Raw genomic sequence first — 61,582 nt, 5'->3', positions numbered from 1 at the left:
GATATTCTCTGCTTTCAGCCAAGATCCATCGGACATCAGCAATGATATCTCTCGTTCCACGGCCTCTTCTGAATCCAGCTTGAACCTCTGGAAGTTCATGCCATATAGCTCTGGCTAAAACTTCCAGCACAATATTGAATAGGAGCAGTGATAAAGGGCATCCTTGTCTGTTTCCTATTCACAAGTGGAAGGCTTTCAGTTACTCTCCATTGAGTGTGACTTGGGCTCTTGTTTTTGTATATATGCTCTTGATTATGTTGAGGAATTTCCCTTCAATTCATACTTTGTTGAGTGTTTTTATCAAGAATGGGTGCTGGATTTTGTCAAATGCCTTTTCTGCATCAATCGATATCATCATGTGGTTCTTTTCCTTTTTCTTATTTATATGGTGGATTATGCTGATTGTTTTCCTGATGTTGAACCATCCTTCCATCCCTTTTATGAAACCCACTTGGTCATGATGTATTATTTTTTTGCTGTGCTGTTGGATTCTGTTAGCTAGGATTTTGTTGAGAATTTTTGCGTCTATGTTCATGAGGGATATTGGTCTATAATTTTCTTTCTTAGTGATGTCCTTCCCTGGTTCTGGTATGAGGGTTATGCTTGCTTTATAAAAAGTATTAGGGAGTTTTCCATCCTCTTCTATGTCCTGGAATAATTTGAGTAGAATTGGTGACAGGTCTTCTCTGAATGTTTGGTAGAACTCACCCTTGAAGCCATCTGGGCCTGAGCTTTTGTTGGTTGGGAATTTTTTTATGACCTGGTCAATTTCTTCTTTTGTCATGGGTTTGTTCAAGTTTTCTACTTCAGTCTGAGTAAGTTTAGGTAGGTCATGTTTTTCTAGAAATGTATCCATCTCATCTAAATTTTCGAATTTGTTGGAGTACAGCTCTTCATAGTATTCTGTTATTATCCTTTTGGTTTCAGTTGGTTCTGTTGTGAGCATCATTCTCTTGATAGAGAAGATAGAAGGACTACACAGAGTCACTGTACTGAAAGGAAATGGTTAATGTTCAACCATTTCAAGAGGTAGCATATGATCAAGAGCCAATGATACTGAAGGAAGAAGTCCAAGGTTCATTGAAGGAATTGGCAAAGAACAAGTTGCCAGGAATTGATGGAATAAAAATTGAAATATTTCAAGAAAGGAGGCACTCACTCATCTATGCTAAGAAATTTGGAAGACAACTATCTGGCTGACTGATTGGAAGAGATCCGTATTTGTGCCCATTCCAAAGAGAGGTGACCAAATGGAATGTGGAAGTTATCAGACAAGCTCTTTGATATCCATGTGAGTAAAGTTTTATTAAAGGTAATACAGAAATGGCTGAAAGCATACATTGACAGAGAACTTCCAGAGGTTCAAGCCAGATTCAGAAGAGGCTATGGAACAAGGGATATCACTGCTGATGGCCTATGCATCTTGGCTGAAAGCAGAGAATATCAGAAAGATGTATACCTGTGTTTTATTGACTATGTGAAGATATCTGTTTGAGGACTACCAGGCATGCCTGATCCAAGCCATGGTATTTTCAATTGTTTCATATGCATGTGAAAGGTGGACAATGATAAGGAAGACCATAGAAGAATTGATGTATTTGAGTTATGTTGTTGAAGAAAAATAATGAAAGAATCATGCAACTGTCAGAAAAACAAACAAATCTGTGTTGAAAAAGTTGTTGTTGTTGTTAAGTGCTATTGAGTTTGTTACTACTCATAGTGACCCTGTATAGGGTTTCCATAGAACAGCTGGTGAGTTTGAACTGCCAGCCTTGTGGTTCAAACCAATCTTGTAGTCCAGTGCTTTATCCCACAGCACCACACCAGGACTCCTTTAACACAGAAATATATAATACATAGTGTGCCTTCTAATGAAATTCTTCTTTCTTTCATTCACTTAACAAATAAAATTTCTTCACTAGATAGTAAAGATACAAATATGAAAGATGTGGTTCCTGATCTGACAGAACACTTGGAACTTGAATATGCATACAAGCAATTGAATGCAATGAGTCCAAAGAACATTACAAACAGAGAATGGATGCCCAATAGACATATTAGGACACACTTGTACATCCCAAATGTATGGTGGTTGCTGTTGTTAAGAGACTTCGAGTTGGTTCTGACTTATAGAGACACTGCACAGCGACTCCGTATACTGTTTTGGAGGCTGTAAATCTTTGTGGGAACATAAAGCCTCATCTTTCTCCTGAGGAACGGAATAGCTGGTGGGCTTGAACCACTGACCTTGTGGTTCACAGTTCAGTGCTTATCTTACAGAGCCACTGTGCTCCCAAATGTATGGAGCACAATATAGTCACCTGGAGACACCATTCAGTTATCTCAGGAATATTGTTATGTTCAGCATGGGAGTTCTTTTGGAATCAGTTTGCATCTGCATCAGCCATCTATGCCACAATAATGCTGTGTAACAACCATAACATCTTCAGTAGCAGAGAACAATAAGCACTTATTGCTCACCTATCCAGAATGGTTGGTGACGTCGATTTGCTCATCTTTACTGGCTCACTTGCATGTCGAGCGGGACCAGCTTGACTTTGGCTAATCTAGGCTGACCATGACTGCAGTGTATTATATGTCTCTCATGGCTGGGCTAGCCAGCAGGCTATCTCGACCGTGTTCTAATGATAATGGCAGAGATTTGAAACAACAAATGAACACATGTAAGCTCGTTGAGTCTTTTAGGCTCAAAACTGACACACCATTGCCACCACTGCATTCTACTGGCCAAAGAAAATCATGTTGCCACTTCAGACTCAAGGGATAGGAAACAAGAACAGGGAGCCATGGTGACACAATGGTTAAATGCTCTAAGGGAGAAAGATATGGCCATCTGTTTCCATAACGATTTACAGCCTTAGAAATCTGATGGAACAGTTCTACTCTGTCCTATAGGATAGCTATGAGTGTGAATTGACTTGATGACAGCAGGTTTGGTTTGGTTAAATAAGAGCTACAACATCAGCTAGCAAAGGAAATAAATACACAGAAGGCTGAAGAACTGAAGCCATTGTTGAAATTTACCACCAAGCCATACCAGAAGTTATTGCTGTTGTTAGATGCCATTGAGTAGGTTCTGACTTGTAGCGACTCTAGTTAGGGATTCTGAGGAGTGACCCAGTAGGTTTCAACTGCCAACCTTGTAATTAGCAGTCCAGTGTAAGAGCCACCTCTAAATTATCTTTTCATTATTATTTGTTTTAACCCACTTTTTTCTCTAAAGTTGATTTCAGATGGTTTATTCATTGCCCAATATTAAACCCAATTACAAAACTTGACATAATTGCTACCAATGATTATCTTATGCCCTTGTATGTCCTTTGATAACTCTCAACACATGTCATTATAAAGAGAAATGCCTGAAGGATATTTATTGGATGACTGAACCAGTATTCAGACTTCATGAAAGTGTTTTGAAAGCAGCATATTAAGTTATTCAGATAATCTCCCTAGGTAACCACTTAGAAAAAGATGCCACTTGTGCAAAGGCAATGTGTCTGTCTAAAATAAATGGGTTCATTCTATCTAGGTCACCTCTAACTATTCGAGCATTATCAAGCAGATACTTCAATCCTTTTACCTTCTTTTCTGTGTTTGCTTTTTTATCTAAATTTCTAAAATGCACTTCCTAATCATTCTCCCATTATTTTTCATATAATGAAGTCGTTCTCCAAATATGCTATTCCCTATGAGTCCTATTGTGGTGCTGTAGGATCAGCACTGACTGCTAACCTCAAGGTTGGCAATTCAAATCCACCAGCTGCTCCTTGGAAACCGCATACAGGTACTCTATTAGTCAGAACCTACTCGAAGGCACTTAACAACAACAACACTCAGGTTGGGTATAATGTATAGTGATCTTCCTTTGGCTAGAGAAGGACTCTGGAAAGGATAACAATGACTCTGCATCTTTGCAATTGGGAGAGTTACATGATGGATTTCCTAAAGAATCATTTTCAATTACACTCTGGGTAGTGTTAACTCTTTACAATTCTAGAGTCCACTTCTCTCAAAGAACTTCAAGCACTTCACATATGGTCTGACAGATCCTTTGGGAGTGTCAATTATGCCCCAGCAGTAAGTTGATTGTTTGAAGAGATATTAACTCTTTCAGGGCACTAGGATGCCACTTAGTGCATGGCTGAAGTGCAGTCATTTATCTAATAGAACAGTAGCAGTGGTGAGAAAGTGCACGTGCAATGTGAGTGATTCCCAGGGAGCAGTTTATGAACTCAGGAAATCTGGTTTATCATCTGACCTACTCACAATTTATCCCAGTGAGGGAGAGAAGGAGCAAAAGGAGGAAAAATAGGTTAAAAATAAATACAAGACACTAAGACTCAAAGGGAATACACCAGCAGGCATATCGTCTGGCCATGAACACGTTGGTCATCAATAAGGGAAAGTAGGGGGAAAACAGCAATGAAGCTGTGAGCTAAGTCCAACCATATTAAAATAAAGATGAAGGATCAGCAGAGTCTAGATTTAAGAACAAGTAAGCTTGGCTCCTACCCTAACCATGCGTCTTCAGCCAATTCTGTTAACAACCTTCAGTGGGGAGACCAGGTTTCTAAGCTCTCTTCTCCCTTAGGTCTTAGGGCCAGGTCTGCCCTAATTAGGAAATAATTCTAAGGCAGACATTATTAGCTGCCTACCCAGTAGACCAGGGGTAGGGAACCTTTTTTCTGCCAAAATTTATAATGTCAAACTTCATCTCTCATACTTCGGGCCATACAAAATTATCAAGTTAAAAAATAGCCTGCTAGTCTAACTGACTACCTCAAGAATAAGCAAGTTGTTCATCCAGGAGCCATCAAGGCAAGAGGTCGAGTTCCCGCAGGGTAAATCCCCTTCCAAGACTGAGACTCAAGGGGAATATATAAGCAGGTATGTGGTCTTGCTGATGAGCACACCAATAAGGGGAAGTGGGAGGAAAAGAGCAACAAAGTTGTGAGCTAAGTCCAACCATGTTCAATAGACTCCTGTCAACCCAGGTTGAGACCTGATTGGCCAGCAGTATGGCAAGACTTGGGAACTCCTGGGCCCAGAGACAGTGGCATAGCCACAGAGGACTAGAGGAGAGAGTGAAGCATCCAGCTGATATGAAGTGAGGGGAGATGCACAAGAACTCCCATACTTGCAGATAGTACCCACTTGACCTGTCTTCAATGGCTGGATGGTCAGAACTCAACTAGAAGAAGAGAGAAGAGGGAAAAAGAGTAATCTGCTACAATTTGCAGAACTTGACCTATACTTATGGTTGTAGTAATTCAAAAGAGGGAACAAATCTTTACAGCGAGGATCAGTCCCACCCCCTTAGTAAGCAGGGTTGACAGAGATGGGCAACTTAGACATTGGACCCGGACCAAGAAGCAGTTGTTCAAACAGAACATGGGAACACTGAATGATTTAAAATTTAAAAAGGTGTGCGACAAGGTTGTATTCTTTCATCATATTTATTCAGCCTGTATGCTGAGCAAATACTCCAAGAAGCTGGGTTCTATGAAGAAAAACATGGCATTAGGATTGGAGAAAGACTCATTAACAACCTGCGATATGCAGATGATACAACCTTAAGTAAAGAGGACTTAAAACATTTACTGATGAAGATCAAAGAACACAGCCTTTGGTATGGATTACATCTCAATGTAAAGAAAACAAAAACCCTCACCACTGGACCAATAAACAACATTCTTATCAACAGAGAAAAGATTGAAGTTGTCAAGGACTTCATCTTCTTGGATCAACTATCAACACTCAAAAATGCAGCAGTCAAGAAATCAAATGACGTATTGCAAATCTGCTGCACAAGACCTTTTTAAAGTGTTGAAGAACAAAGGTGTCAGCTTGAGGACTTGTGCCTGACCCAAGCCATGGTATTTTCAATAACCTCATATGCTTGCAAAAGCAGGATGGTGAATAAGGAAGACTGTAGAAGAATTGATGCCTTTGAGTTATGGTGTTAGAGGAGAATACTGAAAGTGCCATGGGCTGCCAAAAGAACCAATAGATCCTTTTTGGAAGAAGTGCAGCCAGAGTGCTCCTTGGAGGCCAAGATGACCAAACTTCATCTCTCATACTTCGGACATATTGTCAGGAGGGACCAGTCACTGGGATGGATATAATATTTGGTAAGGTGAAGGGTCAGAGAAAAAGAAGAAGACCCCCAGCAAGATGGATTGGCCAACTGGCAGCATCGATGGACTCAATCATGGCAACAGTAGTGAGGTTGGCCCAGGATCGGGCAGTGTTTTCATTCTGCTGTGCCTAAGGTCACTATAGGTCGGTACTGACTCAATGGCACCTAACAACAACAACGACAAGCCAAAAGGGGGTGGCTACAAAGGCAAGAAGTGACTGGCTTTCAAGAGGGAGCCTAGCTAGTTCCAGAGGGGGAAGGGGAAGGTAGAATCTCCACTGAGTGGTTTCCAATCTGTCTGGACCCGGCTGATGAAAGGAGATGGAAATAAGACTCTTGTGGTACAATAGTGAATAATTGCTATCAGGACTGACAGTGACGGTTGGAAATGTAAAGGTAGATATTTTGTAATAAAAGGACAGGAATGGTTGATTTTGCAGTCCAGGAGAGGAGGTCCCTGGGACCACCAAGGGAGAGGAGCAGAGTGCGGGAGTCAATCCAGAGAAGCAGTGATGACAGAGATGAAGGCAGAGTCCATGACATGGATGGAGCCGCTGGGGACTCTGGACTCAGGGAGGGAGAGGAGCTGTGTGCTGATGGCCAGCAGAGGGGCGGGGGGGGGGGGGGCAGGCTTGCAGGGTGTACCCTTTGGCTGTTTGATGATGCAAGGAGGGGATTGTGATCATTGTAATAAAACAAAATACAATAGGATGAATGTAAAGCTAATGTTCTCCCATGTAAACTATCACATAATTCACAATAAAAACGTAAAAAAAAAAAAAAAAGGAGAAAAATAAATAAATTTAGGTGAGGCAAGGAATGCTGGAAAGGTGCTCTCATAGCACAGTGGTTACGAGTCAGGCTGCTAATCTCATGGTCTGCAGTTCGAATCTATCAGTGGTTCCATGGGAGAAAGATGAAGTTTTCTGCTTCCATAAATATTTACAGCCTTGGAAACCCTACACAGACTCACTATGAGTGAGAACTCCAAGGCACATAACGATTAGCACCAGGAATGCTGGACATTTCCAAAGCTCACACAGCTTGTCAGGGAAAGAGCTCCAGTTCAAATTCAAATTGTCTGGTCATCTGTCTGACTTTTTCCCAACTATTGGCTTCAGGATTTGGGGCTTTCAACTTGATATTTCTGCTCATCATCAGGATTGGGTTAAGGGACTGTGCAGAGTGAGGCACCTAGGACACAAAGGTAAGCAGTTCACTCACCTGAGCAGTCTTACCTTAGGCTGGGCCCAAATTCAATACTAATCCAAGGAGGGATGTTTAGGAAGTTGCCTGAAAAATCTAAGGGGCCACAAAACCCACACTTAACCTTGACTACTAGCATCTATTAAGCTCCTAAACATGAAGAGATGTTGAGTTGATGAAAAATGGTTGATTAATTTGTTAATTAGTTGATTAATTCATTGATTCATTTCTCTTCACATAGAAAACATGGAAAAGACAATTGCAGGGACTTGTTGAGTAGAGAGGAGCTAGGCTGTTAGGCTGTCTGATTCTGTGAGCAATAGTGGTAGGAGCTCTGGTAAGGTAGTAGTGGGAAACAGTCAAAAAGTTCATCTATTTTGGCTAATAGAAGAGATTAGATTCAAATCTGTTCATTAGGAAATAAATACAAAGAGGTCCTTTGGGATATTTTGGCTAGAAGATCCAAATATCAAACTCTTGTTCCAGAGTCAACTATTCACAATGGCAGTTTAGTTACTGATCTCTGAATTCCGATTCTTTATGAAGAAGACTCCAAACTTTGCTACAGGATTCTTGGTGGTATGCAAAAGAGTTAGGATAAAGACATCTTGCCTCCCCAATTCATATCTTTTTTTAATAAAACTTATCTTTGTTCCTTTGTGATGAGATCCTGTGTATCTGCTATCTAAAAGTGAATCACAGAAGTTTAATTGCCATTTAACACTCTGCCTGGGAGCTCCACTAGACTCTAAATGGCAGCGATGGACATCTTTTCAAAGTTCTGCTTCCCATTCACTCTGACATCAAACTCGGTCACCAATAAAGATTTCAATTGACATCTCTGTGTTTTGACTTATCATTTCTGGCCTCAACATTTGAAAGAAAACACAACTCATCGCGCCCTGCCCGCCCCCCATACAGACACACACACAGACACACACTCTAGTGAAATGAAATTTGATTCCAAACACACTTTAATGGTAAAGAAAGTTACAACTTTAACTTCAGCCAGGTGGGCAAACTGCAGCCCATGAGCTAAATCCTGCCCCACTAGTTGCTCTTATACTGCCAACAAACTAAGAGTAGTGTTCGCATTTTTAAACAGTTTGGGGGGAAAGCTTAAAAAAAGAATATCATGACACATGAAAACTACATGAAATCAGTTTACTACTGAAAAATAGAAGTCTCAGCAGAATTTCAAGGACCAAAACCAAAATTAATGAATGGATAATTAGACAACCTGCCCCTTAGGAAAGATACTTGTAGAAATCACTGGAAAATCTACCTTGCTAATGTCGGAATTGTTTTCTGGAATAAACAATTTATTCCAAAGACTTTGTATCTTCATACTACTGCTTCACAAACAGGCTATTTCAGTTTGGGCTTTGCCCTCGTTTCTTTCCCTTTTTTTTCTTTCTGTGGCCTGAAGGATAGCAAATTTATCTTCTCTTTATGAGTGATAGTATTGTTAGTGAAAATGACTGTTAAAAGCGTGAGCAAACCTGAAACCAATCCCTGCCCAATAAAGTGGTGACTTTGAAAAGGAAATTGCCCTGTTCAAGTGATGGATTTGGGATCAGCCGTCATGACCCAAGTTATGAGGGAGTCCAGGCACGCAGGTCCTGGCCCATTGCAGCTGCAAAGCCCCGCTGGGAGCTTGCCAAGGGCTCACTATGAATAGTCAAAGGGTGATCCATCCACCCCACAGCCACTTCAGGCTGCAGCCCTATAGGCTCATAGAAACGGAACAAGAAACTATAAGTACTTAAGCATTGAGTCTCTAGAGACCCCTTTTACCTTGTCTGGAATGCTGCCCTTGCCCCACACACACCCTCTTCTCTACTTATCTATCCAATTAAGGTCTCTTTGAGTTCCAAATATGGTAATACGTCAGCTCCTTTTTTTTAATTGCCATCTAGTTTATTCCCACTCATAACAATATTTTGTGTTACAAAGTAAAAGTGCTCAGAGAGTTTCTTGGTTGTAATCTTTGTGGATGTAAATTTCCAGACCTTTCTCCACAGCGTCGCTAGGTAGGTTCAAGTCATTAATCTTTAAGTCAGTAGTTAAGTTGTTGTTATTGTTAAGTGCTGTGGAGTGGATTCCGATCCATAGCAACACTGTGTAGGGTTTCCAAGGAGTACCACCGACCTTGCAGTTCAAATGACTTTGCAGTCTGATGTATTAGCCCACAGCACCACACCAGGAGTAGAAACTATTTATTCGTACTTTTACACCAGCTATCCAGGGATCTTGAGGAGCTCTGGTAGCTTAGCGGTTACAAATCGGGCTGTGAACCGCAAGGTCAGTAGTTCAAAACTACCAGCTGTTCCGTGGGAGACAGATGAGGCTTTCTGCGCCTGTAAAGATTTACAGCCTGGGAAACCCTGTACAGGGTCGCTATGAATTGGAACCAACCCCACAGCACATAACCAACCAACCCAGGGACCTTATTGGGCTCTAATAGTCCAATGTCATCTAGCTGATGCCGACTCATAATGATCCTATGTTGTTGGTAGGTGCTCTCAAGTAGGTTCTGATGCACAGCCACCCTGTGTAAACAGAACTAAACACTGCCTGGTCCTGAGCCATCCTCACAATTGTAATGTTTGAGCCTACATTGTTGCAGCTACTATGTCAATCCATCTTCTTGAGGGTCTTCCTCTGTTTCACTGAGCCTCTGCTTTTTACCAAGCGTGATGTCTTTTCCCAAGGACTGTTCCCTCTTGATAGCATATTCAAAGTAAATAAGATGATGTCTTCCCATGCTCGCTTCTAAGAAGCATTCTGGTTGTCCTTCCTCCAAGACAAATTTATTTGTTCTTCTGGCCATTCATGGTACTTTGAGTGTTCTTCATTCACACCATAATTCAAATGCATCAGCTCTTCTCTGATCTTTATTCACTGTTCAGCTTTCACAGGTATATATTGTTGTTGTTGTGTGCCTTCCAGTTGCTTCCAACTCATACTGATCCTGTATAGGGTTTCTGAATACACAGAGTCACTGTACCAAAAGGAAATGTTTGATGTTCGACCATTTCAAGAGGTAGCATATGATCAAGAGCCAATGATACTGAAGAAAGAAGTCCAAGGTGCATTGAAGGAATTGGCAAAGAACAAGGCACCAGGAATTGATGGAATAGAAATTCAAATCTTTCAAGAAAGTGAGGCGGCACTGCAGGCATTCACTTCACTCTGCCAAGAAATTTTGAAGACAACTATCTGGCCAATTGATTGGAAGACATCCGTATCTGTGTCCATTCCAAAGAGAGGTGACCCGATGGAATGCGGAAATCATCAGACAACATCTTTGATATCCCGTGCGAGTAAAGTTTTCCTAAAGGTATACAGAAATGGCTGCAAGCACACATTCCAGAGGTTCAAGCCAGATTCAGAAGAGGACATGTAATAAGTTATACCATTGCTGACGTCAGATGGATCTTGGCTGAAAGCAGAGAATACCAGAAAGATGTTTACGATGTTTACCTGTGCTTTACTGGCTACGCAAAGGCCTTCAATTGTGTGAATCATGACACTCTATGAACAACATTGTGAAGTACGAGTATTCTGGAACACTTAATTGTGCTCATGAGGAATCTGTACATGAACTAAGAGACAGCTGTTCGAACAAAACATGGGAATACTGAATAGTTTCGAATTAAGAAAGGTGTGCGACCAAGTTGCCTTCTTTCATCATACTTATTCAGTCTGTATGCTGAGCAAATAATCTGAGAAGCTGTGTTATTTGAAGAAAAATGTGGCATCAGGATTGGAGGAAGACTCATTAACAACCTGTGATACGCAAATGAAACAACATTGCTTGTTGAAAGTGAAGAGGACTTAAAATATTTACTGACGAAGATCAAAGACCACAGACTTCAGTATGGATTGCATCTCAATGTAAAGAAAACAAAACTACTCACCACTGGACCAAAAAAACAACATTCTTATCAACAGAGAAAAGATTGAAGTTGTCAAGGGCAAATTGGATCAACCATCAACATTCATGGAAGCAGCAGCCAAGAAATCAAATGACACATTGCATTAGGCAAATCTGCTGCACTAGACCTTTTTAAAGTGTTGAAGAACAAAGATGTCAGCTTGAGGACTAACGTGCACCTGACCAAAGCCATGGGTCATATGCATATAGAAGCTGGACAGTGAATAAGGAAGACCATAGAAGAATTGGTGCTTTTGAGTTACGGTGTTGGAGGAGAATATTGAAAGTGCCATGGGCTGCCAAAAGAACCAACAGATCTGTGTTGGAAGAAGTGCAGCCAGAGTGCTCCTTGGAAGCCAGGATGGCCAAACTTCGTCTCTCATACTTGGGACATATTGCCAGGAGGGACCAGTTGCTGGAGAAGGATGTCATGTGTGGTAAGATGGAGGGTCAGAGAAAAAGAGAAAGACCCCCAGCCAGATGGATTGGCAAAATAGCAGCATGAATGGGCTCAAGTGTGGCAACAATTGTGAGATTGGTCCAGGACGGGGCAGTGTTTCGTAATGTTGTGCATAAGGTCACTATGGTTCGGTACTGACTCGATGGCACATAACAACAACAACAATAGCAATTCTAATGGGATCCTAATGTGTAGTCAAAGCCTCACTGGCATGGAGGATCAGACTTCACTACACCGGAACTTCATTACTTGCCTCTATTGCAGCATTCATCATTTTACAATACAGAAGTAGGAAGGGAACCCTAGGAAGTTTCTTAAGCAAAGTTGACCGGGCTCTGTACCATGGGACAACAACAACAACCTAGAGCCAGGTGACTGGCCCAGAGATAGGCACATGACCCAACTCTGCAGATCTACAAGGCACCTAGCAGTCTATAAGGAGACCTAAGACAAAAGCTCAGTTCAACTCTTATCTGATCTGATTAGTGCCTAACAGGGCCAATTAGATCCTTTCACCAGGGAGTTTCAATGTGAGATCAACAGAAAGCTGAGCAGTTGGTGGCAGGAGCAGAAGCCAAAAGACACACACAGAAAAACAGCTATAGAGAAGCTGAATCATCTTGGTGGCTAAGCCCATTAGAGGGATCAGCAGATGCCTGCTGCTGAGGGGGCAGCAAGATAACCCAGCCTCAGAGCCGTATCCTGAATGACCTTCCAGTTCCTGAACTTCAATCCAGTTTTCATGCAGCCTGGCTAGGTGGCCCTTCCGGAAGGCTTTTCTGAGACACGTGGCTGAGTGGTGGAGATTCCATTCTGCCTTCCTTCCACAGCAAACTCCAACACTTTGGGTAAATAGTAGTGTCTATTCCTGGTGTAATGCTGTAGGAGAGTCACTGGTATGCTAACCACAAGGTCAGTGGTTCAAACCTACCAACCTCTCCTTGGAAAACCCTATGCAGGGTCACTATGTGTTAGAACCTACCCTATAACACTTAACAACAATAACAACATTCCTTGTAACTCCAAAATGCCCAATTGGCACAACTCATAGGGTCTAGCACTTTGCCTAGTACTTAACAAGGAATAAGTAATTGTCAGTGCTTGAATGGCATGACCAAAGCCAGTGAAAAACCTTTAGAAAAAATGAAGAAATCACTCATGTTAAGAGCATTGACCAGGATCAGCTTCAATTTCCCAAACCAATACTAAACTAGGAGAGATATGAGGGGCTTCAGAAAGTTCGTGGAGATATTCCATTATTATGGACTTCTGTTTTCTCACAACTTGTTTGAAGCCTCCTTGTATGCTGAACAGAATTTATTCTGCTCTCCTGTTTCCAAATCCATCTACATTTCTACCATAAATCCATTAAATAAGGAAATGTCACATGTCACAAAACTGCAAAAGGCATCCTAATTCCAGCTAAGGTATGTTTGGATGACTTGATTTTTCACTTGACTTAATTTAAAATCATAGTCATATTAGTATGAACAATTTTCCTCCCACACTAGCTTCACTGACAAACCTCCAAAGTAGCTGATCTTTGACTTTAAGAAGTTTAATAATATGTGATTTTCCCCCTCTTCCTTCCCCCATTTCCCTAGTCTATTGTCTGTATTAGCTACTTGAAGAACACGGATTCACTCCCCAACAACCGGATGAGTCATAAAACAAGAGGTGCATGGATGTAAACTGATCCTGTTGACACTTTCTTTGGCCCCAGCTAATAAAATAAAAGAGGTCCCACTGATCAGCTACAATGGCTTTTGGAAAGCAGGCATCAACTTAGCCAAGACATACCACATTTAATATATTATTTTAAAGGGAGAGCTAATTCCATGCCCTATGTGAATGCAGGGTGTGTAAGGACTTGCCTTCCTGGTGCCCTCCTGGTAACCAACAAAAGGAATGCCTAAAAGGCCTCACTGCTCGCATTCACAGGGTTCAGTGATGGGGCTCCAGGTTCCTGGTGGCTGGAAACTGAGTGCCCAAAGGAAGGCTGGGTTAGGTTTCTCAAGTGCATTTTCAAAATCTGGATAAAAGCAGACTTAGCCCACCTCCCCTGACCTGATCATGATAAAGTGATCTTATACCTCTGGAATTGGGATTTTGAATGTATGTGCCTACCCCAAGTCTGGTATTATATTACATCAGCATGAAAATGGAGCCTAAGACTGAGGAGCCCGCCAGCCTCAGAAGCCTTCTTCGTTGCCTGCCATGTAATACATGATATGCAAAGCCTCTGACTTCAGCCAACAGATATTTGGAGACTGTGTTGGCCCTAGCATGGGGACTCAACTAATGTCTGTTTCTGTCAGAAAGCGAATCAGAAAAGCCACTGCAGGGCACGTCACGCAGTGAGAGCTCTATAAATGCATCCCCATTCCCAGCGTTCGCTGGCAAACACTCGACTTCCCTTACTGGGTCGCTTCACATCTTTGCTTCGTGGAGCTTTGAGGGGTCCTGCTGGCAGCTCCCCTCCTCGTCGCTACCTTCTGCCCTGCAGAAAAGCGAGAGAGCGAGCGAGCCGAGGAGGAAAAAAAAAAAAAAAACGTTGACAGACGCGAGAAAAGCCACATCAGTCCTTCACCGGCCAGAGCGCCCTCCCTCCGAGCGCAGGGCGCGGGAGCAAAGCCAGGCGCGGACGGCGCGGGGCCACGGTCAAGTTCGGATTGCCCCCTTCGGTTGGCCTGCTCCGAGCTCCGCACATTCCTCCGGATCTACCCCGCGAGGAGGAGGTGCTAGCCTCGCTGCGTCTCCTTGCGCTGAGCGCTCTCCCTGCACCCCGGGGAGGGGCGCCTCGCGTCACCTACTCACACCCGCGCCCCCGCCTCGGGAGCTCGGGCGCCTACTCGCTGTTCTCCTTTCCCTCCCCTACCGCCTGGCCCCGCCGCCGCCTTCCGACCCCTCCCCTACCGGGGCCCCGCGCTCCCTTCCCCCATCCCGGCCCCCCGGCCCGGACTCTCGAGGACCAGTTTGCGCTCCTGGCGCCCTCATGTCTTCACGGGACTCCCCGCGCTGGTTGACGTGGTATCTCGTTCGGATTTCCAGGCCAGAACTCAGCTCCGGTGGCAGCATCAGCCCGGCCCGTCTCGTGCTCCCCAGCGCAGCGCCCCGAGAAGGCGCACAGCGCGGCCGCCACAGCTGAGTCGCCCGCCGAACCACGGGCTCACGCAGCCCCAACCTAGAGCGCGGCGTGCGCAGCCCTGTCGCCCCCCACCCAAGGCAGCGGCGGCTGCTCGGATCTCGACTTCGGGAGGTGTGGGGGGCCGGCGAGGGAACTGTCGGCGGCTCTCGCCCTCCTCGCGGCGGCGGCTGCGGGAGCCTTGGCCGCCGCCTCCTGCGCGCCCTTGCCGTCCTGCGTGGCAGGCGAATTGCGAACTCTTGCCCCCGACCTGTTGCGAGGAACTCTGCGCTCCTATCCTCGGCCCTCGGCTTCTCCTGGCTGGGATTCGGGGTTCCTGGAGTTAATGTCCAACTGGGGGTCTGCGGAGACCGGATCCGAGGTAAGTGGAGGAGAGGTCCGGGATGGAGGAGGCAGCTAGCGTCAGTATTGCCGGCGGGCGCGGCGAGCTGCTGGGCGACTGGGACAGAGGTGCGCGGTTGGACCTCAGAGCCAGAGCTAGAGATGAGAATGGAGAGAGGAAAGACTAGAGGAAGCCGAGGCACCGAGAGGACAGAGAGGAGAGACGAGTTGAACCGCAAAGAGGCTGGCCTTGCATATGATCAGGTTGTCTTTTCCAAGTGGGGCCATGATCCTTGGAACTCCCGGAAGCTTTGGCCCCCAGAATGCCTTAGAAGGGCTGTTTTCCTCGACTGGCCGGGGCGCTCCTCTGTCAAGTCCACGGACCGTGCCTTCTGGGGTCATCTTCGAACCCATTGTGGCCAGGGAAGGTTCTTTCACTGGACACGCACAAATACTGCCATTGCTGAGTGTGTAACTTCTTTTGAGCTTGCTGTGGTCTGTTCCGAGGGAAAGTGCAGGCCTTGGGAGAGACCGCTGCAAAGGTGCTGAGAACCTAAAAATAGAGGACTTACCTCCTGAGGCGGGAGAGGGGGAGACCTTGCAAAACTACATTCTTCGCCCTTTTCTGGACCGAGTTGCTTGCACTTCCCCAACGCCCTCCAGATCCAAGTAACCATTCTCGTCGAAGTTAAGTTAGTAAGGGGTTCCTTGGGCAGTCTGGGACTCAAGTTTCTGCCTTAAACAGATTCTTGTTGTGTTGTTGTTGTGTCTGTTCCCACCCATAGCGACCCTATGTAGGGTTTCCAAGGAGTGGCTAGTGAGCCTGAACCGCTAACCTTTTGGTTCAAACGACCTTGCAGTCCAGCGCATTAACCCACAGCACCACACCAGTACTCCGAAACTGATTCTTAGGGCTCTTCAAAGTCATGGAGGTGATTGTTATAAAGATCTATTTTCCCCTTTATGTCTCCTGCCTCAATACACCTTCCACCTTGCAACGTGATGGGTCCTATTCTGCGGCAGTTTGATTTCCAAACACACTCTGTATAAACGAACCCTCTTTGGGGTTCGGGAATCCAGGTCTCTCGCAGGTTCCCAGCCTGCAGGCTCCTTCCTTGTTTAGGTTCTAGCAGACCCCGCCTGCAGAGCCGACGAATGCGCCCCGGGGGTAGCGGTGGGCTGCCCAGTTCCGCCGGGACATCAAACTCTTCTAGCCGGTAGCGCAGATAAGTTTGATGCACGCTCGAATTCAACCTCAAGTACGCTCTCCCTCCGGCAAAGCCCTGCTTTGGCTGGGAGGGGGCGGTGCTGCTTTTTCCACAAGTGACAAATGTCGGGTGTTCAGGGAACCCGTGACGTCCTCCAGGGGTTCAGATGTTCCTCCTGGACGTGGGACTCACCTCCTTTAACCGACAAACCTCGCTCCCCACTCCCCCGCCTTCCGCGAGAAGCGTTCCACACTCTTATTTTTCCCGGTCTTGGGCGCGAATGTTGGAAGGTAAAAAGAAGAGAATTAGACCTCCATCAGTGAAGGACCAGAGGCTGTTGGACAAGCAGTAGCTCTTTTAGTGACCTCTTCCCCTGCCCCCAAAAGAAAAACCCCGATGTACAGATAACCCCAGTTCCACTGCCTCCCTTTTATTCTCCTGAAATCGGGATCTTGAAGGCAAAGCCCAAACAAACCTCCGAGCTTGCCAGGCATAAGAAAGTGCGGAGGCACTGGGGCGGGATCGTGCACCCGCCGAAAAGCTCTCTGCGTGAGGCCTGGAAACGGGGAGAGGGAATGGGGGAAGACTTGAGGAGGCGACGGCCATTCTAAAAGGCAGGTTGCGCAGAAACCTGCCCAGGTGAGGTGGGAAGAGGAAAACTAGAGAGAGGATGGAAAGGTTGGAGCTTGGGAAGCAGAGAAGCTGGGAAGAACACCCAGAAGTTCCATGGCTAATTCAGATTTTGGGAGGATTTTAGGGGGAGTGGTTTTACTCCTTCAGTTTATACTAAAAATGACAACTTGGCGTCTCCAACGCGTGGGTGCTGCAGGGCTCCGACGGTTTGTGGTGCCCCCTGGTGCTGATAACCCGGAAAGCTCCTGGCAGCGAGCTGAAGCTTCAGCGGGAGCAACGCTTTCACCTGGGCGTCCTTTCACCTCCGGCCTAAAGACCTAGATGTCTGAGCCTGCAGAGAGTTTCTCTGGCCCCGCTGGGGCTCGCTGATACCGAACACAGAGGAGTGCCAATTCATCAGGCACCAGAAAGGGTGTGGGGACACCTAGCAGGAGAACTTGTTCGGGACACAAGCTTGGTTTGTGCTTGTGACGGAGAGTCGGACAGGCGGATGACTAGAGGGGACTGGGAGGGAAACGGGGAGCATCGGGCAGACGTGCTTTTGGAAAATGAAGAATAAACAGGGGACGCAGATGGGCTCAGGAAAGCACGTCCTATGTAAGCCTAGCCTCCACCACCACCAAGGAAATACCAGGAACTAAAGAGTCACTCTGGTTGGAAGTTGCCGGGGCGGTGCTCGAGGGGAGAATGTGCCTTCTCAGTCCCTAAGGGTGGAGGGACATCTATGGTCTCTTGCCGCGACTGACCAAGGGCGGGAACGGGAGCTGGGAGCCTATTCTGGCTAAGCAGAGTTTCCCACTGTTTCCTCCTTTGCCAACTTCGCCACACTTTTAATTGAGGAACTTCACGTCCAATTAAAAAAAAAAAAAAAAAAAAAAACCCTAAGTCGGCCAAACAGGAAAAAAGGGGAAACCCTCTTAATGCAGAAGGGAAATCTGGTGCCTCTGTTGCTTCCTGCTGGCGGGCACCACGATTTGGAATGGTGCTTTAACCCCGCGCCTCCCGGCTCTTAGCGGCCGCCAGCCATTTCGTACGCACCGGGGAACTGACACCCAAACGGCAGTAGGCCTTGCATTCCCGAGTCCCCGCTGACAAAGCGCTTCGCTGCGCTCTTTTTGCAATGTCTGGGTGCTAGCCCCAAAGCCACTGCTTTTCCAGCAAACCAGTCTGAGCGGCTTGAGGCGCCCAGAATTTTGTTCTTGTTGTTAGGTACCATCGAGTTGGTACCGACAACAGAACGAAATACTGCCTGGTCCTGGGTCAACCTCACAATCGTTTCTATGCCTGAGCCCATCGTTGCCGCCACTGTGCCAGTCCATCCCAGAACTTTAGGTCGCCAGAAGTCCCAGGCTCCAGCAAATTTCCCAAGTCCAACAGCTGTTTCTCGAGCAAATGCCGGAGAGATGGAAAATGCATTCCTCTCCGCTACGGGAGGTGGCGGCTGAATTAAACTCTTCCCACGGTGGCCCGAATGGACAGCGGGTGGCTGGGGTTTGGAGAGGACTGGCGTGCCTGGGAATTAATGGGGAGGAAAGGTCCTAAGATTTTGCATTCACCTTGAAATTGCCCCTCCCCCGGAAAAAGTTCAAGGACTTTAAGAATCGGTTTTATTTGACGGAAGGGATTATCAACTGCGTGAATCTCGAGTCGTTTCCGCTTTAGAATTCTTTCATATACCCTCATATATTAGGAAGTAACTGAGCAACAGCGCACCACGAGGCGTACCGACCCCCACTACACCTGGAGTTCACAGTACATGGTTCTTGCCCGCCTGGTGCCCCTCCTTTCTAAGGGTGTAAAGACTGATAAAAGCTAAACCCAGGCCTTCTGGACTAGGGTGAATGATAGGTAACTCGACTCTCCTTGGAAGGGATGGGATTTGGGGCCAGTATCTAGCAGGGCTGCAAAAGAAATAAAATCAAGAGGAAGTTTTCCGATATGCCACAAGGTCGGCGGTTCAAGTTCACCAGTCGCTCCTTGGAAACCCTATACAGGGTTTCTATGAGTCGGAACCGACTCTACGGCACCTCACAACAACAACGGAAGATTTAAATTTTCAAAACAAATGGAATCCCTAACAGCAATGGTAGCAATTATTGAGTGCGTATTGTATGCCCTGCAACATATATATACACACACACACACACACACACACACAGAGTGAGCTCTGGTAATGTAAACGTAACGTAGTGGTTACGAATCAGGCTGTGAACCTTAAGGCCAACCCAGCCGCTCCGCAGGAGAAAGATGAGGCTTTCTACTCCCGTAAAGATTTACAGCCTCGGAAACCCTGTACAGGGTCGCTATGGGTCGGAACCGACTCCACGGCACGTAACAACAACATATATGTATGTATGTAGGTATGTATAGAGAGAGAGAGAGAGAAAGAGAGAGCGAGGTGGGACTAGTATTTCTAAGCCCGGTGGTGGTGGTAGATGCTTTAAAAGTTTAGTAATTTTACGCAGTTAGTCCCACACAGGCGTAAAGTCTCCAAATCCCGAGCTTCTTGTTCCTGGGGCAAAATGATTATTTGGATAGGAAGACAGAAGCGAGGAGCGATGGTGGGCGGGGTAAGTGGCGAGGCTGAGTCTGGCTGGGAGGTTGGAGTAGCGTCCAGACTGCCAACATTGTGGTGCATTAGATTTAAGGCGGTGGGGGGAGGGGATGTGGATGCTGTCCGACGGGAATGTTGCTGGGACGGGTGTTGCTCGCCAATAGAAGGGTCCAGCCTGGAGTCCCGGTGGTGTGTTGGGATATATGGGCCACAGCAGCTTAAAAATTCGACCTCTAGGAAGATGTGGCGCAGAAGTGCAATTGAGACCTGAACTAAACAGGGAGGGCAGGGAGGAAGGGGAGCGGAGAACTGGAGGGGGATGTCTGGGAGAAGAAATGTTGAGCTTGATGGGACGCAGGTATGGCAAGCCCTGGGGGCACCCATGTCTAATATGCATTCTCTGGATTTCTTTCCCACGCAGGTGCCGCCGCTGGACGGGACTCTAAGATGAAGTTATGGGATGTCGTGGCTGTCTGCCTGGTGCTGCTCCACACCACGTCCGCCTTCCCGCTGCCCGCCGGTAAGAGACCTCCCGAGGCTCTCGCCGAAGACCGCTCCCTCGGCCGCCGCCGCGCTCCCTTCGCGCTGATCAGTGACTGTAAGAACCGTTCCCTCCCCGCGGGCGGGCCACCGGTGGACCCCCACACACCCCCTTCCACTGTCTGCACGCACCCCCTTCCACTTTCCGCACTTACCCCAAGCCAGCCGCCAGTGTGGTCTCTCCACTCCTTAGGCAAAGAGCTGCTTTATGCTTGCTGGCTTGGAGGCGTCCCAGAAGCTGCCCAAACGCCCCTGGGCGCCTTGCCTGTTAATCAACTGGACTGATTTGCCCAGGACAAAGGCTATCTACGGAATGTTTATATACCCATATAGCATAGCCTCCACATGAAACACACACAATTGTCCCATATTCTTGGCTCCCATATTATTATATATGGCTGTTGTTACGTGCTGTCCAGTCGGTTCTGACTCATAGCGAACTTTTTAGGGTTTCCAAGGAACAGCTAGTAGGTTTGAACCGCTGACCTTGTGGTTAGCAGTGCAGTGTTTATCCTACAAGTCACACCATTATTACATGTACACACCCTTTTTTTTTTTCTGGTTTCCAAAATTCTTTACCTGTTTTTGTTATGTATGGGTATGCTTTATTCTGGAAATTATTGCACTTCCCCTCTAAATTGCCCTGAAAGTGGAGAACCCTGGTTTTCACAAAAAACTAACCAGAGTCAGAGAAAACACAGAAGAGCCTCTGTTTCCAGGAAAAAAATACATCTGGGCAGTGTCAAATCTGTTCAGAAAAGTTCCAGTTCTGGAAAGATTTAGGGCAGGAGTGGGGAACATCTGCCCACAGGCTGTATGTTGTTGTTGTTGTTAAATGATGTCAAGTAGTTCTGACTCATAGTGACCCTGTTGTTCTGCTCAGAATGGACTCATAGTGACCCTGTATAGGATTTCTGAGGAGTGGCTTGTGAGCTTGAACCACTGACCTTGCAATTCAAACCGACCTTGCAGTTCAACACATTAACCCACCGCACCTACCACCCGAGGACTCCACAGGCCATATTGTTGTTGTTGTTAAGTGCCGTTGAGTCAGTTCCGATCCATAGCGATCCTATATAGGATTTCCTAGGAGTGACTAGTGAGCTTTGCAGTCCAGCACATTAACCCAAGTGCCAGGACTCCCCACAGGTCATATGTTGTTGCTGTTAAGTGCCACTGAGTCGGTTCCAACCTATAGAGATCCTGTATGGGGTTTCCAAGGAGCAGCTGGTAAGCTTGAACCTGCGACCTTGCAGTTCAAACAACTTTGCAGTCCAGTGCATTAACCCACAGCACCACACCAGGACTCCACAGGCCATATTGTTGTTGTTGTTGTTGTTAGGTGCCATTGAGTCAGTACCGACTCATAGCGACCCTGTGCACAACAGAATGAAACACTGCCTGGTCCTGGACCAACCTCACAATTGTTGCCACGCTTGAGCCCACTGATGCTGCCACTTGGCCAATCCATCTCACTGGGGGTCTTCCTCTTTTTCTCTGACCTTCCATCTTACCAAACATGATATCCTTCTCCAGTGACTGGTCCCTCCTGACAATATGTCCGAAGTATGAGATAAGAAGTTTGGCCATCCTGGCCTCCAAGGAACACTCTGGCTGCACTTCTTCCAACACAGATCTCTTGGTTCTTTTGGCAGCCCATGGCACTTTCAGTATTCTCCTCCAACACCATAACTCAAAAGCAATTCTAAGGTCTTCCTTATTCACTGTCCAGCTTTCTCATGCATATGAGGTTATTGAAAATACCATGGCTTGGGTCAGGCACACCTTGGTCCTCAAGCTGACATCTTTGCTCTTCAACACTTTAAAAAGGTCTTGTGCAGCAGATTTGCCTAATGCGATATGTATAAGGCCTTCAAAATCATTTGCTCTGACCCTGCCAAGGCAACAGCAGTTCCAACCATCACGTTGTTGTTAAGTGCCACCGAGTCGGTTCCGACTCATAGTGACCCAGTATAGGGTTGAGTTAATTAAATATTTGACCAAATATAGCTGGCTAATTTTTAAGTTGATAATGTTGTATGGCCCATGAATGATGTTATAAATTTTGGCAGAAAAATGTTCCCAATCCCTGGCCTAGGGGAAAGAAAGCTGTCATTCACATCCGATGTGATAGTGTCAGCGGTTAAGAAAAGCTCTGGTTATCATATTAGAGAATCAGTCTGTGATTGGCTTCACGGAAGTGGATCTATTTTAAATGGCAAGTTCTACTAGAGCATGTCAGCTGAGATTTCCTATCATTTACCTTCAAGTCTTCCAGAAGTTTATCTGTAGCATAAAAGTATATCACAGTACAAATTCAGGAGGCTGTTAAGGAGGTTTATGGAAGTTTGGTGGCTCTGTAGCACTGGACTGCAAAACACAAGGTCAGTGGTTTGAGATCACCAGCCATGCCCTAAGAGACAGATGAGGTTTTCTGTTCCAGTAAATATTGACAGCCTCAGAAACCCTATACAGGGTCGCTATAAGTCAGAACCAACTCAGTGGCACCTAATAATAACAACAGGGAGGTATATAGATAACAAAGGTTGTTGTTGTTAAGTGCTGTCGAGTCAGTTCCGACCCATAGCAACCCTGAACAGGGTTTCTGAGGCTCTAAATCTTTACGGGAGCAGAATCTTTCTCCTGTGGAGCAGCTGGTAGTTTCGAACTGCTGACCTCGTGGTTCGCAGCCCCATTCGTAGCCACTACGCTACCAGAGCTCCTTGGTAGCATTAGGGTATTTGACATACAACCCCAACTCAAACCCAAATCCAAATCCCCTGCCATTAGGTGGATTCTGACTCATAATGACCCTGTAGAACTTCTGAGACTAAATCTTTATAGAAACAGACTGCCTTAGCTTTCTACCACGGAGCACTGGCAGATTCAAACTCCCAACCTTTAAGTTTTCAGCCTAATGATTAACCCACTGTGCCACCAAGGTTCCTTCACACAATCCCAAAAGGTGGTATTTTGCACATGAAACGTACTGTGATCATAAAGACAGTTGAAGCAACCGTTGCACAGTTCAGCTATGTGCTCAGAACCCTCCAAACCCCACAGCCTTGGGCTAGGAAACAGGTCAGGAAATGTGATATGCTTGTTATATGTCTAATTACAGCAACAAAAACAACGTCTCACAGAAACCTCAAGAAAGAGAAAATGTGCATTTTCATAAGACACATTAGGACTTCAAGTATGATTTGGGATTAGAAACAGAACAGGGTTGATACATTGAAATTAAAGTAGTTGTTCCAATCAGCACATTCAGTAGAGGAAAATGACTGATTATGAAGCTGATTAATTCATGGAGATTTGATTGGTACATTAGTATCCTGTCTACTGTTGTTTATTTAAAACTGACTCCTTGTTCTGGCTCTGCCTTCAACAAACTCCTGACTCTGAACAAGTTACTTACTTTCGGACTCAATGAGCAGTTTACAACTCATCGAGCTGTAAAGTAAAGGGAAACTTTCCACTCCAAAATGCCACTGACTACAGATTTGCCACCTGACCTTCACACTTCTCCTTACTCATCTTTTGGGAAGTGATACATGCTTACTGGAATTACCTGTTGTTTTTATTAAATGCTGTTGAATCCGTTCCAACTCACAACACAACCCTGTATGTATGGTAGGTTTCAACCTTGCAGTTAGCAGCCCAGTGCTTATCCTACAGCACTACACCAGGACACCAGAGTCACCTGTGGTGGTGGTGGTGGTATGCCTTGGAGTCGATTCCAACTCATAGCTAGTCTGCATAGGGTTTCTGAGGCTGTAATTCTTAATGGGAGCAGAAAACCTTCTCCCATGGAACAGCTGGTAGTTTCGAACCGCTGACCTAGGTAGGGGTTAGCAGCCTGACTCATAACCAGTACCCTACCAGAGCTCCTTAAAATCACCTGTGGAGCTCTAAAAAGAACAAACGCCATCTCCTATCCCAGGAGATTGTGGTATGGGATGTGGCCTGGACATCTTGATAAACGTTTAGATGTTCCCCAGGTAAGTTTATTGATTAGTCAAGATTGAATTACTATAGGAGTCCTAGTGTGGTGCTCCAATTTAATGTGCTGGATTGCCTGAGACGTCAGTTTGAACCGCAAGGTCAGTGGTTCAAGCTCACCATCTGCTCCTTGGGAACCTTATACAAAGTCGCTATGAGTTGGAACCAACTTGATGGCACTTAACAACAACAAAAATAACAAATTAGGATTGTTGTCAGAGGCATCAGTGGTTCATATAAGGTACAACCAATTATACAGCAAGCAAATTAGCATTAATCCTGATGGTATTGTGGGGAGGAGGGCATTGTGGAGTGAGAATTACTTCTCTTTTACAAACCAGATGCTAAATTATCAATGGACCCACAACAAGATTCCGGTAACTCCATTTACATTTCAATCAGCAGACTACACCCAATTCTGTTTCATCTCTGGAATGACCCAATCGATCTGATAGGAAACTTAGATAAGAAATGTTCCCAGAGAGAAAATGAGCCACAAACTAAGCCAAATTGACTTCTTTCTAGGTATGCTCAACTCAACTAGGTAGCAAGCTTTTAGTTCAGGGAAGGCCCAATAATGACAGTATGCAGGCTTTGAACACTCAACCAGTGTCAACGCGCCTCCGCCCCCTCCCTCCCTGTCACAGTACTGATGCGCATATCTTGCACTGTGTGTGCAACAGGTGAAAAACATTAAGTCACCGCATTTCATTTGAAATAGTAAGCACTATAATTCTGGCCCCTCTGGGCCCTTTCAAATTCTTAGAACTTAAAGATGGACAAAAGAATGCTTTATTCCACATTAACAGTCTTTCTGCACTGTTTAGAGGGGACTGTGTTCTGTCTGCCAAGTCATCCTTTTGGTTGGATGTGTTCTGCTGATCCCAATGTAAGGGAAACAGTCAGGATTCTATTCCTAGAAGCCTCACGGGATAAGCGAACTCAAGAGAATTAATAATAGGTTAAGTCGCTTGCTTCAGGAAGTCCTGGTGGCACTATAGGATAAGCACTGGACTGCTAACTCTTCTAAGGTCAACAGTTCAAACTCACCAGCTTCCCAAATGGGAAACGACAGGGCTGTCTGTTCCCATAAAGCTTTACAGTCTTGGAAAAATTATAGGATCGCAATGAGTTAGAATTGACTCAGTGGCGGTGGTTTTGGTTTAACTTGTTGGACTAAAGGTAGACTAGAAAGTAAATGGACCTACTACAGCAATTTCTGTTGTTGTTGTTAGGTGTCATCAAGTTGATTCCGGCTCATATTGACCCCATATCACAGTAGAACTCCTCTGTAGGATTCACGGGGTAAGATTTTCAGGTCTTTCTCCCACAAAGCCACTGAGTGGCTTCAAATTGCCAGCCTTCCTGTTAGCAGCTGAGCACTTAACCATGGTAGCATCAGACCTTTTCTAAACTCAAGGAATTGAGATTTTCCTTTGGCGGCACCTAAGGCTATTCCCTGGTACTATTTGTTTGTTTCATTTTTTACCGGGATTTTCTCCAAAGGGTGATTAGAGAAGGCACCAGGATTCAAGAAGGTGAAACTTGAAGCATTGTAGATGGAAAGCTACGACCCCTAGAGCATACGGCCCCAAGGCCCAAGTAACCAGCTCAGAGTGGCACAGTTCCCCAATGGCAGGAGACACAGGTCTGCTGAAGCAGAGATCAGCGTTTCCTCCAAGCCACTTTGCAACAAAGAGCATCTCGCTTTGCTTCCTGGGAGGCAGCACTTTCTGTGGGAGGCACATCTTCAACCAGTGACTAACGCACTGTGGCAGATGGCCAGGCCTTCCTTCCATGGCACTTCTGGCTGGGTTTGAACTGCCAACTTTTCAGTTAGTAGTCAAATGCTTAACTGTTCACACCACCAGGGCTGCCCTAAAATAGTGCTGCAGGTTGTCCGACTTTAGTAAAGGTTCATTGATCATAGTCTTATTCTAGGTCTCAGCCCTGAAGCAACTGTGACATGTGCCTCCCGAGAAGAAGCATTAGGTACATGCCGTTTGATAATGTTTTGCTCTGAAAGCATACAGGTAGTCTCTGACTTATGATGGGATTCTGTTCCGATCTACGTATGGACTTAATGACTACTCACTCTATCATCAGACCATTCTAATATAAATCAAATCTCTCTCTTTTAATTTTAAGTTTTCATTATTGCTTTTTATCATCAACGTTTTTACAACGATTCATATTTATCTTTGAGGGTTGAAAACATAGCATCTGAGAATGCTAGCATCAGCAAATTGTGCCCTACAGTATTGTATGACCCATTACTAACAATAAAACCTGGTGTGATGCTGTAGAATAAGCATCAGACTGCTAACTGTAAGACTGCAGTTCAAACCCATGGTTGCTATGAGTCGGAACCAACTCGAAGTAGACCATAACAACAACAACAGCAACAAAATCAAAAACCAAACCCACCTCTTTCAAGTCAATTCCAACGCACAGGTAACATGTACCAAAAAAAAGGGCAGTTCATCACAAGTGAGGAATTACCTGTCCATCCATCCAACAAGTATTTAATGAGGCGTGGAAGTATTTGATGTGTGTGGAAGGAGCTCTGGGAGCACAGTAGGTTAAGCATTGGGCTGCTAACTAAAAGTGTAGGGTAAACCCAGGACTGCTAACCGCCAGCTGCTCCGTGGGAGAAAGATAAGGCTTTTTGCTCCCATAAACATTTTACAGCCTCAGAAACCCTATACAGGGCCGCTATGAGTCTGAATCCACCTGATGGCAGCGGGATGGTTTTTTCCTTCTTCTTGGTATATGTATGGAAAGAGCACAGTGGTGAAGCAGTAGGCTGCTAGCCAAAACATTGGAGGTTCAAACCACCTACAATTCTGAGGAAGAAAAATTAAACTGCCTGATCCCGTAAAGATTTGCTGACTGAGAAACCCTAAGGAGCAATTCTGCTGTGTCGTGGAAGATCTTTGTGAGTTGGCATCCTCACAATGGAGTGAGTAGTGCGTGCGTGGCACGGTGCTAGGTGCTGGGGATGCCTTGTTGTTACTGCCCTTCTGAGTCATAGCAACCCTGTATAGGAGTTCCAAGGAGTGGCTGGTGGATTTGAACCACCGACCTTGCAGTTCACACTGACCTGTGGTCCAGTGCACTATCCTGCAGCGCCACACCTTGGTTCACATATAAAAAACCCTGTCCACTTGGAGCATCCTTTCTAGCAAATATACACATGGGCTACACCTGAAAAACTAATAAGCATAATGGAAGCTTGGGCTGGTCAAATACACTTAGCTTCTATTAGACTAGAAGCCAGTTGAAATATGTTGTTGTTGTTGTTAAGTACCATTGAATCACTCATAGAAACCCTGTATAAGGTTTCCACGGAGCAATTGGTAGATTTGACCCACCAACTTTGTGGTTAGCAATCCTACAACACCACACCAGAACTCCAGTTGAAATATGTTATTGTTATTAAGTGCCATCGAGTCATTTCTGACACATAGTGACCCTATATAGGGTTTCCAAGGAGCAACTGGTGGGTTGAACTATCAGTCTTGTGGTTTGTTGTTGTTAAATGCCATTGAGTTGGGTCCGACTCATAACCATCCTGTATAGGATTTCCTAGGAGCAGCTGGTGAGTTTGCACTGCCAATCTTGTGGTTCAAACTGACCTTAAGGTCGAATGATTATCCTACATCGCCACACCAGGACTCCAATCTTGTGGTTAGCGGTGTTAAATTGTAATTTCAGTTAGACCCAATTGTACTAAATTGGGAGTACATTCCACCACTTTGGTAGCAGGTCACAAGATTTCCCACAGACACAGTCTAAGTAAGGCTATCACGTTCCCAGGCTAGCCCATAAAGACCTATCCAAACCAGGATAATGTAACTGAACTACAATTCACAGTATTATTCGGCTGAAGTTTCTGCCCAGGGTGCCCAGAGCCCATAATCTGTACAGGGAGAGACAGAGCAAGACAGCAGGGAGGTTCAACAAGCAGGAGCCCAAGTTAACACATTCAGATCAGACTCTGGTTGGGATCCCAGCCTTATTATCATTTGTTTTTGTTGTTAAGTGCCATTGAGTTGGGTTTCTGGGAGCAGCTGGGGAGTTTGAACAGCCAACCTTTCGGTTCAAACCAACCTTGCCTTCCAGTGCTTATCCTACGGCACCACACCAGGACTCCTATTATCACTTAACATCTCTTAAACCTCAGTTTTCTCATCTATATAATAGGGATAACAGGAGTGTGTGCCTCACAGGGTTGATATGTGGGTCAAATGAGAAAATGCTTTGAACAACGCATGTTCCATAATTAAGTATTGTCATTGTGGTTTGCCACCTTTCTACTCACAACTGGCCAGCCCCTGGCACCTCATGAATGTCTCTCTCCTGACACTGCCCTTCATGTTGGCATCCCTGCCAGGATGCCATTCTCAAATGGTGGCATTTTAGGCAGGACAACAGAGTAACATGAGTTGAAGAAATGCAAACCTCACAGGAAGGCAATTTTGGGCTCCTCTGTCAGTCAGCATATAGTCCAATGGCCCAGACCCTTTCCCTTTCCCACTTTCTGGATTCACAAACATCCAATAGAATTATTCCCAAGGTCCGCTTGAAGGAGCTCTTGGAATCAAGAGATTGCAAGCTGGATTCTTCCTCACTTCAGATCAGAGACTAATATCTTGCTCAGGCTGCAGTTTGGAGACCTATTTCACACTGTTGCTTTACGGCTTAATGTGGATTGGTCAGTTTTAGGACCTCTGGCTGATCCAACAGCCTAAGAATTACAGTCAAAAGAATCTACTTACAGTTGTTGTTAAGTGCCGGAGAGTCAGTTCCAACTCATAATGACCCTGTATAGGGTTTCCAGGGAACAGCTGATAAGCTTGAACCACCAACCTTACAGTTCAAACCAACTTTACAGTCCAACGCATTAACCCACAGTGCCCCACCAGGACTCCTGATAGAAAAATAAAAGCTATCTGGTATATTCCCCTCCTAACTTCCCTTTTCTTTTATTTTTTAAATTTAGCATTTATGGTCCATAATACCTCCGTTTGATTAAAATAGCAAATATTTAATTAGTCACTTGAGCTTAATCAAGAAATAAATATTAAATATCTTTCATGCACGAAGTGATTGTTGTTGTTATGTGGCGTCGAGTCGGCTCCGACCCGTAGCGACCCTTTACAGGGTTTCCGAGGGTGTAAATCTTTACGGGAGTAGAAAGCCTCATCTTTCTCCCGCGGAGCAGCTGGTAGTTTTGAACCGCTGACCTTAAGGTTCGCAGCCCGATTCGTAACCACTACGCTACCATAGGTGGTATTAAAAAGGCAAAACTGTGATCTTAAAACAACTTGTGAATGGATAGGTAGGTGAGTGGATAGGTGGGTGGATTCTCAGAGAGACAGACACATACTACCAAGGGGTTTCTATTAGCTGTAGTCACTGTAGGGATTCATAGCACTGAGGTACTGGAATTTGGGATTTCAGCAAAAGGAGGAAGGATTTGAACTGGTACTTGAAAGCTTGTTATTGGAAAAGGAAAGAAAGGGGAAAGGGAATCATTGCAGAGTAGAGAGTTGTTAAGTGTCTTCGAGCCAGTTCCCACTCATAGCGACCCTGTATAGGGTTTCTGAGCAGTGGCTGGTAAATTTGAACTTCCAGTCTTGCCTTCAAACGATCTTGCAGTCCAGTGCATAGAAGAGGCATAGACAAATTTGTGACCATGATCTAGAAAGGGAGCTGGTGGTGACTATAAGGAGGAGGTTAGTCCAGGTACCAGGAAGTGGTGTGAAACTGAGTTTGTCTCTGTGTGATAACTCAGGTGGGGAGGGGCCTTGAAAACCAGGCACAGAGGAGCCTGACCCTGCTTTCAGTGCAACTGGGCATCGGAGGGAACAGACAGGTAGCAGCAGATGGGGCTGTTATGCAACTACCCAGACTGCTCCTGAGTGGGGCAATTTCATAGGCATGCTTTTCCCTTGAAGTATTGTGTCCTTGTTTTAGAAAGCTTGTAGGCACAGTTGTTGTTGTTATTGTTAAGCGCTGTCGAGTCGGTTCCAACTCATAGCGACCCTGTATAGGATTTCCGAGGAGCAGCTAGTGGGTTTGATATTGTGGTTCAAAGTCCAGTATTGATCCTACAGCACCACACCAGGATGTATAACCCATTAATCCTCAAATAAGAGCATTGGTGGCACAGTGGTTAAGTGCTCAGTTGCTAACTGAACACTTGGAAGTTTGAACCCACTAGCTGCTCTAAGGGAGAAAAATGAGATTGTCTGCTTCTCCAAAGATCACAGCCTTGGAAACGATATGGGGCAATTCTACTCTGTCCTACAAGCACACTGGGAATCTGATTCAACTCAGTGGTAGTGGTTTTATGGAAGCGCTGCAAGTGAAAATAATATTAAAGTTAGGATCATATTCTTGTTGTTAAGTGCCAGCCATCGAGTTAGTTCTGACCCATAATGACCCTGTATAGGATTTCCAAGGAACAGCTGGTGAGGTTGGACCACTGACCTTGTGGTTCAAACGGACTCTACAGTCTAGCCCATTAACCCACAGCACCACACGAGGACCCCACTAGAACCACCGTTGTTGTTGTCAGGTGCCATCGAGTCGGAACCGACTCATAGCGATCCCATACACAGCAGAATGAAACAATGTCCGATCCTGGGCCAACCTCACTACCGCTGCCACACTTGAGTCCATCAATGATGCCACCTGGCCGATCCATCTCGTAGGGGGTCTTCCTCTTTTTCTCTGACCCTCCATCTTACCCAGCATGACATCCTTCTCCAGCGACTGTTCCTTCCTGACAATATGTCCAAAGTATGAGAGACGAAGTTTAGTCATCTTGGCCTCCAAGGAGCCCTCTGGCTGGACTTCTTCCAAAACAGATCTATTGGTTCTTTTGGCAGTCCATGGCACTTTTAGTATTCTCCTCCAACACCACAATTCAAAGGCATAGAACCATAGTACCTCTTAACTATCCACATCCCAATTTTTAATAAACAGACTTTTTATCTTGTTTTGGAGTGCTGGTGTGGCATTGTAGGATAAGCATTGAACTGATAAGCACAAGGTCGACAGCTCCAATCCAGCAGCTGCTCCTTGGAAACTCTATCCAGAGTCACTATGAGTTGGAACCAACTCAATGGCACAACAATATCTTGTCTTAAAATAAGTTTAAGCACTGTTGGATAAGATACTATTATACCCATTTTACAAATAAAGAATTCAAACGTGGAGATTATTTTTCAAGCTCACATTCCTAGTCAATAGTGAAGCCAGGAAACCTCAGATCTCTAGTCCCATATCCATTGATATTTGGCTTAGCACAGCCCGTACTCCCAAATCAGTAAACTGGCCAACTGTGTACCATGAAGTGGGTTCCAAATTAATTAAGGAGACACTCATATTGGCTTGCTGAAAATATATTTGTTGACTCTGAAAAACAGATTTCCAAGAATAGCAAATGAACAAGTTAATAGAAAGGACAAACAGAAAATATTAAATATCCTTTAGGCCCCCTCTTGTTTTTGTAATTTAAGTTTTTATTTCCATATGTGCCACAATGGACAATGAATAAGGAAGAATTGATGCATTTGAGTTATGATGTTGGAGAAGAATGGTAAAGATACCATGAACCGCCAACAGAATAACCCCCAGAATGCTCCTTAGAAGACAGAATGGCCAGCCTTCATCTCTCATACTTCAAATGTATTATCAGGAGGGACCAGTCCCTGGAGAAGGGCACCGTACTTGGTAAAGTGGAGGGTCTGCGAAAAAAGAAGTCCCCAAACTCGATGGATTGGTACAGTGTCAGTAGCAATGGGCTCAAACATAGTAATGATTGTGAGGTCGGGCAGTGTTTCATTCTGTTGTGTATAAGGTTGTTATGGGTTGGTACCGACTTGACGACACCTAACAACAACAACTACAAATAAGCCACAATGGTCCCGCCAGTTGTCAAGTTGACTGTAATTGAATGGCAACTCCATGTGTGTTCAAGTAGAATTGTGGTGCATATGGATTTCAGTGGTCCAGTGTTCAGAAGTAGATTGCCAGACCTTTGTATTTTCTGAGATGCCTCTGGGTGTTCTTGAACATCCAGTGTTTCAGCTGAGCACGTTAATCATCTGTTCCCTGCAGGGACTCTGACAGCAAGCCTATTGTGTGCTGTTGAGTCGTGGCCTACGCTAACATTACTAATGGTTACTTCAAAGCCACTTTGTTGTTTTTAGGTGCTGTTGAGTCTGTTCCAGCTCATAGTGACCCTAGGCTCAACAGAACGAAACACTGCCTGGTCCTGCACCAGCCTTACAATTGTCGTTATGTTTGAACCCATTGTTGCTTCCTCTGTATCATTCCATCTCATTGAGGAGCTTCCTTGTTTTCGCTGATCCTCGACTTTTACCAAGCATGGTGTCTACCTCCAGGGACTGGCCCCTCCTGACAATATGTCATCCTCACATTTAAAGAACATTTTCGCTGTACTTCTTCCTAGACAGACTTGTTTGTTCTTCTGGCAGTCCATGTTGTTGTTATTAGGTGCCATGGAGTAGATGCCAACTCATAGTGACCTCATGCACAGCAGAACGAAACACTGCCTGATCCTGGGCCAACCTCACTATCGCTGCCATGCTTGAGTCCATTGATGCTGCCATTTGGTCAATCCATCTCACTGGGGGTCTTCCTCTTTTTCTCTGACTCTCCAACTTTCACATGCATATGAGGTTATTGAAAATACCATGGCTTGGGTCAGGCGCACCTTAGTCCACAAGCTGACATCTCTGCTCTTCAACACTTTAAAAAGTTCCTGTGCAGCAGATTTGCCCAATGCAGTACGTCATCTGATCTCTTGACTGCTGCTTCCGCGAGTGTTGATAGTTGATTCGAGAAAAATGAAGTTCTTGGCAACTTCAGTCTTTTCTCCGTTGATAAGAATGTTGTTTGTTGGTCTAGTGGTGAGGATTTTTGTTTTGTCACATTGAGATGTAATCCATATCGAAGTCTGTGCTCTTTGATCTCCATAGTACTTTCAATATTCTTTGCCAACATCATAATTCAAATATATCGATTCTTCCATAGTCTTCTTTATTCATTTTCCAGCTTGCACATGCATATGAGGTGATTGAAAATACCGTGGGTTGAGTCAGGCTCACATAGTCCTCAAACTGATATCTTCATCCTTTAACACTTGAAAGAGGTCTTTCGCAGTAGATTTGCCTACGTAATACAACTTTGATTTTTTAACTGCTGGTTTCATGAGTGTTAATTGTGGATCCAAGTAAAATGAAGTCTGACAACTTCAGTCTTTTCTCCATTTATCATGATGTTATTTATTGGTCTAGTTGTGAGGATTTTTGTTTTCTTCACATCGAGGTGCAATCCATACTGAAAGCTGTGGTCTTTGACCTTCATCACTTAGTTTAAGTCCTCTTCAATCCCAGCAAGCAAGGTTGTATCAATCTGAATATCGCAGGTTGTTAAAGGAGACTTCCTCCAATCCTGATGCCCCATTCTTCTTCATATAATCCATCTTCTGGGATTATTTGCTTATCGTACAGATTGAATAAGTATGGTGAGAGGATACAACCCTGGCTCACACCTTTCCTGATGTAGGCCATTTTTAAAGACTTATCAGAGCTCATATAATATTGATACTTTTTAGTGAGGGAGTCTCCCTAACTCTTTGGGACAAAGGGAGGTCTCATCAAGTGCCTTATAGACAGCATTGGAGAGGGTTCATGGGAGATACAAGGAGCCTTAGTGGCTCTGTGGGTTAGGTGTTAGGCTGCTAACAGAAAGGTCGGCGGTTGAAACCCACCAGCTGCTCTGTGGGAAAAAGATGAGGCAGTCTGCTTCCATAAAGATTTACAGCCTCCGGAAGCCCTAAGGAAGGGCTCTACTGTGCCTTATAGGGTTACTATGAATCTGAATGGACTCAATGGCAGTGTGAGGTGGCTGTCGGGAGATACGGGAGATACTTGTTATCAGATCATTTCCATTCTAACCAATGAAAGGGGGGCCTTCACACTGGAAGCCCAGCGGTTGCTACTCTTGTGCATAGGCAGAGTTTAGGTTTATGTAGGCAGAGTTTGGGTTGATACTAGAAAATAACTATTAGCTCAATAGAGGCAATAACTACTTCTGTATGAACAAATAGGTTACACGTTGGGCTGCTAACCACAAGGTCAACAATGTGAATCCACCAGCTGCTCTTCAGAAGAAAGCTGAGGATTTCTGCCCTTGCAAAGATGTCCAGCCTCAGAAACCCTATACAGGGTCAAAATGAGTCAGAACCAACACCACGGCACACAACCACCACCACTAAATAATGTACATAAGGTGGGAAGCATGACTTTAAAAGGCTATGGTCTTCAAATTGTTTTGCTTGCAAACCTGCAACAAGCATTTTGAAAAATTATTACACACTTTTACATTGACAGCTAAATTTTCATCATAAGTCTAAATAGTTTTGCAAGATGTCATTTTTAGCCCATTCTGGAACTGAATATGTACTTTAAATATATTTTTGGCAAAATCTTGGGACTATGAATTTCACTTATTCAATTCATGGAAAACCATCAAACTGATCAGCCCAGATCATCTGACTTTTTGGTCAGTGAAGGTCTGACTTCATTTTCCAGTTCAAATGCATACATTTTATATACACCTGTGGAAACCACCATACTTCCGGACTTTGTCTATTAGCAAAATGAAGTAGGGAGCTCCCACCCCCCACTTCAGTATTTTTTAGTTTGTTCACATGAAACTCTTTCTACTTTAGCATTTATACCCATATCTCTTTCACCAAGATTGATCTCTTGTTTGCAAGCATTTTTCCTCGTTCTTTTTTCCTGAACCATCTGAGAGTTAGTTGCAAACATCATCACCTTAAATACTTAAGCATGTAATTTTCTAAGAATGAAGATGTTGTCTGAAACCAGAAAAGTCTAATAAAATCCGTTGTTGTGTTACAGGAATCATATAGAGCAGAGGAGACCTACCCCGGAGGGTTTCCTAGGCTGTAAGGAGCTCTGGTAGACTAGGGGTTCCAAATCCGGCTGTGAACCCTCAAGGTCAGCAGTTCGAAACTAACAGCTGCTATGCAGGAGAAAGATGAGGCTTTCTGCTCCCGTAAAGATTTACAGCCTTGGAAACCCTGTACAGGGTCACTATGATTCGGAACCGACTCCTCGGCACATACCAACAATCAGTACAGGAGCAGATGGTCACATGCTACTCCCACAGAGCAGCTAGCTGGGGAGTTCCAGCTGTAGACCTTTTGCTTGTATTTCAACCTATGCACCACCAGATCTCCTTAATTCCATGATCATGATCAGGAAATTTACCATTGACATACTACTGTTAGACCATTTTCTTGATAACGTGTGTGGTTGTTGTTGTTTTTATCATAAATCCAAGATTTAGTCAAGAATCACACATTGAATTTGGTTGATCAGCCTCCTTAGTCTCTTTGACCATGGAATGAATCCCAAGCCTATATTTCTTTTTCATGGCATTGATGTCTTGCCTGCTGTTTCACTGACTGTCCTTTAATTGGAAATGTGTGGCTGTTTCCATGTGATTGTTGTTGTTGTTGTTAAGTGCCATCCAGCCGGTTCCAACCCATAGTGACCCTGTATAGGGTTTCCGTGGAACGGCTGTTATCTTTGTAGTCCAGCGCATTAACCCACAGTGCCACACCAGGACTCCGTGTAAGTCATTGTTGTTGTTGTTAAGTGCCGTTGAGTCGGGTCCGACCCATAGCGACCCTGTACAGGGTTTCCGAGGGTGTAAATCTTTACGGGAGTAGAAAGCCTCATCTTTCTACAAAAATACCATTCATGGACTGTGGAATCAGTTAATGTTTGTGTAGTTCATCAGCAGGCTTTTATGGATACACACAGGAGAAACAGAGCAAACTCCCAAGATAGGTCTGCTGTGTGCCCACAGGCTATTTACTGGCTGCCCCACCAGGGATTCTGAACTCCTAGACAGAGGTGTCTCCCCAATGGAATGCACTAGACTAACAAGGGACCAGCTTCCTGTGAGATAATCTTGCATCGCCTACAGCTCCTTAGAATTGCTCTTCCTGCTGCTGCTCCCTGTGTAAACTTGCTGAAGAATATCCCAGTTGTCACAACCATACTGATTTACTTTAGGCAGCATTTGTTAGATGCTTATTCTGGGCTGGGTACTGTGCTAAACCTTTCCATGCTTTATTGTATTTAATCTTTACCTTGTGAGTAGATTTTAAAGATGGACAAATTGAGGTTGCCTGTTATTAGGTACCGCCGAGTCAGTTCTAACTCAGAGCCTTACAATTGTTACACTTGAGCCCACTGCTGCCGCTATGTGCCAATCCATCTCACTGCCTGTTTTTCATTGACCCTCTGCTTTACCAAGCATGGCCTCCTTCTCCAGGGACAGGTCTGAAGTATGAGAGTTGAAGTGTGGTCATCTTGGCCTCTAAGGAACATTCTGGTTGTATGTCTTCCAACACAGAGGTTGCTTGGGATTTAGCAGTCTGGATCTAGGGCAGCCCCTAACCAGAGTATCACTTTCTTGCCACCTCACGCACTTGAATGTAACTCTCTGGCTGCCTCAAAATGTCAGAAGAAAAATTAGGCACTGGAGTTCTGTAAATAAAAGTAGTTTGGGAATGAAATCTATACAGACAGTCTGCAGACTACAAATAGCCTACTAACATACTACCCATCCGTTATGAACCAATCCTCATTGTTGTTGTTGTTGTTGTTGTGTGCCGTGGAGTCGGTTCTGACTCATAGCGACCCTGCACAGGGTTTCCGAGGCTGTTAATCTTTACGGGAGCAGAGCGCCTCATCTTTCTCCCGCGGAGCAGCTGGTAGTTTCGAACTGCTGACCTTGCGGTTCGCAGCCCGATTCGTAACCACTACGCTACCAATCCTCATAAAGCCTATTATATTAAAAATTTGAGGTATGTACAGCGGTTCATGATAACAAACAAGTGTGACTCTGCAACACATTAAATTATCATTATTATCATATAAATGTTTTAGTGTATCTGGGCATATTTAATTTTTTATACATAGAGAGGGAAACTATATGCTAAGACAAACATTTGACTGATGGGAGATAGGAAAAGCACCTAAGTGTTCCACTTTACATACAACTTCTACTTAATGGCAGACTTAGGAAAGGAATTGAGTCTTCAATTTTCCAATTTAAGTGAACTTTATCCCCTGGTGGGGTAGGAAGTATCTCCTCACATCTAAGGGCAGAAATCTGATAAAGAACACTTCTCTGCCTTTATTCTCTTGTAATTTTTTCTTAGTCCCTCTTTCTTCTTGCCCTTATCTTTGGAGCAGCTGAGGGAAGTTGAATCCCAATGGAATTCTGTAGCTTTGAGGGAAGGAGGAAGCAGAGATGGTACCAGATGTCTTTGGGGTTTTCTCCACAACCGCCTGCCTCTGAGAGCTCCACGAGGGATTATTTTCCCTGATGGCTTTTTGTGCACTTAATTTTATTGGTTAACTTTCTCACCCTTCCCCATTAAGTTTTCTATCAGGGCAGTAGGAGAGCTCTTGGTGTGTGCTCCTTTGAATGGGGTGTTTGTTACTGACAGTGGAGGGCTTTTAGCTCACACCAGGTGTTCCTGGATTAGCTAACAAATGGACACCCTGCTGGCTGTTTTCCTGGCTTAAAAGCAGGAGAATGGACATTCTGCACCCCAGGGGAGCCTCACTAATACATGGAACTGTGAAATTATTAACATTACTGGAACAAAAGTATTGACCACATACGTAGACATCCAATCAGGGAAATCAAGAGTCTGAGCAGCAAGATGAATATATTGTCTCTCCCTGTCTGAGGTTTTCTAGTTATTTGTATTCATGAAGTAATTCCCAACACATTTATTATAAGTTTTCTTAGTAGAGTAACAGTTCAAGAGATGATATAAATAACAAGTGTGTGCGATGTTGGTCAAATGTGGGCGGTGTCAGTAAATAAAATGACATATTGGTCAGAAACGTGGCTTTTAAAAATATTCCCAAGGTTCCTTTTTCTATATTCTGAAGTGGTTTGCATTCTGGTTTATCTTTTTCTCCTGCCTTGAGAGAATCCAGAAATGCTTTTTGTTTTTGTTTTTGTTTTTAAAAGAGCAAGACACTGGTTGTCTTTAAAACACAAATACTTTTCAAATAAACCCATGTCATACCTTATTGCCAACAAACCCCTGATCATAGGGAGACTGCACTGATAGATCCCTCTTAAAGCTAACCGAAGAGTAGCCCATGACTAGGACAGGGTAACTCTAGACAAGTATTACATCCAAAATAGGAAAACAAGGCTGGTCCTTACGTAATGTGAAGTGCAGCAACATTCAGTGATGAGTTGACCTATGAGCTTTCTTTTTTATCTTTCTCTCTTAACTGGTGCAACTGAGTGGCAAACTCAACACTTGTAATGAGCAGATGACAGAACTTTGCAATATTTTTCAAAGACCTGGAACATTCTCATGGACTAACTGTGCATTTCAGAGGTCCCTGGAGGTCAAATAAGAACAAGGGTTGACAGCCTATAGATCAGCTTCAAAGTCAAGCTGTGTGGCGCTCCCAGTTCATTTTACACCCATTTCAGTGAGTGACTCTAGCCTTGAGGTCAGAGCCAGAAGCTGGGTGTGACCTAAATGTGCCTGAAGCAGCAAACAGAAATGAATAAAGTCGACATTTTAAGAAGAACGGGCTTGTTGGTAACAGAGACTGAAGGAACCGTGTCATGTTGATATATAGTACGACCTCTCAGGATCACTGGGTCTTATCTCTACATGTATAGATGAGGGGATTGAGACTTAAGGACTCTTGACACTGAAACCCAGGTAGTTGATGACTAGAACCAGGGTCCTTCCTACACATCCTTTCATCTCTTCTAAATGAGACATGGAGCCCTGGCACACATTCAGCTAAGCATTGCACTGTTAGCTGCAAGGTCGGCAGTTCAGACCCACCAGCCAGTCTGAGGGAGAAAAATAAGGCTGTCTACAAAGGAGCTCTTGTAGCGTAGTGGTTATGAATCGGGCTGCGAACCTTAAGGTCAGCGGTTCGAAACTACCAGCCGCTCCGCAGGAGAAAGATGAGGCTTTCTACTCCCGTAAAGATTTACACCCTCAGAAACCCTGTACAGGGTCGCTATGGGTCGGAACCGACTCGACGGCACTTAACAACAACAACAACAACTTCTATAACGATTTACAGTCTCTGAAACCCTAAGCAGTAGTGCAATTCTATCCTATAGGGTTGCTATGAGCTAGATTTAACTTGCTGGCAGTGGCTTTGGCTTTTTGAGTTTTAAATAGGACTTGATAGATTAGAGCGAGGAACACCCGTTGCCTTTTAATTCCAACTCATGATGACCCTATTAGAGTAAAAGTATTCAGTGAGGTTTCCAAAGCTATACATCTTAACAGAAGCAGATTGCCACATCTTTCCCCAGAGAAGCAGCTGATGGGTTTGAACTGTTGACCTTTGTGTTAGCAACTGAATGCTTAACCGCTCTGCCATCAAGGTTCCTATGAACGAGAATTGTTGTTGATAAGTGCTATCAAGTTGGTTCTGACTCATAGTGACCCTGTATAGCGTTTCAAACTGTGGATTGGAACTGTCAACCATTTGGTTTGCAGTCTAGTGCTGATCCTACCAGTTTTAGTGATGATTATTTTAAAAATAGCCAAAACATTGAGCCATGAGGTATACTTAAGAGGCAGAGCATCACTTGATCCTAAAATAATTCCAGTGAGGTTTCACGGGGTACCTGGTGTGACTGAGCCCAGTGCTACTCAGACAGAGGGGTCCTTTTTCCTGACAGAGCTGACTGAAAACTAATGTCTGGGATACTTTTTGGCCACAGGTTTTAGAGCTGGGGAGGGCTCCAGAGAGCATCAAGTTCATTTCAGAAGGTTTAGGTTACAGGTCCAAGGTCGGTGGTGGCCAGGGACTGACCCAGGACTGGAATTCAAAGCTCTGTCCTCTCCAGCTCTGCAGTGAGAGCCTCATCACTTGGTGCCAGGGTGTGTTTGAGGAGCTTCCGGACCCAGGGCCTCACTCTGAATCTGCTGCCCTTGGCTGCTGGTTTTCCGGTTTTAACTGAGAAATTGCCAACTCTGCCTTAGCATGATATGCAAGAACCAGGGCTTGGGAGCCGTGCCCTGGATGGTTTCCCCTTTGTTGAGACAAGTTTCTCTGTTCCATGGCACAGGGCAGCCTGACTAGAATCTACTCAGTGTACTGAAAGTTCATACTGACATTTCCAGCAGAAAGTAGAGTTTTGAATTTGGTAACTATTCAGGGGAAACCAGCATATCTTGCTCTTGGATCTGAGTAAATAAGTGTACTCAGTGAGTCTTGGTAGTAAGTAGTGTTTTTACTTAAAAGCAGACAGGTAGTGTGAAGTATTGAAACAACTTTGAGTTTCGAAACCAAATCCTCTGGGTCCACATTTACTAGCTCTGTGGCCTTGGGCAAATATCTGACTTCTTGGGGCTCAGTTGCTGTCGGGTTTCAAGTTACCGTTCTATGAAAGCGCCAGACACAAGTAGATCTCAAGCTTTTCTTTATACTGGTCACATTTCTAAATGTGTCAAAGAAGCTGCTATTTTAGATAGAGAATTAGAAAATTTATAAACTGAAGAATTATTTCTTATTCTTATTAGTAAATTGGACAAATTGTTTGCCTTATTTTGCCAAAAGGTGAGAACTCAGCAAATTAGTTCTTATAGTAACATTTTAATTTTGTTGTGTTGTTGTTAAGTGCTGTCAACTCAGTTTTGACTCATTGCAGCCCTTATATAGAGTTTCTCAGGAGCAGCTCATGGGTTTGAACCAAAGAGCTTGAGGTCAGCAGTCCAGAGCTTATCTTACAGCACCAAAATATTAGTGAAAGAAAATACCATTTGTACCTCATGGCAAGGTAGAAATAGCCAGCTGCTGTTGAATAGATTCCAACTCCTGGTGAGCCCGTGTGTGTCAGAGTAGACCAGTGCTCCACAGGACATTCACTGGCTGACTTTTCAGAACATTGCTAAGCTATTTTCTGACTTGCCTCTTCAGGACTTGAACATTCAACCTTTCAGTTAGCAGCCAACATTTTTAACATTGTCCCCCATCTGGGGACAAGGTAAAAATAACCTGTTCCCCCCAAAAATCACATTTGCTGGGATTCTTCTTGAAAGGTTTTATCATTCATAGGCTGATCTTTTCTATATAAGTCTGTGTATAACGGACCCTGGTGGCACTATGGGTTACGCGTTGGGTTACTAACTTCAAGATTGGTGGACCCCACCCACCGTCTGCTTCGTAAAGATGGACGTATAAGGTGGGTCTGAGTCAATACTGACTCACGTAGAGGGTTTGGTTTAGTTTATATACACATAGGCACTTATCTGCACACATTATATATATATATAGAGAGAGTGTGTGTGAGAACTTGTATTTTTTATATACTTTGTCTACAGAGCAGTACTGTGCACAGACAGAGAAAAGAACACCAGATTAAACACCCCTCAACTCCAGGAGTTTTCTAGTTTTCTCCTACCTGTTGGTGGTCAGGAGTCCTGGGTGGTACAACTGATTAATTTGTCTGTTACCCAAAAGATTGGAGGTTTACATCCACCAGAAGTGCCCCAGAAGAAATGCCTGGCAACCACCTTCTGAAAGATCAGCCTTTGAAAACCCTGTGGAGAACAGGTGTGCTTTAATACACATGGGGTGGTCATGAGTTGAAGTCTGCTCAATGGCAGTTGACTTGGGTTTTTGTTTTAGGGTTTTGGGTCAGTGGACAGCCTCTCAAAGAGGCTCTACACATTGGGTCAGACAGCCCCCGGGCACAACAGGCCCCCCCCCCCCAGAAGTGAACACTACCAGGGAGTGAGGGGATCTCAGTGCTTCTTCCAGATGGACCTCTCCCCTGTGCAATAGTGACTAAGACAGTAGCTCTCTTCTGTAGATCTCAGTCTATAATGCTTCCCCTTCCTAAAGTAGAAGCTGGGCACTTGACAGTGACTATGGAGGCTGGCCCTTCCCAGAGCAAGAAGCACGTGGGCCTAGTCTCAAGGTTTCCTGCCTCCTCTGAGACTGGTCCAAGCAGAGCTCAAACCTGGCTTAGGTTCTAGGGTCAGGCTTCCTGTTTCCCAGGGTCCTTTGAGCCTCAGAGCATCTGCCCCCTGTCCTTCCAAACCCACTCCCACTGGCAGTAAAGAATTCGCCCCTCACCACTTTGTAGACAACGGCAAACTTCTCCCTCTTGAATTTACTGTTTGAATCGTTGCGTTGACAGCCGGCCTAGACACACAGCTTGGCCGGGAGAGGAGGAAGACAATACTAGCATAAAAATAACCCCTTTGATTAAAATATATTTGAAATTATACAATTTTTAGAGGGTCAGTAAAAAAGAGGAAGGCCCCAAAGAAATGAAATGACCCAGTGACAGCAACTATCAGCTCAAACACAGTCATTGTGAGGATGGCCCAGGACCGGTAGTGTGTCATTGTGGTGTGCATAGGGTCTCCATGAGTTGATGCCAACTCCACAACACCTAACAACAACATTAAGAGATATTAGATATTTTAGAATGCCTTGTGCACTTAACCAAGATAATGTTTTGAATTATATAATTTTTAGTTCAATTATTACAGGGAGTGCCCTGAGCCCTATAAAAAGCATGCTTAACTTTACAAAGGAACCAGTGTTCCAGTCCTTTTTTCCTAAGGTGACATTACTATTTTTCCTCCACAATCGAGGGAGGCAAACTCTCTGCAATGAACGATTTGTTCCCAGAGTCCTGCCCCAGAACAGGGTTCATTTGTTTAAATAACACTGTTTATACAAAAGACACATCAAAGTTAAAATATTTTAAATAGAATAATGCCAAAATATTTGGCTGCCCTCTGAATGATGACTTAAATGCATTTGAGCATTCTGATATTTCAAAAAACTTTAGCTTTTAGATGGGTATGTTTTCCAAGATATGTCACCCTAGTGCGTCTGGGAAATGAGCAAGTCTTCAACATTTTTTTAAAAATGCTGCTCCTCTTCCGTGGTTTGCAAGCTTCTTACTACCAAAGCTGATACTAACAAGGGCCGTTTGTGCATCTGACATTCTGCCAAGCCCTTCATAGGATGCAGAAAAAAGTGCATTATTTCAGGGTACTAATTCAAACCCAGACTCCTGTCCTTCCCCCTCTGATCATTGAATTTCTAGAAGGTTGTGTGGCTGTGGAGTTTTCAGGGCACCATGGGGACTTTCTTGCTGGGTTCTAGCCAGGCTCTCAGGAGCTCTGGCAGCATAATGGGTTACAAATTGGGTTCAGATAGTAGTGCAAATCTACTAGCCACTCCATGGGAGAAAGATAAGGCTTTCAGCTGCCTTAAAGATTTACAGCCTAGGAAACCCTATACAGGGTCGCTGTGAGTTGGAACCGACTCCATGGCATATAGTCACCACTACCAGAGTGGGTTAATGCCCACAGACTGTAAAGCCATTTGAACTGCAATGTTAGCGGTTCAAGCTCACCAGCTGCTCCTCGGAAACCCTATACAGGGTCACTATGGGTCGGAACCGACTCAACAGCACTTAACAACAACAACCAGAGAAGCTCAGTGAGGGCCACCCAACATCTAACACACACCTGCAGCAGTTCAAAGGTCCTAAAGTCCCCAGAATACTTCCTGTGGATAAATTGACGCTCTCTCTGTGAATGAACCCAAGCTGCCATCAAAAAATCTGGGATTTAGAATCTAGTTGAAAAAGATAGGTTTATTTGCTCTGTGGCAGGAAAAAATATAATGTTGCCCGTTTTCTGCTTTCCAAAATTCATATTCATGTACAACTTTCAACATAAATATTTATAGTTTATTCTATTTTTCAAGAATAAACGGTAGTGAGATAGTCTTCAACTCAAAAAGAATTGCTTACGGTCTGAACATGGGGCTTAAATAAATATTTTCATATTAACAGCAAATAATGAAGGCAATTTTCCTGTGGATGGGAGAAGTTCTCATTAACTATATTCTTTCATTTAACGTATTGAACATTTATTGAGTGTTTCCCAGATGCCAGGAAGGGTTTATTGTTTGTTCACTACATCAGCCAAAAACACAAGTGGTTTGTGAATTCACATTGCCTAGAAGATTTTAAAATAAGGAAAAACAGACTAACATTCTCATAATGCAGTTTTTGTTCTTTTTTTAAAGTCGCCCATTAAGGCCACGCCAATTCATGATAACCATCAGTGTGTCCGAGTAGAACCCCATACTGTTTTCAGTGGCTGATTTTTGTGAAGTAGCTCACCAGGTCTTTCTTCCAAGGAACCTCCGGGTGGAGTCAAGCCTCCCAACTTTTCAGTTATCAGCTGAACAAGATAACTATTGGTACGGCCCGGGGACTCTAATTAAATATAACTATGTCCCAAACATTACAATATTTGTCCCATATAACATTTGGACATACTTAACAACAGCATACAAAAAAAAATATTTTCTACCTGAAATTCTCATTTAACTTGATGCTCTGTGTTTTACTTGATAACCCTTTGTTTCATAGTTGTTGCTGTTGTTATTAATGCCTTTGAGTCGGTTCCAACTCATAGTGACCCTGATTGGGGGTTCCGTGATGCTTTTTTAATGTCACTGGACCCGAAAATCTCATCTTTCTCCCACAGAGCAGCTAGTGGGCTTGAACCATGGACCTTGTGGTTCACAGTCCAGTGCTTCTGGTGTGGAGCTACCACACTCCCAACTGATTACCCTACTCCTAGTATATTTTCATACAAAGCCCATGACAAAGCTGTGCATTCAAAAGCTACGTCTTAAAAGGAAAGAATGTTTTTTTGAGAAACATGAAAGTATCAAGCACAAAATGAGAATCCTGTAAGTACTTACACTTGTCATTAACAATGACTCCAGTAATATAAATTATGTAATTTATCATTGTTGTTGTTGTTGTATGTTATCAAGTCAGTTCTGACTCATATCGACTCATAGGGTTTCTGGGAGCAGTTGAGTCTGAACTGCCAAACTTGAGGTTACCAGTCCAGTCCTTATGCATATGTACTAATGAAGGAGCCCTGGTGGCATAGTGGTTTTGTGTTGCACTGCTAACCAAAAGATCAACAGTTCAAACCCACTAGTTGCTCCATGAGAGAAAGGAAGCTGTCTGCTCTGGGAAACCCAAAGGAATGGTTCTACTCTAGCATCAGGGTTGTGAGTCGCAATTGACTTAATGGCAGTGCAGTTTGGTTTGGATTATAGATTAATGGGTCCCCATGTAAATTGAACTTTTGTAACGCAAATGTTTTCTTATTAACTTAAGTTAAAATTTCAGTAATGTTTCACCCTCATTTCTGATCAATTTTCAGTTGACAGTTATTCATAATCAATTTTAACTTCCTATGTTCCCAGGTTCTTAAGTTAATGATCTATTCAGGAATTTTTAAATAGCGCTGGGGACCCCATGGTATGAGTCATTTTGTAAAACAAAGAGTCTTTTTTTGGAATTGGAAGACTCTTTTGCATTTTGATTAATCACCCCTAATATATCAGTCAAGAAGAAAGATGTGGTAGTCTGTTTCTGTAAAGATTACAGCCTTAGAAACCTGATTGGACAGTCCTACTATGTCACAGAGGGTCGCTATGAGTCAGTGAATTAATGTATCAGTTTTAAAGGTTCAGATTTCTATATAAGCCTGGTTTTTTGAAACTGAGCATGTTTGTATTTATTTCCCCATTCATAAATTATTATTACAAAAATCATAATAGCATAAACTGCTTAATTTTTTTTTAAATATGTAGCTTGTATGTCTTAAATCAACATAATGTAAAGATTAAAAAGAAAAATTTTAAGAAAGTCCACTTAGAAAGCAGTTCAAAAGGACTAATGATGAAAGAATGGGAAATCCTCTTCCAGTCCTTCTCATTAACAAGTTACTCACCAAAAGCATGAACTCTTTACAAAGAACCAGACAGGAGGAAGCAGGTATTAAGAGGCAGCATTTGAGGACTGCAGGGGCTGGGGAGGGAAAGTCAGTTTGGAGATGGTTTTTCAGCTCTCTGGTGGAAGATGACTCTGCTCTTCAAAGCATCACAGCTTCCTGTGTGACTTGGACTGTTTATTTTGGAGACATTCATTTCGTAATGATGCCATTCTCATCTGAAGTCCAAGTCTGCCCTTGAGAAATTAGGAAACTTTCCCCTTCTTGAAGGCCCTGAGTGGTGCAAACAGCATACTTGGCTGCAAACCAAAAGCTCGGTGGTTGGAGTCCATCTAGAGGCACTGCAGAAGAAAGTCCTGGCAATATTCATTGAAAAAATCAGCCATTGAAAACTCTACGAAGCACAGTAGTAGCCTGCCATGTATGGAGTTGCCAAGAACTGAAATCAACTTGATGGCAATTGATCTGGTTCTTCCTGTTAAAGGGACCTCATTCATTCAACAAAATACCTGACCCAAGACATGGTATTTTCAGTAACCTCATATGCATGCGAAAGCTGGACAGTGAATAAGGAAGACCGTAGAAGAATTGATGCTTTTGAGTTATGGTGTTGGAGGAGGATATTGAAAGTGCCATGGGCTGCCAAAAGAACAAAGAAATCTGTGTTGGAAGAAGTGCAGCCCAGAGTGAGTATTCCTTGGAGGCCAGGATGGCCAAACTTCATCTCTCATACTTCGGCCATATTGTCAGGAGGGACCAGTTGCTGGAGAAGGATATCATGTTTGGTAAGGTGGAGGGTCAGAGAAAAAGAGGAAGACCCCCTGCGAGATGGATTGACAAAGTGGCAGCATCAATGGGCTCAGGCGTGGCAACAATTAGGAGGTTGGCCCAGGACCGGGCAGTGTTTTGTTCTGTTGTGCACAGGGTTGCTATGAGTCGGTACCGACTCGATGGCACCTAACAACAACAACAACAACATTCATTCAACAAATATTTATGAGGGTTGCTTGTGACCCAGGTCCTTTTTTATGCACTTGAGATTCATCAGTAAACAAACCAAAGTCCCTGCCTCCTGGAGCTGACATTTTATCAGAGGAGACAGACTACAAATAACATAATACATAAGTAAGTTAAACAGTGTATTCTGCATTATGTATGGAAGCATTATTGGGAGGAAACAACAGAGTAGGAGTCTGAATCCAGGGCTGCAGATGGACTGTGTTTTAAACAGAGAGGTCAGGGTGACATTTGAGCAGAGACTGGAAGGAGGTCAGGAATAAGTCACAGGGCATTCTGCAGGAACAGTATTCTAAGCAGAGGGAACAGTCAGCACAAAGGCCCGGAGTCGCTGATTTTGTTGAAGCTGTGGCTCTCACAGCTTTGCACGCATACCAACCCTCACTGGAGAGTGTCTAGAAGCAATTTAATGTCTCATGACTAGGCTGTAGGGTGTTAATGACCAAGGATGCTGCCAAACATCCTACAATACAAAGGAAAGCCCCTGCAACAAAGAATCATCTAGCCCAAAACGTCAATAATGCCAAGGTTGAAAAGTCCTGCATTTGAGGATTTTCAAGGAGGCTACAGTAGCTGGAAATGAACTCTGGTAGCATAGTGGTTACGAATTGGGCTGCTAACCTCAAGGTCAGCAGTTCGAAACTACCAGCCATTCCACGGGAGAAAGATGAGGCTTTCTGCTCCCATAAAGATTTTCAGCCTTGGAAACCCTGTGCAGGGTCACTATGAGTTGGAACCGACTCCACGGTACTTATCAACTACATCGAGGGTAGGTGGAAGGGAGGGAGTGTGGAGAAGAGAAGCAGGAGCCTAGATCAGCAGTAAGGAGGCTGGGGAGTAGAGGGTGGCTAGGTCAGATGGGTCTTTTGACAGCATGGAGTTTGATTTTTATTCTAAGAGAAATGGAGAACTATTGGAGGCAGAAGAGGAACATGATGTGATTTAACATTTTATGAGGGATTTTGGTGCCAGGTAGGAAAGAGACTGAAGGAGGCAAAGGCAGAAGGAGAGGGACCCTTTGTGGGGAGGTGGGGGGGCTGTTACAGTTGTCCAGATAAGAGACGATGAGGGCTTCGGCAAGGGCAGAAGCTGCTTCACTTCTGCTTTGGTACACATAGGGTCACCATGAGTCGGAACTAACTGAAGGCAACTGGTTACTATTAATGACAGCATCTCATTTCCATTCATTACCACGATACATTTAAATATCAGAGTGTTTTTCTCAAGCCATGCTATTCCAAGGAGGTGGTACATTAATCTCTTTGTTAGTGAAAAGTAGGCTTTAAAAGGCAGTTGATTTATTATCCCAAAATGGTTTTCTGTCCACCCCGTGGTACAGAGGTCTGAGGCAGGACGATAAATGTCATGGAACTCCATGTCCAGACTAAGGTAGGATATTGAAATAACATATCAAACAAATTCATGGCCATCGAATCGGTTCCAACTCCTAGTGACAGGGCAGAGGAGGAATGTTATTGTTGTTAAGGGCCGTCAAGTCAATTCCGACCCATAGCGACCCTGTATAAGGTTTCCAAGGAGCAGCTGGTGAGCTTGAACCACTGACCTTGCAGTTCAAATGACTTTGCTTTCTGATGCATTAGCCCACAGCGCCACACCAGGACTCCAGAGTAGTAACATCCCTTAGTAATTCCAAGGCTGTAAATCTAAACGGAAGCAGACAGCCTCATCTTTCTCCTAAGCAGCTGACTTTGAACCCCCAACCTTGTGGTTAGAATCCCTGGTGTCTAACTCACCGTTCCAGCTGGGTTTTCACTGATCCAAGATCATCTTTTTTCACTTGTAGGAACATAATCTTTTTTGACCGCCCCGTGACAGTGTTTCTTAATATTTGATCCATGGACCACCTACATCGAATTCCTCAGGGGCTTATTAAAAATACAGATTCCCCAGCCTCCTTCCTCAACCATGTGACTCAGGATATCTGGAGTAGAGCCAAGAATCTACACTTCAGTGAGCTCTCCAAGCATTCTTTTGAAGAGCCACTACTGAAGGTTATGTTACTAAGCAGGAACAATGGATTTAGGGGAACAACCTGCTCACAGCAACATCTCTTTCCAGTTGCCATCGAGCCAACCCCGACTCATGGTGATCCCATGTGCGTCAGACTAGAACTGTGCTTCATAAGGGTTTTAATGACTGATATTTTTCAAAATAGATTGCCAGTCCTTTCTTCTGAGGTGCCTCTGCGTAGACTTCAATCTTTCAATTAGCAGTCAAGCACATTAACCATTTGCACACCATTCAGGGTCTCCCAACATCGTTGTAGGCTTGTTAGAAAATGGCAGATGTTATTTGGTGTATGTTTTGCTATGTGTGTTCTCAGCACTAACAAAATTAAAATTGGTGGGGGGGAGTGGGGAGGGAATGGCAGATATTATTTTATTTAGCATCTGGCTCTCTCCCAACCCCATAGCACCTTCATTTAGAATCAAAGCCTCTTTTCAAAATTATAATCCTTTACAGGGGCAAAGTACCCAGTAAGTAAGGAAAGCACAGGCTTACCTGTGCTGAGTTATTCATCTGCAGTGTAGCGTTTCATATGAGGTTCACTGTTGTTGTTGTTATGTGCCGTGGAGTCTGTTCTGACTCATAGCGACCCTGTACAGGGTTTCCGAGGCTGTAAATCTTTACGGGAGCAGAAAGCTTCATCTTTCTCCCAAGGAACAGCTGGTAGACTGCAGACATTGAGGTTCACAGCCCGATTCGTAACCACTATGCTACCAGAGCTCCTTGCAGACTAGTAAATAAGCACAAGTCAGCCCTGATTTAGGCAGATATTATTTTCAGTAAAAAATATATACTTCGAAGAATTTGTTTCCTACCGGCAACTATCATTTTCGTCTCCTCTTTCATTGAAATAATCTTTTGCAAAGGGTGCATTTTAGCTTCTCTTCTTGGTTTGGGGGTTACAGTGGTCACTTAACTCAGCTGGCTGGTATTTTGCTATGGGTCCAATTCTGGCTGACTGTAGGGGACACTTTGATCTAGAAACTGCTTGAAATGATCATTGTTAAGGTCTCATGCAACGTTTTCTTTTTTTCTTGTTGAACAGCAAATATGCCAGAGGATTATCCTGATCAGTTTGATGATGTCATGGATTTTATTCAAGCTACCATTAAAAGACTGAAAAGGTCACCAGATAAACAAATGGCAGTGTTTCCTCGAAGAGAGCGGAATCGGCAAGCTGCAGCTGCCAACCCAGAAAATTCCAGAGGGAAAGGCCGGAGGGGCCAGAGGGGCAGAAATCGGGGTTGTGTCTTAACTGCAATACATTTAAATGTCACTGACTTGGACTTGGGCTATGAAACCAAGGAGGAACTGATTTTTAGGTACTGCAGTGGCTCTTGCGATGCGTCTGAGAATATGTACGACAAAATACTAAAAAACTTATCCAAAAGTAGAAGGCTGGTGAGTGACAAAGTGGGACAGGCGTGTTGCCGACCCATCGCCTTCGATGATGACCTGTCCTTTTTAGATGATAACCTAGTTTACCATATTCTAAGAAAGCATTCCGCTAAAAGATGTGGATGTATCTGACTCCGGCTCCAGAGACTGCTGTGTATTGCATTCCTGCTACAGTACAAAGTAAGGGACCAAGGTTCCCAGGAATTGTTTGCCCAGAATGGAAGATGAGGACCAAGTAGGAGAAAGCGGAGGCTAGGCTGAGAAGCAGGAGAAAGGCAGCCATCGTGGGAGCCTGGTAGAAGGTGATCCAGAAAGCTGGACAGGAGAGAGAGAAAGTGACCATCTGGTTTGTCCAGGACAGTGGCCGATGTCATTGAAAGCTCAGGGCTGGTGTCCCTGTTTGGGTGTTGCCATCGTTTCCTCTGATACAGTCCACCATCACGGATGCACTTGAAGAACCAAACCTACGTGTCTCCCCTGGTTTGTTTTTACATGTTTGAAGACACCAAGGAAATAGGAATCCAGGGGTGAACTCACTTGGAATGACATGTTACTGCTGCAAGTCAGAAGTTAGGGTTCTTTTCTGCCACTCAGTTGAGACAGCGTACCCCAAAAAGAAAACAGCAAAAGGCAAAGACATGAGATAAATAACCTTGGAATTTGAGAGTTGAGGCCTAAGGTTTACGACAACCAGCGTTTTTGTGAACAGTTGGCGCTTGATTCGGAACATGGTGTGTGGGGTGGGAAGAAATTGGATAGGCACCAAAGAGGCTGTCCTCATGACTAAAACAAACCTGAAGGAATTTCCTTTCTCTCCTTGGAAACAGGAAACAAGTTGTGGCTTTCGGCTGCATTCTTGTAGGAGAGTAAGTGGGGAGGGCCCCCACTGCACGCGGACAGGGAGCCCCACATGGCCTGTCGGTTTACAGAGAGACAGATGTTACATACACCCCAGCTCCATTTATGCATGGTCACTAGTGACCAGAGAAGCTACTCGATGCAATGCATCTGTTTCAGATACAGAAATATAGAGAAGCTATTTATTGAGATTTAAGTTATTATTATTTATTACTATTCACTAATGAATTTCTCTTTTTTCCCTTATTTATTAAAGTTTCTTTTCAAAGGTGCCAAAGTATATGTGCTCGCAAAACACAGAGAAAGGTGACAAAGGAAATTTTAATTGAGAACAAGGGTCCATGCTTTTCAAAGTATTATAAAGAAAAAAAAAAAGTCTTTTTACTAGCCAAAAATCACTTACTTTACCTTTTTAAAAGACCTGGTAAATTTCCCCAGATTTCAGCATTCTCCATTTTTTTTATTTAAAAAAACAAACCCACTATGTCAGAAGGAGTGTCTTGATCAGGCCACCTTTATGGGGGCTATGTGCAGTGACCATTGGCACTTGGCTTTATCTCTTCATTGCTCCATCACTGAACAAATTAAGCCATAAACTCCACTTTCTGTCGTATTTAAGTTTGTATTCCCCTCCTCATGTATCTGTCTATCGTATGCATAACCATATATGTAAAAGGTTCAATTCCTTTTAGTAGGTAGTTCTGGATTTCATGTTGACCCAGAAGTAAACTCAAACAATCTGTCAGGTAGCTATGGTTTTGTCTGACTTGCTGAGAGTCTTCCTGGAGCCCTGCCTCACCCACTGCCTTCCTGAGACCAAGATGGTCTTTCATAAGTGAGGTCTGCCTGGTTCCCATAAAAGCCACTTAACTGTTGTTTTGGCTCAATAGTTGTTGCTCTTGTATACCCGATTCCTGGAATAAGGTGTCTGAGCAAGGCGGGCAGATGAGGAAGATATCCAACCTGGCCATGGTATATATACACACACAAACACACACACATGCAAAGCCTCACATTCACCCATAGAGGCCGTTTCTTTGACAACCAAAGAGTTTGGAGGGGAGGAAGCATAGGATCGGAACAACCTCTTTATAAGTGCCCCAAACTGTGGATTTGTCTGGCAGCCAACAAAATGTAATGCACTGGGCCCTACTTTAGAGCTTTTTATCAGTTTCATAAAAGAGATTTTTTTTTTTATCATGGATATAATCTATCACTATCTTAGTGGTCATTAACTACAAAGGTGTGACAGATTTAATGATTAAATGACCTTCTGGCTATCTACAAGTAATCATGTTCTTTTTACAAAGTAATGAAATAGCAGCCGTCACCAGACATCCCTATCCCTGCCTCCTGAAAACTAAGTTCTCCATCATTCTGCCATCTCTGTCCTTTCTGCTCCATTTGCATGACTCCAAAATAGAGGAAATGGGCCTCCCTCTCACCTCTCCTGGGGCCAAAGCGGGGACTTTGCTGAGAAGCAACCTGCTTACAGCAGGGCAAACCCAGCTGTCTGGTCATTCTTAAGGCACATTTGGGATGTAGCCCCAAGTCATCTGTCTGACTCATAACAATGGCAGGTTTGATGGCAAGGTTCCCAGGTTTCAGCCCTCAGCTCCCCAAGGAGGGTCCCTGCCCACAAACACTATAGGATTCCAAAGGGTGTTGACAACTTGATCCCAGCATCATCTACACACCATAAGCAGGGATTGACTTAAGTAAATTGTTCCATCAAATCCACAAAAGGGTAAAGTTAGTGATTTTTTTCTTTATCATTGCTCTACCATCTGATACAGTTCTGACTTCTCTGATCTGTCTTGGTCGTTTGTGTTATACAACCAAAGTTCTCTACAGACTTTATTTTTGTACAATATCATTTTTGTAACTTTTTACGAATAAAAACTCATTTCTACTGCTCTCTGTATTTCTGTGCCGCCTCATGTGCCTGTGGACCACAGCTGGGCCAGGCACCCTATCCAAAAGCACACCATTCCTCATTTATCAACATGATTAGATTCCAAAGACTGGGTCAGTAGGTGAAAATGAGCATTATGTAAAAATGGAAGATAATGATATCAGATCACAAAATGGAAGAACTGCTAAATCACTGAGAATCGTGACCTAGCCCAGTTGACACATAACCTTAACCATCACAGCCTTGTCAATCTTGCCTTGCGGTTCATCATTCATTACTGCCAGGCATACATTGTTGTTGTTGTTGTTGTTAGGTGCCATCCAGTCAGTACTGACTGATAGTGACCCTACACACAACAGAAGGAAACACTGCCCGGTCCTGGACCAATCTCACAATCATTGCTATGCCTTGGCTTATCGCTGCCACCACTGTGCCAACCCATCTTGTTGGGGGTCTTCCTCTTTCTCTGACCCTCCAGTTTATCAAACATGATGTTCTTTTACAGTGATTGGTCCCTCCTGTTAATATGTCTGAAATATGAGAGATGAAGTTTGGACATCCTGGTTCCCAAGGAGCACTCTGGCTGTACTTCTTCCAACATAGATATGTTGGTTCTTTTGGCAGTCCATGGTATTTTTAATATTCTTCTCAGGTACTTATAATATTCTTCTCCAACACCATAACTCAAATGCATCAATTCTTCTACGGTCTTCCTAATTCACTGTCCAACTTTCATATGCATATGAGGTTATTGAAAATACCATGTCTTGGGTCAGGCACACCTTAGTCTTCAAACTGAGATCTTTGCTCTTGCACTTCAAAGAGGTCTGTGCAGCAGATTTGCCTAATGCAATACATCATTTGATTTCTTGACTGCTGCTTCCATGAGTGTTGATGGTTGAGCCGAGTATAATGAAATCTTCCGTAACTTCAATTTTTTCTCCATTTAAATGGATGTTATTTATTGATCCAGTGGTGAGGATTTTTGTTTTCTTTACATTGAAATGCAATCCATACCAAAGGCTGTGGTCTTTGATCTTCTTCAGTAATAATTTTAAATCCTTTTCACTTTCAGCAAGCAAGGTTTGTATCATCTGCATATGGCAGGTTATTAACGAGTCTTCCATGAGGCATACATTGCTAATATGCTAAATAGTTGGAGAGCAGATTTTTCACTCTTGTATGTATGCAATGTTGGGTTAAAGGCAGTTAATAAGTGAGGAGTTGGTGCATTTCTTTTTATCTGGATCTTGGGTCAGAGGGCCATCCACTTCACCTCCACCTAGTCCACTGGTTGGTCATTGCCTTGCCTATAAACTCCCCACAATCAATCACCACCCAAGTAAGAAAAGATTAAGTTTTTCTTCATTTATTCGAAGTACTTATGATGTGTGTACTCTGTGCCAGGCACTGTTCAAGATTCTGGAGATCCAGCAGTGGCCAAACAAAAAGTTTGGTCTTCCTGGAGTTGATCATTTATATAAGGGTGACAAAGAATATTCAAAGGAGAAAAATATATAGTGTTTCAGGTGACGCAAAATGCTATAAAGAACATAAATGATGCTATTGTAGAAAATAATGGGGGAGGGCTGCTTTAACTAGAGGTGACATGTAGTCTGAACTTAAAGACTAGATGTAACCAGTTGACATTGAATTGATTTCAACTAGTGGCAACTTCATATGTCAGCATACAACTGCACTCCATGGGTTTTTCTAGATCACCAGGCCGTTCTTGCAAGTTGACTCTGAGTGGACTTGAACTGCCAACCTTTTGGTTAGCAGCCAAGCATGTTACCTACTGCACCACCCAGAGACTCCTAAAGATTAAAAGGTACTAGTCAAATAAGAGATACCTGGCAAAGGAAGCATTTGTACAAAGCTCTGGGGTAGGCAAGAACTTGGCGAGAACTATTGCTTTGCACAACACTTGGTGACCAAGAAGAATCCCTGTGATTGTTCAAATGGGACCATGAGCGTGGTGTATTCTGGTGGCAAGAAACACACGCTTAAGGGAGGAACTGTGAGTGCCTTAGGTTGGGGGAGGAGAACATGTTTCCTCAGATGACACACTCCCTGTGTTATGTCACAAGCAGCCTTGTGACTAATTCCTCAGTGTGTATTAAAGCCCAAAACAAAACTCTGGAGCTCTTATTACTCTTCTAAGTGGCCACCAGCCTGTGGACATTGCGCAGTGCAGGCTTTACCTGAAATGCCCTTCCCATCTCAGTGTACGCCATCTCTGAAGTTGAGACGTGACGCAGTTTCTGGTACCAACTTGTGGGCTCAGGTGTTTAGAGTCCTGCTTGGACGGTGGCAAATCTATTTTCTCTTAACCAAGATTCTGGTACAGAGGAAGTGACTCACAGAGAGAACCCAAACAACATAAAACATAAAACTGACTTACCTTCACTCGCTTCTCAGAACCATTTTTCCAAATGTGTGCCCAGGATTACTAACCTGGTGAGATGTTCCTCAAAAAAAAAAAAAAAAAAAAAGCAGGCGTTTGTCTTCCAGGGAAGTGTTATCTGCAGTGGAATTGGCCCCTGACTCATGGGACCCCATACACAATGAAGCAAAATGCTGTCCAATTCTGCATCATTCCATGACAGAACCATTGTGATTGAAGGGGTTTTCATTCGTTATTTTTCAGAAGTAGCTCATCAGACTTAGTGTGGCAGCTCCACTGTAATCTATTCAACATTACAGGCAAGCCTCCATGGACGGTCAAGCAGTGATTATATATGAGGTACATTGACCTGTAATCGAACCCTGGACTCCAGCATGAAAGATAAGAATTCCACCACTGGACCACTAACGACTTCTCTGGTGAAATGAGTTGGAAAAACATTGAGTGCAATAACATTAGACAATTCTGTGTTTTTTTATTTATTGTAATTTGGGATTGATTCGTCTAAGGTGGATGTATCCTACTAGCATTATTGTACCCCTTATAGACCTGTCTGTTATTTGGCTGAAAATTGAGCCACGGGGGTGTGTTCATTTCCACACACTCTGGACATTTGGGCACTGTGGTTTCTTGCTCAGCATGAGTAACAAGCAATGAGCAAGCAATGAGCCAGCGGTCAGTTTTGGAAACTTTACTCAACCAAGAAAGGGAGAGTGTGTTGAAAGCTGGGAAAATCTTAGCAGCAGTCAAAAAAAAAAAAAAGAACTTTCACCATTCCTTGCTGGAAAACCCTGGTCAGGCTCAAATGATTTACATAGGCTACTGATCTGCCCCGTTGTCACAGGTGTGAAGTTTTCTGTCCCCTTGCACTAGTTCTTGGAGGGAATGCTGATCTTGCTGAGGGTCTGGCCCTGAATTCCTTGCTGCCAAAAATGGTTGTCGGAGGACTTGGATTAGGATCCCAGACCCCAGGCCCTATGGGCTGTAGCTCATGCGCACGAAACTTGGAGCCGGTTTTCGGTGTTGAGAGAAGTGCTCTGGGTGGTAGTGAGCGCTGAGTATAGTAAAGGTTTAAAAGAACTGAAGAGAATCAGTCCACTCCAGTGGTAAACATAGAACAATTCACTGCATCTCTCAAATGGTCAAGCATCCAGCTGCTAACAGTAAGGTCGGTGGTTCAAACCTACCCAGTAGCTCTGCAGGCGAAAGGCCTGCCGATCTGCTTTGTTGTTGTTAGGTGTTGTAGAGTTGGTTTTGACTCATAGCCAGCCCATGTGACAGAGTAGAAGTGTCCCTTAGGGTTTTCTAGGATGTTGCGCTGTAAGATCAACACTGGCCTGTAACCGCAAGGATGGCAGTTCAAACCCACCAGCCACTCCTCAGAAACCCTATACAGAGTCTCTATGAGTCTGAACCAACTTGATGGCACTTACCAACAACAACAATCTTTACAGAAGGAGCCCTAGTTAAATGCTGGCCTGCTAAATAAAAGGTTGGTGGTTCAAACCCACCAACCGTTCCTCAGGAGAAAAAGAAAACTTGGCAATCTGCTTCAACAACCAACAAATTTTCAACGTTTAACTGTTGAGCCACAATCCAGAAAATCCCACAGAGTTGTTCTTCTCTGTCATATGGGGTCACTGTGAGTTGGAATCTACTCCAGACAACTAACAACAAAGTCTCACACAAACAGAGACGTGAATCCTACATGAAGGGCTGATGTCCTGTCTGTACCAGAAGGTGGGAAGGAGAAAATCTGAGAGCTGGTATGCCCATGCTTGCTTCTCAGAACAAAATGGCAGAGGGAGTGCTGGTCTCAACTTCAGGCCATTGGAATTTTCCCTCTCAGGTAATGAAATTCCTGAGATAAAGTGTCTTCTTGGGACACATCTTCATTAAGAGAAACGTTGTCATTTCATGCAATAGTTAGCTAGTCTTTACTCTCATTCACACAATATCCTGAATGAAATGAAAACCAAATGCTGCCAGGTCATCCTTGAAAACAGATAGTTGAGGAAAAAATAAAGAGAAAGCATGCATTTGCTCATATATGATGACCAGTACAATGCAGTGCTCTGGGACCCCACAGCTGTTGATGGACTGATGACAGGAATTCAGACTGGGGTGGAGGTAGAAGAGCCAAAGATAATCCCTCCTCGAGGTGAGATAACATTACAGAGTTGTGAAGAGACTTCTAGAAGCCCTTAGAGGCGGCAGTGACTGGGAGGAAAACAGACCACAAGACAGTACAGAATAGGATTGCCAGACAAAATACCAGACTCCCAGCTAAATTTGAAGTTCAGATAAACACATAGAGTTTGTTTACTGGAATATGAACCATGCAGTATTTGGGACATGCAACGCTGGTGACATGCTTATACTAAAAAGTTTCTTTACTGTTAAGCTGTCATTAAAAGTTAACTGGGCATCCTGTATTTTAATTTGCTACATCTGGCAATCCTCCAGAGAGAGAGAGAGTCACATTCAGGCTAGGCAGAGATATATGAACAGAAATCTGTCAGATAAATGACGCCAGAGAGCAGGAGTGAGATGTATGTAGGGCAGACATTTCAGATGTGTCCCACAAGGATGGAAGAGCATAATGCGTTCAAGGACCGCTAGAAAGGCTGATGGTCTCAGAGCTGACTTAACCATTAGGTACCACTGATACTGTGTCTGCCGTCTATGATACTTTCAAGGACCCACAAAAATGATTTCTTTTGAAATCTGAAAGAAAAATAAATATAACAGTAATACTGATTTCAGCCTGGATTTGGTTTGTCTTTATACCAGTTGTTGATAAAATATAATAATGTTGTTGTTGTTAAGTGCCATTGAGTCGGTACCAACTCATAGCAACCCTATGCACAACAGAACTTAACACTGCCTTGTCCTGGGCTAACCTCACAATTGTTGCCATGTTTGAGTCCGCTGCCACTTTGCCAATCCATCTCGCTGGGGGTTTTCCTCTTTTTCTCTGACCCTCCACCTTACCAAACATGATAACCTTCTCCAGCAACTGGTCCCTCCTGCCAATATGTCCAAAGTATGAGAGACAAAGTTTGGCCATCCTGGCCTCCAAAGACCACTCTGACTGCACTTTGTCCAACACAGATCTGTTGGGGGTCTTTTGGCAGCCCATGGCACTTTCAATATTCTCCTCCAACACCATAACTCAGAAGCATCAATTTTTCTACAGTCTTCCTTATTCACTGGCCAGCTTTCGCATGCCTATGAGGTTATTGAAAATACCATGGCTTGGGTCAGACGCACCTTAGTCCTCAAGCTGACATCTTTGCATTTCAACACTTTAAAAAGGTCTTGTGCAGCAGATTTGCTTAGTGCAATACATCATTTGATTTCTTGACTGCTGCTTTCGTGAGTGTTGATAGTTGATCCAGGAAGAATGAAGTCCTTGACAACTTCAATCTTTTGTCCATTGATAAGAATGTTGTTTATTGGTCCAGTGGTAAAGATTTTTGTTTTGATTGAGATGCAATCCATACTGAGGACACGGTCTTTTATCTTAATCAGTAAGTATTGTAAGTACTCTTCACTTTCAACAAGCAACGTTGTATCATCTGCATATCACAGGTTGTTAATGAGTCTTCCTCTAATCCTAATGCCATGTTTTTCTTCATATAACCTAGCTTCTCGTATTATTTGCTCAGCATACAGGTTGAATAAGTATGGTGAAAGAATACAATCCTGTTGCACACCTTTCTTAATTTTAAACCATTCAGTGTTCCCATGTTCTGTTCAAACAATTGCCTCTTGGTCCATGTACAGATTTCTCATAAGTACAATGAAGTGTTCAGGAATACTCATACTTTGCAATGTTGTCCATAGCTTGTCATGATCCACACAATTGAAGGCTTTTGTGTAGTCAATAAAGCACAGATAAACATATTTCTGGTATTCTCTGCTTTCAGCCAAGATCCAGCTGACATCAGCAATGATATCCCTCGTTCCACGTCTCTTCTGAATCTGGCTTGAACCTCTGGAAGTTTTCTGTCAATGTATGCTTCCAGCCATTTCTGTATTGGTGGTGGTGGTTTTGTGCCGTGGAGTCAGTTCTGACTCATAGCAACCCTATACAGGGTTTCCGAGGCTGTAAATCTTTATGGAAGCAGAAACCTCATCTTTCTCCCATGGAACAGCTGGTAGTTTCGAACTGCTGACCTTGCAGTTTGCAGCCTGATTCCTAACCACTATGCTACTCACATGGGATATCAGAGATATTATCTGATGATTTCCTCATACCATTGAGTCACCGTATTTGGAATGGGTTGTCTTCCAAATTTCTTGGCAGAAATGAATGAGTGCCTTCTATGCCACCTCACTTTCTTGAAAGATTTCTATTTTTATTCTTTCAATTCCTGGTGTCTCGTTCTTTGCCAATTCCTTCAATTCCTTCAACCTTGGACTTCTTCCTTCAGTATCATTGGCTCTTGATCATATGCTACCTCTTGAAATGGTTGAACATTAACCATTTCTTTTTGGTACAGTGATTGTGTATTCTTTCCATCTTCTTTTGATGTTTTCTGCATCATTCAATAATTTGCCCAGAGAATCCTTCAGTAATGAAAGTCAATGCTTGAATTTTTTCTTCAGTTCCCTCAGCTTGAGAAATGCTGAGCATGTTCTTCCTTTTTGGTGTTCTGATTCCAGATCTTTGCACATTTTGTTGTAATATTTGACTTTGTCTTCTCAAGTTGACCTTTGAAAATTTCTGTTCAGTTCTTGTACCTCCTCATTTCTTCCATTTGCTTTAGCATCTCTGTGCTGGAGAGCAAATTTCAGTGTCTCTTCTGACATCCATTTTGATCTTTTCCTTCTTTCTTGTCTTCTTAATGACTTTTTTTTCTTTTATAAACATTTATTCAGATTACTCAAAGAGGTTGTTTAATCTTCCATTCCACTAACATCCATTCAACTCCAGGTGTCTTTCAATAGGAAGCTCCATTAGTGTCATTGTCATCATAAACCCTGTATTTATAGAACCCTGGTAGGGTCAGTATGAGTTGGAGCTGCACTCAATGGCATGCAGCGACAGTACTTTTGCTCAGAACTTGGTCCATTCACTGTAGCAAAAAAATAGACTCTTCATACTTTTTAAAGGTTTCCACAATTGACACACAAGAAAGTCATCCACAGCTCAAAATGAGTCTCAGATCCCAAAATAAACTCAATCCAGACATGTATTATCAGATCTATCAATTCGATTTCCTGCTATTGAAGTCTAGTGTATGTTTGCCCATGGCCAATGTTTCAGGCTGTTTAAGACCTTATCAGCTATTCTCATCCCTCTTTGGCAGTAACTGATTGAAAGATTCCTCAGGCCACATTGTATCCATGGTTAGCTATGCCCGCACTAATGTGATTCCTTGCTTGGAAAGCTTAATGACTTTTTGTTTTCTTCCTGTATGATGTTCTTGATGTCATCCTACAACCTTTCTGGTCTTCGGTCTTTAGAGGCTAATGTATCAAATCTGTTCTTCAGATGATCTCTAAATTCAGGTGGGATATATTCAAGGTCATATTTTGGCTCTCGTGGACTTGTTTTCATTTTCTTAAGCTTCAGTCTGAATTTGCATATGAGCAATTGGTGGTCTGTTCCACAATCTGCCCCTGGCAGCTTGCATACAAATACAGACTAGAAGGAAGGAGTGATGAACTACTTATGAATATTTAGTCACTGAAAACCTTATGAATAGCAGAGAAAGTCAGATATAGTGCCAGAAAATGAGCCCCTCGGGTTGGAAGGCACTCAAAACGCGACTGGGGAAGAGCTGCCTCCTCAAATTAGAGTTGACCGTGATAATGTGAATGGAG

At 43.9% G+C, this 61,582-nt stretch overlaps 1 protein-coding gene across 3 annotated transcripts; it reads left to right on the top strand.

Moving 5' to 3' along the window:
* Positions 1 to 15,105: 15,105 nt before the first annotated feature.
* Positions 15,106 to 50,699, top strand: GDNF (glial cell derived neurotrophic factor). 3 transcript variants are annotated; one of them, XM_006874673.1, is made up of 3 exons: positions 15,106 to 15,272; positions 20,049 to 20,225; positions 50,215 to 50,699. In XM_006874673.1, exons 2-3 carry the CDS (start codon positions 20,075 to 20,077, stop codon positions 50,697 to 50,699), a joined length of 636 nt encoding a protein of 211 aa, XP_006874735.1. In that variant the 5' UTR covers positions 15,106 to 15,272; positions 20,049 to 20,074. The 3 variants fall into 3 exon arrangements, with proteins under 3 accessions (XP_006874735.1, XP_006874737.1, XP_006874736.1); XM_006874675.1 differs by lacking the exon at positions 15,106 to 15,272 and adding an exon at positions 19,150 to 19,159 and having other exon boundaries at positions 20,049 to 20,147; XM_006874674.1 differs by lacking the exon at positions 15,106 to 15,272 and adding an exon at positions 19,150 to 19,159.
* Positions 50,700 to 61,582: the final 10,883 nt, after the last annotated feature.

Source organism: Chrysochloris asiatica, unplaced genomic scaffold, assembly GCF_000296735.1.
Source record: "Chrysochloris asiatica unplaced genomic scaffold, ChrAsi1.0 scaffold00293, whole genome shotgun sequence".
Classification (NCBI taxonomy): domain Eukaryota; kingdom Metazoa; phylum Chordata; class Mammalia; order Afrosoricida; family Chrysochloridae; genus Chrysochloris; species Chrysochloris asiatica.
Note: the sequence above shows the minus strand (reverse complement) of the source record. Positions and strands in the feature narration are given on the sequence as shown.

Coding starts and splice junctions, on each gene's coding strand:
- GDNF (XM_006874673.1), top strand. CDS start 20,075: ATGAAGTTATGGGATGTCGTGGCTGTCTGCCTGGTGCTGCTCCACACC. Junction 20,226..50,214: donor CTTCGCGCTGATCAGTGACT/GTAAGAACCGTT, acceptor CTTGTTGAACAG/CAAATATGCCAGAGGATTAT.